The 72,089-nt window shown below is 35.4% G+C and overlaps 1 protein-coding gene across 1 annotated transcript; it reads left to right on the forward strand.

Moving 5' to 3' along the window:
* Positions 1 to 2,702: 2,702 nt before the first annotated feature.
* LOC134798184 (uncharacterized) lies at positions 2,703 to 33,326 on the forward strand. Its single transcript, XM_063770535.1, has 27 exons — positions 2,703 to 2,786; positions 2,959 to 3,274; positions 3,703 to 3,891; positions 5,858 to 5,937; positions 6,045 to 6,244; positions 6,479 to 6,593; positions 7,052 to 7,296; positions 8,116 to 8,306; positions 12,060 to 12,198; positions 14,601 to 14,787; positions 15,483 to 15,625; positions 16,328 to 16,436; positions 16,820 to 16,895; positions 19,892 to 19,956; positions 22,363 to 22,563; positions 23,969 to 24,326; positions 24,716 to 24,904; positions 25,972 to 26,051; positions 27,338 to 27,537; positions 27,974 to 28,088; positions 28,169 to 28,386; positions 28,840 to 29,030; positions 30,008 to 30,155; positions 30,584 to 30,770; positions 31,059 to 31,201; positions 32,340 to 32,448; positions 33,171 to 33,326. The coding sequence occupies exons 1-27, from the start codon at positions 2,771 to 2,773 to the stop codon at positions 33,296 to 33,298; spliced, it is 4,338 nt and encodes a 1,445-aa protein (XP_063626605.1). The 5' UTR covers positions 2,703 to 2,770; the 3' UTR covers positions 33,299 to 33,326.
* Positions 33,327 to 72,089: the final 38,763 nt, after the last annotated feature.

The following is a 72,089-nucleotide window of genomic DNA, read 5'->3' on the forward strand; positions in this document are numbered from 1 at the left end:
TTGATCTCGTGTAGTACACAAAATTTTTCACCCTAAGCAGTGAGAACATACGCATCAACGCACAATCGCATTTTGCTCACTGTTTTTAAGAAGCAAAGTACCCTTGTTCGAGCTGCTGAGGTGAAAATAATATTTACTCACTTACTTACTTACTTAGGTACTCTGACCTTTCTATCCAGACAGGAAAGTAGCTGGTCTAGTCCTGTTTTTAACCATGCTCTTCTTCCTTCACGATCACTTGGTAATCAATTTGTTACAAAATATTAAATAATCAATGTCTATTAATATAAATGTTTAATATTATTCCTAAAAAACAACTCTAAATACGCCTTTTAATTCCGTTGGTAAATAATAGTTATTTTTATGAATGAAATTTCTTTTCCTAAAAATAATATTAATATGAAGTAAATTATGTTTATCATTGGAACTAAGTCGCATCATCGCCCTAATTTTTTTTTTTTATAGTTTTTGGTACTTGTATCCTCTTGTTAATTCTTTGCCCACTACGTTATTTTTATCAGGATAAAGTAATTTAATACCGATATCCTTTTTAAATCCAGTCCCTATATCGAGTGCTAATTGCGAGCAAAATGTAGACATAAAGCCAGCTGTTCAGTGCAGAATTTTGTTAAAATAATTACAATTAGAAAGCTAAAATGGGTAGGTAAGTACCTAATTTAGAGAATTAGAAACAACAGATAAAGGAAAAAATTGTTGATAACCTTTTTCCAAAAAAATATGTGATATGTAGTATGTATATGACGTGCTAGTATTTAGTATGATAATACTATTACTTATTCTGTGGTAGTAGTACCAATGGCGATAAGGAGTAAGGACACGTACACTACGTAAGTATATAAACGTCGCTCGACCGAACGTATTAATATTAACATAACCAATTAGCAGTAAAACGACACATCATAATTTAGTTATGTTTTTAGAAGAATTGGCTGGCTGCTGGCTTTGCACACTGCTTAACGCTATGTTTTTTTTTTGCAAATAAACTTACATATATACACATTTTTCGTTCTTATTGTAACTCGAACGTAAAAATGCCTTTTCTGTCACTTTTCTTTATATTCGGGACAATACCTATGCGCTTATATTGACAATCAATTCAGAAATCCATCGAACAGCAGACCTTAGCCCGGCGGGGCACGGCTGGAGATAACGCGGACAAGCCAAAGAGATCCGCCTAAGATACCCCTAACAATTAACAATGCGACATTATACTCCCGTAATTACCGCGGTTCGGCCGATTTGCTCGAGGACTTAAGTTATAGCATCTTGTTTTGTTTTAATTGACTATGGTTACCGGTTTGGAGTAATGATTAATGTGGGCGGCTACGATACAGTACTGTAGTTTGTGTTGTACCTAATGAGTTAATACGCGTAGGAACTGACTGTTTCATATTTTTGGAGGAAGCGTCACAAATCTTCATCAGTTGAGATTTGAAATTAAGTTATGTAAACGCGGACTACGAAAATGCTAAGTTATGTAAACGATTGAGTAAACAAATATTTTCTAAATCTTCACTTTTATTGACGCAGGAAATACTTTTCTGGAGGAAATCTTTATCCAAGATTGTTCTTGATATAGCTCTACGGGCATTTCGCTTCTTTGGCACAGGTAGTTGTCATGAACTAACAGGCCAGTTTGAACGTACACTGATGTCAGACTGATCTGTCATTCATAATATCGTGCATTTCGCTCGTACTTGTCCGTACATGTATGGGCGCGGGCATGCGGACTATATATAACTAAATAATATTATAAGATATTCGAATTGGCATGTAAGTACTCGTAGGGCGATAAAATTTCCGTACATGCGCTTGTTTACATGTATGTACTTGATTAACAGGGCCTGTGTTGTAGCAAGTACAACCAACATATGTGTCGTTTCCAAGAAAAAAGTCCCACTTTGTCAAGTGCCATAAGGACGCTTTGACAGGACATTCGTACAAAGATCCGTACAAAGTGGGACCTTTGACTAGCATTCAACACACAGGTACCTACTATATGTTATCAAATGTGCAAGAACAAGACACTATATTTAATATGATGAAAAAAGAATGCAACTATATTTTTGTCACTAAAATGCATGCCGAGTTACATTATGAAACTAATCCCCAATCAATGTCCGATAAAAATATAGAAATAGGGATCCTTAACAATGCGTTTAATTTAGGTCACTAAAAATAGTAAATAAACAGCAGTTATCATTTCGATTATGATAACTCTACACCGATGTGAACACAATTTGAATGTTTTTATTTAAATATTTTGATCTGTAATATGTGATCATGATGTAATTGATTGTAACAAAAATACAGCGATAACATAAAAACTGGCTTTTACCCGGAACTTCGTCGACGAGGAATGATGATTTTTAAGTTGAAGTATAACAACTTCAGCAATCAATTTGAAATCATAACCTACTGAATACGGAACCTTTCTAAAAATATGTATAATTATCAATTCTACTGAAGTTTATCAGTTAATCAATCAAGTATCTAGTAGTTATATATTGCAACAAATAGTGGTAAAGGTATCACAAATAAACCTACTTCAGCAATGTGCGGGTTGTATTGGTTCCCAAAAATGGCGAAATTAATTTCTCTAATTATCTTCGTCCTTTATTTGTATTCTGTAGAAGCTTTCATTGAATTCAAAGTTCCTAGTCATGCATTTGATACGGAATTGTATGAGAATGTATTAGATGCAGAGCTATGTGCAGTGCAATTAAGTTACTTACTAAGTAACAATACAATGCTGACAGCTGAATGTAAGTATGCCTGCTGTTTTAACACCAACTCAAATTACTTTTAACCTTCAAATCATTTAAATGTGTAAGTATTTACGAATGTCTGAGTTATCAAAACAGAACTTTCGTAAGTTAACGAATTAAAGTAATATTTGTCATAGTAAATAACAATATTTTAATTTGTATTCTATAGTTCTTGATGCAGGCATAAGACTCCCGAGAGGCATTTTACAAGGAAACTTTGTAGACCTCGGAAACTACCATCAGTGTCTAGCAATCAGTGCAAACTTTGAGCCATCCGACATAGAGGGCAAGTATTGTATGATAGATCTTCCAATTATTCAAGATGAGTTAAACTTGCCAGCTCTGCAAGAAAGGCCCGAGTTTCCGTGGCCAGAACTTTTCTCAATCACAAGACCACACAGTGACATGTTCAGAAATCTACAAAAGGTACGAACAGAAGCAGCAAAGTACAGTCGTCTGACTGGACTTGATGTAGATTTAATGAGGTAAATAAATATTTACTCAACGGTTGTTATAGCGTTAAATTAGATCTTAATAGTTTTTGTTTCGGTTTTAAGCATTGTATTATAATAGGTACCTATAGACAGACTACAGTTTGGAAATTTTGGTATTTCTTGTTTAGTCACGAAAAATTTGTTGAACGAATTTTGGCATACTGACTCATAGTATAATATTACAACCGGTATAAAATATAAGATTAAGTAGTTACTTTTTGTCCCTGATTGAATCCCTTATTTAAAATCGAGGTTAACGTTATCGTTATTGAGAGTTTTAACGTTTTAAATACTGCCACCGTTTATTAATTTTTTCCTACAACAAAATTATAGCTATAACACGTCATCAAAGATCATGTATCAATTCATTAATATTAATTTTCGTGAATACGTTAGAATAACTAGCAATCAATTCACAGGGTATCAGAAGACAGCCCGCTGGCTAATGAAGTCTTCAGACTGGCAGTATGTCTTCCTAAAGTTTGCACACCTAGGCAGTTCATCGACACTGTTTATATAAACACCACTAGCGTGGGTTTAAAACTCTCGGAAGAATTTTGCAGACTGAGAAATGATAAACCGTTTGCACCCGTTGATTATGCTGCTATGTAAGTAATTAAATATATGTAAGTAATCAAATATTTGACGAAGTTATATTTGTAAATTATAAAATAATTATGTTATCGTTATCGTAAAATATAATGGTCATATATTTAAGCATTTTTTTTTATACTTACGTAAAAATGATTACGTCTTACCTATATACTAAAATATAAGAAATTTGTATAAATTTCTGCGACAAGTTTACGTGTAAACCAGAAAAAACCGGTCAAGGTCGAGTCGTACTCGCGTCCCAAGGGTTCCGTACTGCACACATTTTCGAACGAGCGAGCAAAGCGAAGTTCTTAAGTACATTCAACTGTTCATTCAATTGTTCCACTGGCTAGGGGCACGCCTCGGCTTTTCCGTGTTGTTAACTGAGCTATCAGAGGATAGTTAGGTACGCTTTTTTTTTAATTTTGTTCAAGTATTGTGTTAAGCATAGTGCCTACATTTTTTTTGCATTGGTTAGGCGTATCTCTGTTATTTCAAGATAACAGGGCTATAACCGCGCAAATCGAAGTTCGCAAATAACTGGCATTTCTCGCTGTCACTCTAATTACGGTTTCATTGGAGTAAAAGAGAAATCTCCGCAATTTGCGAACTTCGGTGTTCGCGGTAGACCCTCTGATATACGGCAGTTCAGCCTTCTCATTTAGCTACTCGTACTTGAACCGATTATTTGTTTTTATTATTTGTTCTGTTTGAGCACTAACCTCTTACAGCTCATCCTTCGACCTTACGTGGAGACGCACCTCTCTCGGATGCTTCAGGCCTTCGGCCCAACGCAGAGCTTGGCCTTCGACTTTCGCACAAGCTGTCCACACCACGTTTCACGTAAACAATTGCGGTTGTGGCCCTGATAGAGCTTATCCGCAATTCTTATTCTTAAGTCCGGCTCACGCTTAATTGCAGACTTTTTATACATTTTTCCAGTAATAGGTATCGGGCCCAATCGCTTAACAAAAGATCAGAACAAAATCGACGATCTCCTTTGTAGGAAGCATGCACATGTCAGAGGCTCCGGGCATTCAGGGCCTTCGACCGTCGCATTCAGACACTTGTACTGTAATTGTTTGGTGTTTGAGCACTAACCTCCCGCAACTCGGCCTTCGGCCGTGCGTTTCAAAAAGTCTCTGGGGGAAGCTTCGGGCCTTCGGCCCTACGCGTAGCTCGGCCTTCGGCCTTCGCAAAAGCTGTCCACAGCACGTTTCACGTAAACCATTACGGCTGTGTCCCTAAAACAGCCGAACCGCGTATTTTTATCTTAAGTCTGACTCACGCTTGACTGTAGATTTCTAATAGGTTTTCCTGTCATCTAGAGATCTGAGATCCTCAAAATAAGCCCTTTCATTTAATATGTAACACGATATGGTTTGCAAAACTTTGTTTTTTAATTTTCTCATATTCCCCCTAAAAGTGTCCCCTATGCTTAAAATTCGTTTGTTTTTATTACATGTCTGTCTTTGGGTCACAGACATCCACATGTGTACCAAATTTCAACTTCATTGGTCCAGTAGTTTTTGAACAAATAGGCTGTGACAGACGGACGGACAGACAGACGCACGAGTGATCCTATAAGGGTTCCGTTTTTTCCTTTTGAGTTACGGAACCCTAAAAATAATGCATTTGATACGTGTTTTATAAATGATGAGCCAGTTGGTGAGCCTTTGGACCAGTGTTGCCGCAAACAGTTTACAAAATAGGAAATTTAAAGGTACTTTGTACTGCTCGGTTTTTAAAATCATCTTATTATTTAAATAATTATGTCTTGGGTAGACCACGCTGGTGACTAGGTATCTGTCTAGCCTCCTGAGACCCAGAAGCAGTTGTTTGGAAATCTTAGGTGCTTTATAAAAGTTCAGAATAGATTGTAGAATATGTACAAAAATTTGTCCGCGGGATCTTAATGGCTTGGACTGAACTAGCGAGCTCGCAATATTATTTATAAATTATATTTTTGGTCTATTTTAGCGGAGTTTTTTGCTTCATAATCCTTATAACTGTTCTTTCGACACTCTACGATCTATATTTTACCGCGATATGTAAGGAAGGTACGTATTTAAGTAAATAGGTATGGTGTTTCCATTTGAGTATTTTCTTATCCACTACCTATAATTTATTTAAAACATAATTTTATCGTCCATTTGGTAACTCTCAGGTTCAAAAAAAGCCGATAGTCTTGGAAAATCGTTCTCTGTCTATACGAATACTCACCGTTTGCTCACATTCAACTCTGGACATGGAACTTTAGAGAGCCTGGATGGAATCAGATCCTTAGCCATGATGTGGGTCATCTTGGGCCACACGTATTCTACGAATAGGAGAGCGCACGTTTTTAATCCTCTGGAAATGTTCACGGTATGTTTTTCAAAATGTAATAAAAATATTGTTTAGGTATGCTTATTCTTTTATATCGCTTTAATTAATATATTAAACACTTGAGGATATGTATTTTTACGCTCTCGAAGAGTACTTATGTTACCCTAATAAGACCAACTAATATGCAATTAACAAAAGCATGCAAGCCAGCTCAAACTTTATAGCGTCTATTATGGTTGAAAAATAAATTTTAAACCAAGCTTTTATTTACAGTGGATGACTTCATTATCGGCAATTTGGTTCGTGGCAGCTCCTATCACAGTTGACACCTTCTTCTTGTTGAGTGGACTGCTGATTGTGTATACCTCTGTTGGGAAGATCAGTCCGAGTTAGTGTTATGTACCTACATTATTTACAATACAAAGTACAAAAAGCCAAACAGATATGGTGAAACTAAACGGGTTACTTTGAACCGAATCCTAAAAGGAATAAATAAATGTTTATTTCTACTCACAGATACTAAGTCACTGTCTGTCCCTCCAACTTTTAACTTTTTTCCAGATCGACTTAGATTATTCAGAATATTATTGTAATATCAAAGGAAATAATTCGGGAAATCAGTGGGTGATAGTTTTTACTTTGATTATTTATGATTTTTACTCAACGAACTACTTAGTTCAAAATTAATTAGAGTGTTCTTTATGGCTACAATTCCCATGTTTAATGCTCAATCCCAATTCCCAATTATATTTCCCATGTTTAATGTTCAATCCGTGTTAAAAAGCGATTAATTACACCCGTTAATATAAAATTACTCTTTCTAATTCTAAATACCAATGTAATGAGTAATGACTATCACCATGAATTTTATTTGCTCCGAGGGTCTGTTTAAAAAAATCCATTTATTCTATCTACACCGTTTATTGAGAATGTTTCCCATTTTGGCAACCGCTGTGTTTCTTCAAGCGTCGTTATTCAACCATCTGTCTGACGGCCCGGAGTGGTACATCATAGTTGATAAAGTAGAACGGTGTAGGACATACTGGTGGTCTACCCTCTTTTATGTGCAGAATTATTTAACGCAAACATGGGTAAGTTGCTTAGAACAACAAACATAATAATATCAAGAGGATTCGGTGTTTCGGAGTAACAAAAGTATTGATTTTTTACAATTAATGAAGTTTGGGGTTATGGGTGCGGGAATGCTTTAAACCAGCTAAAAATAAAAATATGTAAGCGGAAGGTCTTAGCTTCATACTCGTACATAAACAAGGGTCAAGTCTAAACAGCTAAAAATCAATTATTATGGTACTCCGACTATAATTATTTGCACTTGCAGCAGCATCTTTGCTGCTGCTGCGACGTTGCTGGAGCATCTTTGACGCAAGTGCTATCGCTTAAATTAGGTTGCTGATGTAGCCGCATTGCTGTCACAATTATACCTACACATCGGTAACTCGTGGCATTTAGGTAGCACTTAAAAGATTAGTGATGAGCACACATCGGTAACTCGTGGCACTTGACAGTTTCTAACAGACTAGTGATGTGACAATTTTCTTCCTATACGAGTCGAGAAAAGGAAACCACTAAAAAAAGGAATTAATTAAAGTAATCTTTTAAGTGCTACCTAAATGCCACGAGTTACCGATGTGTAATTATAACGTACGACAGTAAAAGTAAGTACCTACCGTTCGGATTTAGATTACACCAGCATTTTGCAAAAGTATTGCAGCACGTCATTATCATTGCTGCTGCAAATGTCAAAAATGCGGACAGCTCCATCTATTTTGATATTTGCAGCAGTAGGTACCTAAAGCAGCCGGCAGTAATATCGCGCTGCAATATTGCTGCAGTCGACTGCTTTCCTGCAGTACATGTTTAAAAAACCCTAAGTATTTTTTATATTTCAGTGTATTGGCCATACTTGGTACCTCGCTGTCGACGTGCAGCTGCATATACTTTCACCACTAATTTTGCTCTGGGTGCTCGGCAAAAGAAGATCGGCATGGATTGCATTAACCCTCGTCATGTTGATCGTCATGGCGGTAACGACAACGTACAACTATTTAAACAAGTTCCCGGCGGCATCGTTTGTACCGACGTAAGTTATAGATTTGATCTGACTTAAAATCACTAAATATTACTATGTATGTACATATTATTATGTATAATAAATATACATTTATTCTCATAAGTACCCGCGCACTTGTTCCTACTAATCTACTTAAATTTCAAACTTAACCAATTAACCCGATTTCCGCCATAAAAATCATAATCACACAATTAATTTAATGAAATTAAAAAAGCTCCTGGTGCTACGGGCACGACCACACAAAGTCACGATATCGGATTTCAGATATTTAGGTTAATTAATGTACTAGATTTAAAAAAAACCACGATTCGAGCCTCCTTGCCACTTCATAGTCATTAAAAATCTCAATAAGAAAAAAAAACAAAAAGATGATTTAATGGGTAATACCAAAGACATAGGTATGTAACTCCGTATAAGATGAATAAAGTCTAAGGAAAAACGTGCCTCGGAAATCAAGAAAAAATCATTCTCGGATAAATGGCGTACACACCTTAGGCCTATGCTCGGCTAGATGGCGTTGACGACACCGTTTCATATTTAACAATTTTAAGACATAGGTATCAGTGACAGAAGATGGGTCGAAATGATATAAAAATAATAAAATAATTTATCCATTTTTTTTGATAGTTGTATACATACATTTATAAATTTTTTTTATATACAGTGTGTTTTTTTTAAGTGGGACAGTATGGGGAAATCCTAAAGTATAAGAGATACAGGGAAACTGTCTTAGGAAACATTAGGTACTTTTTTGTGAAAAAAAAATTGGTATAGTCAAAATTTTGGTCAAGTGTGAGTTGTCCCTAAAAATGATTAATTTTGATGAAATTTTTTTTTGACGCACATCTACTCAGTTTCATGAGGGGATCATTTTATTGTATGGGAAGAAAAAAATCGGGACAGCAGAAGTTAGGTAAATTTAATAAAATAATTTTACATTAAAGTAAATGTTCAAAGTGGCCTCCCTCTTGTCGAATGCAGGCACGAGCGCGTTTCAGAACACCTCTGGTAGCTTTAGACAAGGCGTTGTGATGTATGTTGTTCAAATGATAATGCACTGCGTCTTTTAACTCTTGTACCGAGTTGTAAGTATCTGCATAAATTCGACCTTTAAGGTACCCCCAAATGAAAAAATCCAACGGTGTTAAATCGGGTGAACGTGGTGGCCATTTAATAGGGCCATTTGTGCCCATCCAGCGATCAAGAAAATGTTCATTTAAAAACTGTTTCGTAGCGATACTATTGTGGGCAGGGGCGCCGTCTTGTTGGTAGATGATATTATTCAAATTATTTAATGGAATTGCCATATCTACTAAATCCACAGCCATGTTTAATATTTCCTGATATTTTTGACTATTCAATGTTCCATGGTAAATTTTAATGGCAAAGATTTTATTATCTAATATTGCACACCAACAATTAAAGGAAAAGCGGACCTGGTTATGGGTTGCCGTAGTTCGGAAGGGGTTTGTACGTGCCCAAAAATGATTATTTTTTCTATTGTACATGCCATTGTTTGAAAAATTGCATTCATCTGTCCAAATAATCCGGCTTGGAAAAGACGGGTTTCTAATCGAGCATGCTACAAACCACTGGCAAAATGCTAATCTCCGGTCAGTGTCTCCTGGAAGCAATGCTTGTACAAGATGACCTTCTATGTAACACTTGTACTTGTAAGCCTTCAATACCTTTCGTACTGTAGATTTATGCACACCGATAGTGTTAGCAGCTTCCCTCAATGAGGCTTTTGGGTAGGCTTCAAAATATCCTAAGATTGCGATAGTTGTAAATTCATTTATTACTGTGGCTCGTCTCTTCCGTTTTAATTTAAAACAGCCTCCCTTTCTTAAATTTTTCACCAGTTTGTCAAAAATTTTGCGGTCCGGTTGATCGCGGTCCGGATAACGTTCCCGATACCACTGTAACGCATTCACAGAGCTACGATAATTTACAAAATACGCTTCAATTAAATCTACTTTATGCGAGTTTGGTAATTCCATGACGAAAACTTAACATAATGTTAACTTTAAACAATGAAATATCAAGTAAAATACTGTTTGTTTCAAGAAGTTCCAAATTTAAAATTTGTTTTTTTTTTTAAATTAGATTTGTAAGGTAAGGCTCCCGTAAGAATATCTTAATAGTAGTTTATGTGACTGCTACATAATGAAAGGCATTAAAATACGAGTGTGGGTTTATGAAACGAATGAAATGAGTTTCATAATAGTATCACGCGAGTGTTTTAATGCCTAATTATGTACAGTTACATACACTGCTTTATCTACACACATATTATAAACTTTCTATGATATATTCACTAACCTCATATTACAGCCGACATTGGGGCACTTTCCTCTCTGTCGGAACTCGCGGATATGAGCTGGCGTCTCCGAAATATCTTTATCGTACATTTTACACGAAACTTTTGTTATAGTTACTTTAAAAGCAACAAAACAAATTATTTTTTACTTACAATCGAATTAAAAGATAAACTGTACGTCAAATGGCGGCAAATGAAAACTTTTTTCACGCATGTCACGCATCCGTAGTTTTTTTTTATTCAAGGACAAACTAGAGTCGGGGTCGATTACCATATCGTCCGATACCAACTTACAAGCGAGATTTGTCAATATTGTATGCAATTGTCATTTGATTTCGAATAAAACGTCATATCGACTGATATTAGAATAGGGGTCAAATCAAATTGCTTTTTTTTCAGAGATGTTCGAAATTTGAATGTCATTACCAAATCGATTTTGATATAGTAATGAAGCTATTACCACATTTTCACAGATAAGAAATTTGCTGTAACAAAACAGTTTATCGTAATGTGGGCCATTATTTACGGATTTTGAAGGTATCATAGAGAGTTTATGATATGTGTGTAGATAAAGTATTTTAATCCTTTTTGTAACCAAATAAAGTGTTCCAAATTCAAATGTAAAACTGGAATAGGCAATATTTTTTAAATAAAAACCTTGCAGTGGGCAGTGGTTTTCAATTTACACGGGTTGTAAAAATGAAAACGATTTTCTTAAATTTGACTAACTTCTGCTGTCCCGATTTTTTTCTTCCCATACAATAAAATGATCCCCTCATGAAACTGAGTAGATGTGCGTCAAAAAAAAATTTCATCAAAATTAATCATTTTTAGGGACAACTCACACTTGACCAAAATTTTGACTATACCATTTTTTTTTTCACAAAAAAGTACCTAATGTTTCCTAAGACAGTTTCCCTGTATCTCTTATACTTTGGGATTTCCCCATACTGTCCCACTTAAAAAAAATACACTGTATATACATTTTTTGATAGTTGTATACATTTTCATTTTGAGTTTTAATCGTGTGTCGATAGATGGCAGTTAATTTACTGTGACTACAAAATTTACTATAACAGGACCCCTCTATACTATATATTCTCTTTGGTAATACGTAATTGTTGCCTTTCAAATCGTACAATATCTGATCTGATTGTGCCTTAAGTTTACTAAAATAAATTGCTGCTGTCGAAACCGCCATCTATGCGAAATATGCTACACTATTAAGCAAACCTACCCAATTATAAATGAACGTTGATTATAACGCCATCTGTCAAATACAATGTACACTAATATCTACAGAAGTTATTGGTACTGCAAGTTGGTACATTAGTCCACTATATACAATAAAGATGGCGCTATTAGCAACTCCCATTTATAAGTTCGACTAATAGAACCTAGAGGCTGCTAGAGGGCAATTTTATCAAATGTATTGTTTTCAGGATATCAGAAGAAGATTCCATCCACTATTCTCGATACTATTATATAAACACTTTGACAAGATGCTCGCCTTTCTTCGTTGGCATGTTATTTGGCTATCTCCTTAATATTTTCAAAAGCAAAGAAGTTCACATGGCTAGAGCTAGAGTAAGTTAAATATACAAATTGATGTTTATTACACAGGATGGTTAAATTAGTACTTAAATTATATCAAGAGGCTAACCTAGTTACCTAATCTATTAAAATAACTAACACTCCTACCTACTCAAGTTATAATTAATACACAGTATGGAAGGATATAATTTTAATATTTTTATTGAATGATTGAAGGTTTTAAATTTGAATCAAAACAATTGCGTCGGGACCTGGACATCAAGAGGTATTTTCCATTTGGACAAAGATTCATTGATTGTGTTAAGATGATTAAAGAATTCGTGTTACTGACAGATCTCGTACATAACGAGGTAACTGGTTATCAAAATTAGATATTGGACCATTCAGTGAACACAAAATATATGGCGCAGAACAGCGCCACCTGTTTTGGCTGTCAAACTAGCTCAATACCATAGTCTAATAAAACATGGTCTTCCATTCCCAGAGTGACACGGGCCTACGTCACAACAACATGGCCGCTATATATAGCGCTATCGCATATTATCATATAGCGCTGTCGCATGATGACGTAGGCCCGTGTCAGTTAGGTGACCTAGAAAAGACGGGAATGGAGTACCAGGCGGAGTATATTATTATACCATGCTCAATACATTGACAGTACTTACGTAGGTACGTTTTTGTCTGGGACTTTATTTAGTCTTATCAAGTCTTATCAATAAATTTTTAGTTCGGATCTTTAAAATACTTAACTATTTTAACAAAACTATAGTCTAGTAGGTACTTATAGATGACTAGCATCTGCCCGCGACTGCGTCTGGGTGCGATGATGATGATGATTGATAAAAACTTTTCTATGTCATTTCTCGGACCTCAAACTATCTCCATACTAATTTTTATCTAAATCTGTTTAGCGGTTCAAGGTCGATTTATTTATTTATCTACTGAGACGCGTGAATTGAGCGTGCCAAACACGTGCCGTGGCAGACGAAATAATATTAATCTATACAATGTTTATTAACGTATGTATTTGTCGTAGTCAGATCGTATAATCCGCCGTATTACATTACGGCTAGCCGTTATCAAAAACAGGGGCGTTTTGAAATGCGGCGGTTCGACGATTAGCCGGATTGTCATTGCGATACGTTCTTCAATAAGGCGGCCAACGTTTAGCCGCATCGTACTACTATTTTAGATTGTAGAGTGACCAGTTCTTTCGGTCGCCTACGTAACCGGAGTTTGACAATGTTTGCAATTTAATTTATTTTTACCATGGTCCCACCGCACTACATGTGTTTCTTTTCCAAAACATTTCCTTCACAACTTAAATAGACGGAGCCCCGCGGGGCTCCTATTTCTGGGCGGTTTGCCCTTCGGGCATCTGAAGCTACCTAACGAACCTAACCTACTTACCTACCTACGCTTTTTTCCCCAAAGTGTAATGTTTTCACGGACGTCTCACTAAATCAATAGGTAGGTAGGTTAGGTTCGTTAGGTAGCTTCAGATGCCCGAAGGGCAAACCGCTCAGAAATAGGAGCCCCGCGAAGCGGGGCTCCGTCTAGTTAAGTTGCGAAAGAAATGTTTTTTGAAAAGAAACAGTCCGACGAACTCCAGATTTGATGGACACCCCAGCGTTTGTCAGGCAGCGCCACGGGTGTTAAAAATGGGAACTAAAAACTGTCAAAGCGGCGGCTAATGACTCGCTGTATTACATTACGGCTAGCCGTGTTGAAGAACGTATGGCGCCGAATACATTCCGGCGGATTCTCATTCAGCCGCATTCAATCCGGCTAATCGTTAAACCGCCGCATTTAAAAACGCCCCTGTTTTTGAAAACGGCTAGCCGTAATGTAATACGGCGGATTATACGATCCGACTGCGACATATTCATATCTATTTGATCTTTACACTACCGCGCAGTGTCTGGCACCGACGATATAAACCGACCTTTAAACGTGAAGAGGTACTTTCGTATTTACAAAACGCAATAACGTAAAATGGGGTGAGTTGGGACAAATCCAAATAATCTCAATAAAAGTTTATTTTTATATCTGGTACTTGAAAAGTTTTTCGGTAGTATGAACTTTTATGGTTTTTCAATGATAATCTGTCGTTTCATTTTATACATTCAACGATTAACACAAAATAGTAGAAAATCCCAGCTCACCCCGTAGTTGGAGTTAGGGGGGATAGGAATTGAGTGAGATGGGACAATTGCTAGAATTGACACAATATTACAATAGCTTGACTACTCAAGAGAATAAAGTATTTACGTAACAATATCACATTGTTACGTAACTCTGGTTTAAAAATACCATCTTACCCCCTACCATCCCTCCTCACCCCATTCAAAACCCAACTGCCCTCGTAATCCCTACTGACCCCATTTTACAGTACTCTCGTTTACAAGAAACAATTTATCTTATTTCAGTGGTTTGTAGCATTATGCTGGTCCTGCGCCTTTGTGGTTTCCGCTGGCATTATCTACTCCTCATACCCCATTCTTCAAATGGATTGGGACAGCCCCTTTTGGGACGGCATCATGAACTCCTTTGCCAGACCCGGATGGGCTGTGTGTCTTGGCTGGATGATATTTGCATGTACACACGGTTATGGAGGTTGGTATAAATCAGTACTGTTTTTAGGGTTCCGTAGCCAAAGTGGCAAAAACCGAACCCTTATAGTTTCGTCTAGTCCGGCCATCTTTCCGTAGGTCACAGCCATTTGTTTCAAAAAATATAAGGTATAAAGCTGAACCAAGACAAATCTACAACTATTTTGAGAGCACACGCAGTGCAAGTGTTATTTGAAACGTCAAACTTCAATGAAATTGTATAAATAACACTTGCACTGCGTATGTTATCAAAATCGTTGCAGACTTTTCTTGGTCTAAATCTATTTGAATAAGTAGGTACTAAAAAAAATATTATTAAGTTTGCACCCCCCCTCCCCACAGGTATATATTATGTAGTTAACTAAAAGTAAAAAAAAACAGTAAACATAATTTGATAGATCTGTAAAAATACGAGTAAGGTTAAGGTTTCTAAAAAAGTTTTTTATGATGAAGTGATTACATTTTGAAAATAAATCAAAAATCAAAAATAATGTGTCACATCCCCTTCTAACTTTTCAACCTGCGGCAGCGTAATATGCATAGCTTAATTTAATCAGCTATAAAAACTGTAGGACTTTGTTCCAAACAGTATTTTTTTGTACTTAGAATTTTAAAATTTTGACATGGAACAATACTGTTATTTTTATATAAATGAGTGAATCTGATACAATTAATTCAATCTCGGCTGGTACTACGCAGGTCCTGTCAGCTGGTTGCTGTCGCTCCGTATGTGGAAGCTACCATCTCGGCTTTCCTACGCGATGTACATCTTCCACTATCCCATAATGATTATCGTCAACACTACTTCTGTATCGACGAGCTACTTCTCTGTTGAACGCTTTGTAAGAACTTTTTTATATTTCGCTACTTTTTTCAAAATTTTATTTTATGACAAAATAATAATATATATATTAATATATATATATATATATATATATATATATATATATATATATATATATATATATATATATTGGACTTAAATGTTAGGGAAGATTTCTTAAGATTCATTTTGCGTGGCAGCTTTAGTGAAAAAAAAAACTATTTGTTCATATAACATATAAATTGTATTTTTATCATTTAACGCAAGTAGAATAGTTTAGTAGAAAGTAGATTGTGTAAACGAGCTTTAGTAGGTATACAATATCGCTCGCACTCAGTCTGTCAGGTAAAATATTCTCCAAGTAGTATGTATTGTAGCTTTACAAAAGTGTATTTAATTTATTATTGATTAAATCCTCAAATCATTAATACACTGTGTGAAAAAGACAGTTTTTAAAGGCTTAGAATATAATTAAATACACCTATCGAATATAAGATTTTTTACAAGGATAACACCAAATCGATGATATCAAATCACAAAAATATTTTAAAGTAAGGGTAATATTATTCCATTAAATTACTGACCGTAGCTGCACTACTAGTACGAACGCGTCGGTGTTATTGTCAATTTCAATAGTAAAATCAATGGTAGTGCTGGTATCGTTGGAAATGGACTGTCACCTGTTTTAATGAATTCAACTTATCAAACTCATTTTTTTCAGTTCTTCCGATTCTTAGCTGACTTCGTGTCGACGTTTATAATCGCTTTCACAGTGACCGTTCTGATAGATTCTCCTTTCTCTACACTTATAAAGCTGGCTATAGGAAGAAGTGAGTTGTTTTTTATTATTATTTTAGCACTAAAAATACACTGTCATCATGACATAGCAACAGATGAGACAAACATACTCGCAGTTTAAAACAAAATACCTACTCGTAACTTAACACAATTCTTGTACATGCATGATCTAGCTGGAACAAATTACTATCTTCTGATTTGTGTGCTAGGTACCATCGTCCACACTGTTAAATGTACATCGGTGGACCATATGCTTTTTGTAATGAGGTCCACCGATGTACAGTTAGGAGTGTTGCTGTTTGTACTTCGCCCACTACTGCCCACCTAATAATATATAATTATATAATAATATATGACAATTGTAATGGCATTCAACAAACGTTAATAAGTACCTATATGTAGCTAACTTTTACAGGTAAGACTGAGACGGTGAAGACCAAACAAGAAAATGAAGACGAAGATAAACAGCAGAACTTATATAATACTAGATTGTACCTTGGGATCAACATTATTATTTGAAACAGATCTGTGGGATTTGTTAAATCTATTTGTATTTTACTAACTTGTAGGTAAATAAATTATATAATATAATTACATATTTATAGCACATGTTTTATTTTTGTCTTTTTATATATTCCACAATTAGTATTATATAGACAAGCATCATCATCATTAACGAAAAAACGCGACGGAAGCATTTGATATGAACGCATATCAAATGCTTCCGTCCACCAATGGGTGGAAGCGAAAATCACGCTTTAAGCTTTAACCCATTCAGCGCTAATCACAATACGATTGTCGTTTCGCCTCTACGAAGCATTTTCGAAACATACCGGGTAAGTAGTAATGGGGGATGTCGGCGCTAATCCCGTAGGTTAGCAGTTAATGAGCATCGAGTTCAAGTTAACGGATTTGTTGTTGATACACATTGACCTAATTATACCATCACCTACATTAAGTAGTTTAAAATTTCGTCAATTTGTCATAAAGGAAGGAGGTTCGAGATACCATCACTTACAAAAGCAAATAAGAAATTGATTAGATTTTCTGTTAAATCGCGTTAGTACAATATTAATTATAAGTACAAAATTGATCCCTACGTTTTGAACCCTTAACGCGTTCGTGGTAAACGGGGCACGTCAAAAAGGGGCGTAAAGCCAGGAAATTAGAAGGGATCAAAAGATCCGGGCCTTGCGACGGAAGAAATAATGGTCATTGCGCGGATTTTCAATTACTCTGAAAATATATTTCTGTATAATTTTGCTTGTAGAACCCTCGTCAATATCACTAGCAATTTTATACTATTTAATATTATATACTGCCAGTCTGCCATGGTAAGCAGGGTCACGATAATATACTCGTACAACTGAAAATATTAGAAAATTAGACATGGTTAATTGTTTTTTTTTTTCTATCGAGCCCACTTTAACTTTTTAAGGTTTTGGTCGAAGTATGCCCTTGCAAATATAGTTTAGTTTCTATGTAATTTTTTTCTCGCGTTTGTCTTTGATTGAAACGTATAAAATTTCAATTTGATAACTACTATTTTGCGTTGGTCCCCACTTAAAATAGTTTTATTTCTTGAGTACTACATAATATCGACGCTGGAAATGAGAAATTGAATAAGCGACACGCAGCTAACTTTACGGGGGAGCCAAAAAACTGCAAGACTTTCTAAAAAAAATCATTAAAATTCCTAATGATGACGTATTTCCTAAATTAGACATTTTATATGGTTATAGTGATGTATTCTACATTGTACTATTATTATTTTACCTTCAAATGAGTTATTTAAGAATTTAGTGTCGCTTAAGCAAAATGGTCGTAAAAATAAATTTAGGTAAATTTATCTTACCGACATATTTCACAAGAAATTAGTCAGGTAAAAAACTCCAAGGTGAATTTGGTGTCAGAATTGATCGAGTTAAAACTATCTTATTGCAAAGTATGCTTATTTTATAGTCAAGCAAAAAAGTATATACTTACGTAAAATTTTCCACAAAACAAATCAAGATAAATTATCTAACACTTTTAGGGAACAATTTCAAACTCGATAAGCTGCTTATGCGACACATTCAACCTATGATACATCTACATTCTATGAGTTTTATAGTTATCAACCACAAGGAAGATTGCCATACCTACGCATATAAAAAAACGCCCTTTAAGGAATTTGTATAGCTTTATTTCAAATAAGAAGTTATGTAACGAGTCTTAAGATAACAAGTGTACCATTTCTATTTGAGATCAAAATTGCTTAAAAGGCTCAACTTAATTATGAGGTAGGTAAGATAAAAAAATATTATCTCGTGTTTTCATACCTTAGATTAATATATTTTTTTCCGTTACTTGGCATTTTCTGATATTATGAAAAATAACAACAAAAAGAAAGTACTTTTTAAGTTAAAAAAATTACTAGGTAGCTTCCAACAAATTTCAGGTAAAATGGAATAAACGACAAAAAATTTATATCTGAAATTAGGTAAATAATGATAAACGCCAATAATTCACATTTGAGAGTTAAGTAAATTTATCCATATGATATAGAAAGCTATTAATCGGTCGGGTAAAAATACTTAACCGACAGTGAAAGGTTAGTTGTCATAAGGCAAAATTATCCAAGCTAAGCTTAAGCTGAACTGGCAAATAAGTAAAAAACTCTAAGGTTCATTACATCGAATAACTTTTCATCTAATCTCCACTTTTCAAAAAATTGTTGTAAACTAAGTCGCTTAGTAACTTAAATGTACCAGTGATTCTCCAAATCACCGACTGGATAAGCGACACTAAAGTCGTCAGATGGGTACGAAACCTAGTCCATTCGATGCAGAAAAATCTGGCGATTCCAACGATGTATATAACTCAATATTTCTGAAAATGTCGCTTATCCAATTTCTCCTTTCCAGCGTCGATATACTATCGCAGTAATCTACAATATTTTGCTGTTTTGAGGTCAACAATAAATATTTCTGTTGGCATCAACGTCAACGTGACTAAGTGACAGCTGTTTATCAGTAAATGTTTCTTAGATAAATTCTAGTTATTCAACCCTAATCTCCATATCAATCCAACTAATCCAAGCAGTAATTAATTCTCTCATGACATGATGATAATCATTTTCAGTAGCAATATTTTTCGACGAAGTACATATTACAATGACTAATAAAAACCGGCTGTTGAATTAATTTAAAATAAACACAATTTATGATCTGGCATGAAACAGCTAATAAAGTTGTTTTAGGTATTTCCATTGAAGCAGATATTTAATGTAAGATTTATCACCGATTCTTGGGAACGAATGGTGATTAATATAAGTTAGAGAATGTGCATTTGCATTATTTCATAGTAATTCATAGAAGTTTGACGTTTAAAATAACACTTGCACTGCGTGTGGTATTAAAATCGTTGCAGACTTATCTTGGTCTAACTTTAAGAAAGTTCCTCGTTTGTATTACAGATGAATTGATGAAGGCATGTAAAAAATTAGGAACCTCCTCCTTTCACATTTTGAAATAGGTTTACAACAGCAACAGGACACACCACACACAGGAGGTTTGTTTAAATTGACTTCAGGCATACTGAGAGTTAGAAAAAAGTTGCAACTAGTGGCAAAAAATCGAATACGCTTCGTAGGTGACATTCGAAATTTCATCCAATCGTTTACTGTATTCTCGTGCAACAAATTTCAAGTCCAAACTGATTTTTTGAATGTGAACTTACCTACGGTTGTCAATGTTGTCATGCATGCTTAGGCAGTGATCTAATTAGCTTGTGTTAAAAACGTATTTCTTGGGGCCACTTGCACCATCCGGGGTTAGCCATTAACTTGGAGTTAACCGTTAACATAGGGTTAAATTGTACTGGTAACTCCGGGTTTAACTGGTTAACCCTGTATGGCGCAAGTGGCCCTTACTAATAACTATAACACCTGCAATAATCAGTCGCACTATCACTGAGTGAATGAGTGAGTGAGTGTGTGTATGTTTGTCATGTTTGTTACTGGCAATTTAATTTTTTGTTAACTTTTTATAATTACCTTCTATGAATGTAAGTATTAATTAAGTTATGGTTCTGGGCTAATGCATGCACAGCACAACACATTTTTTATTATCTCTTTCCAATTTACTTTTACCTTATTATCTTTACACACAATTTACGTTCTAAATAACAATCGTATGTAGGTACCTACGTCATTTTTTGATAAGATTATACTCGTAATTGGGGTTCCATTTTATTTGAAACGTTAGAATACATTTTTGTCTCTTTATATATCTAGTCCAAGTACGTATATAGGGCAGTGATTACATTTAATGATAAACATATTAGAAAAAAAAACACTGTTAACGCTAAATTTTCATAGAAGTGGGACCTTGGAATTACACATAAATATTGTTTGCGAGTGGCGAGCGAAACACTTCCGTTTCAGCTTGATGTCCGAGTGTTCTCCTGTACAGGTCACATGTCTCAACCAATTCTCGTTAAATTTTGTGAGCAGACTAGATCTTTAATATATTCAGTGTGGAACAAAATAATAGGCCCTGGAAGGAAAGTACCTTAAAACCTTAAGTTAAGTAAATAAAGGAAAAATCCTTTTATTTTTTAAAAGAAACATAAATGCACACAAAGATTTATTTTAAATTCGCTTCTTTTAAGGTTTTAAGGCACTTTCTCTCCAGGGCCCATTATTTTTTTCCATCCTGTATATATTTAAGTTATTTTTAATGGCAGAGTCACGGGGGTTCGTTAGGTGGTTGTCACACTGCCGCCGCGTCTCGTTGCGAGACGCGGAGCAACGGACTCGCATGCGGAGACAACGCACCAACGTCCGAGTTTTCTCCGCATCTCCGTCCGGAGCTACGATGCGCGACGTCCCGCGTTACTTCCGTCTCGCGTTCATTTCACATTCGAACGTTAAGGTGAAAACAGTTCCTATTTGTCGATAAAATGGAAACGGAACTTATTCAGAACGCTGCGGTGATACTTTCAGTTTGGTTTTTGTACAATCGAGTCATAAAACGTAGAAGTCATTGGGTACATCCCTATTTACAAACCAGACCTATAAATGGGTATTTTGCTAGAGATTACCAAGATTTAAGGCAACACGAAGAAAAATTTTAAAACTTATTCGACGCCGATATCCATTGCGCCTACGTCTTTCTTGCACTAAAATCCGTACGGCACTGCGGAGCTCGGTGTGACATACCCTGCGGCACGCACCGCGTCTCCGTCCGAGCGCGCGAGTCGTCGTGCGTCTAGCTCCTCCGCGCGTCGAGGCGGAGCCAGTGTGTCGTACCATGCGATTTTTCTATACAAAATCAAGATTCTACATACAAAGTTCAAAAACGCATCAACGGACGCCGCTGCGAGATGCGGAGCAGTGTGACGACCGCCAGGTCCAAAGCTCAGCAATTGTACTATAAAGAACCATTTTATTTCTGTATAATCTAATCTGTCACTATTTTAAGGAAAATGGGTGGATGTAGGTGTACTTATTACGATCTAATTTAACACTGACATAAATTAACAACTACCTTTTCGTTACCCTCTATAATAAGGAGCCAATAAATTGCCTATATTCAATAATAATAATTTTGAGATTTTTACCCTTTTTTTAAGAAATGCTGTCTTTGTATGACTCGGTTGGTATGGCATTTCTTGGCTTCTTATTGAATTAAACAGACTCCTAAAGACGTAGATCAAAATTAATGATCAAGCTTGTAAACTGTTACATTACAATAATATAAACTTAAAACCTTCCTCTTCAACAAGTAAAAATGCTAACCAAGAACCCTTCATAATATAAGGGTTTATCAATTTGATTGAATATAGCGAGATATCAAAATCACCTACTAAAATATAATAAATAATCACATTATAACGATTTTAATAATCATACCAAATCACAGTCAATTAGTCATGTCGGCGAAGCCCGGTAGAGAGGTTCAAATCACGATATAGGGAATATTATAAAAATGGCAAACGTGTTGGTTATTGTTTTCATCAGCATGTGTTTACACTCAGCTAAAGCATTCATTGACTTTGAAGAACCTAAAAATAATGCGTTCGATACTGAATTATATAGAAATGTGTTAGATCCAGAATTATGTGAAGCACAACTAAGTTTCTTACAAAATAATGATAGTACTCTACTGGCAGAATGTAAGTATACTTTTCTAATCTAACAGTCATATATAACTAGTTACCTGTTAATTAATTTATATTATATTACAGTACGTATGGAGCTACTCGTAATTTACCGCCCTAGTGCGGTAACTAGCACTATACGTGCATATGTCGAAAATTTAAACGGCCATAATGTACTGTAAAACGTTGTAAAATGTACAATATTATACACGTGCGAAAAGGTAATTCGCACCTCGTGTCGATTTGAAATACTCCCTTCGGTCATGTTTTAATTTATCGCCACTGGTTGCGAATTTCCAAATTTTCGCACTTGTAGCGTAATGTACTATTTCATCACAATGGACTTTATTTTGATGTATCTTTACTTATTCCAGATAGGTTTAGACATTATCAAAAATGGTTTATTTATATTACATTATTAAATTCAAAATAAAATTGTGATTTAGGCATCGTATTACTCGAGTGGTATTAAAATGCAATGTACATATAATATATTGTTATTCATAGAGATCAATGGTTACTAAATAATTTAGATACGAGGAAGATTGTCCTGTCATTTCAAGTCAAAACATCGTATATAGTTATTAAACTTATTAAATAATTTTGGGATTTTGACGTAGTACAACTTGACGGACCCGGACCTAATGACAATGAGTATAGGTAGTAAATATATCGCTACTAACCTATATCGATAACTTATTAGGAGCGTCATGGGTTTCATCTTAGGAAAAATTATTCGTTGATAAATTAAACAGTCAATAAAATTATAATGATTATCATGACATAATCAACATTCAGTTCTTAAAATCAGCTGGTGTGCTGCACGCATATTTTACAATAAGAATTCTATTTATTGTAACCAGAAAGTCCAGAAACATAAAAAGGTTTATTTAATCCTCGTTTAAGCGACGAAATAAATGCTCCATCTCCTATTCAACTTCGGTGCACTATTCGTGCAATGCGTAATATTGGGTATATTAATAATCAACAATACTTAAATACCTATAAATTTATGTAGCTATGTACCTCACTACTGTTTATAATCTATAGACATTTTATGGCTTTGCAATATATCGTATATTATTCTAGTCGCGATTATAGATAAATCCACGTTTTGGCAATCGTTATGTCGTCTGGTACTTTTCCTGTCTAAATTCTATATCGGTGCTGTAGGTAAGGACCTACGCAAGGTTTTCATATAGGTAATACTATAATGCCTAAAGTTCCAAAATGTTTAGTAATAAATCGAAACAGTTTAAAATGATAGCATGGGAAGTCAATAAAACATGGACAGCATATAGAAGCACATATAACGGCAAATATTTGGCTCTATATATTATAAGTAATAACTAATTAAATCGAATTTAAATATTTAATTAACATACTTTGTTAGGAAAAAATATATTTTGTCGCTTTTCAGTTCTTGATGCTGGAATAAGACCCCCACGAGGTATATTTAAAGGTAATTTTGTGGATTTCGGGAACTATCATCAGTGTATAGAAATCAGCGCTAATTTTGAAACATCAGATATACAAGGAAAATATTGTATGATCAATGTTCCAATGACGCAAGAAGATTTTGATCTGCCGACTCTACCCGAATGGCCGGAGTGGCCAGAGGAATGGCCAGAACGGCCAGAGGAATGGCCAGAATTTCCTTGGCCGGAGCTTTTGCCGAACACCAGACGACACAGGAATATGATGAGAAGTCTTCGAGAAGTTCGGGCGGAGTCAGCCAAATACAGTCAGTACACTGGAACAGACATAGATTTAATAAAGTAAGTGGATATAAATATATGACATAAATTGACACACATAATCCCTACTATATTTTTTTATAATATTATAAATGCGAAAGTAACTGTCAGTTAACTCTTCACGCTTTAAACCGCTGAACCGAGTTACCTACATAAAAATTGGTATGGAGATAGTTTGAGAGTGGGGAAGGATGCAGGATAGTTTATATCAATCATCATATCATTCAACGTAGATAAAGTCGCGGGAATATGCTAGTTTAAATAAACACTAGAAAGTAAAAGCTATTTAAGATATAAAGGAAGGAGGAAAGCGACTTCCTATTTGATTATTAATGATACCTACTCGTATTTACCAATGATATTCATCCGACGAGGGATTTGTGTTTTAAAAAATAATTTACTTTTCACAGGGTTGCAGAAGACAGTGCCTTGGCTGGCGAAGCATTTAGATTAGCAGTATGCCTTCCGAAAGCTTGTACTCCAAAACAGTTTATAGATAAAGTTCTAATTAACACCACGGCTGTGGGTTTAGAGTTTACTGAAGAATTCTGTCGCCTGATAAATGATAAGCCATTTGTACCTGGGGATTATGCTGCAATGTGAGTTTGGCACTTCTAATACACGATATGTTAATGCAGTCCACACGAACTGCATTATATCAAATAAAATCTAATCATATATATTATTAACAACCTACCTTACTTTACCTTATAATTAACAACCTACAATAATTAGACGATTAATAACGCAAAGAAATGCAGCTGCAAAAAATTGTTTTTTTTTTTTTATAAACTACAATACTATGAAAGTTGATACCTTCATGTCTAGTCGATTTGATCAAAATACCACCATAGACCACAAATACTTATATGAAATTAAAATTATGCATTTGTTCGACTTAAAGTTAGCACGAGGTCTGTTTTAGGGTTCCGTACCCAAAGGGTAAAAACGGGACCCTATTACTAAGACTCCGCTGTCCGTCCGTCCGTCCGTCCGTCCGTCTATCACCAGGCTGTATGTCATGAACCGTGATAGCTAGGCAGTTGAAATTTTCACAGATATTTCTGTTGCCGCTATAACAACAAATACTAAAAAGTACGGAACCCTCGGTGGGCGAGTCCGACTCGCACTTGTCCGGTTTTTGTATCTTTTTATTTCTAATTATAAATGCGACTACATATAATGGGCGTAACCATAGAGAAAAAAATACATAGAGTGCTCTCCATACAACAGGTTTAGTAACAAAACGACTATTATTTTTGTAGTCGACATCTAGCATCGAGTAGCGGAATTTTCAGTACTGCTGACAATAGATGTTCCGACGACCGAAAAGTTTAATACTCAACAATTTTCAGCTAATATTATAACCGGATTAACCGGAACTCTATTTTCAACTCCTTCTGCTTTTAATATTAGTTGTAAATTGTTGTTCAATACAATTTTCGTGAGTCGCGACACTAGATAATTTTAGTATCAAGTAGCGGTACTGATAATTCCGCTACTCGATGCTATATAGATGTCGACTGCGAAAGTAATAGTCGATTTAGTATCAAAACTGATGTATGGCGTAAGAACTCTATTATTACTATGTTTCTCTATGGCGTAACGCTGATACATACAACAGAATATTGTTACACTTTTCTTATGACGTTTTATTTCATTTCAGGGGTGTTTTTGGCTTCATTATCCTAATAACTATACTCTGCACGGGCTACGATCTATATTATACTCATATACTTAAAGGAGGTAAGATTAGCTTAGAATTTATAGCATTAGTAAGCTATAATTTGATCTTTTTTCATCTTATTTTAATGCCGATTAAAAAATATTATGTAGCTTTTGTCATATGGTTCATATATACATAAAACGAATCTATTAACATCTCCAAATTGGGATACAAACATACATACATGGGATAGTTCCAGTCATCAGCAGAAATTGCTAAGCCAGCGAGGCCGAGGTTGTCAAAAGATCTTAACACGACTTTAAATATTGCTAAGAAAATGAAGTATATTTTGAACATCTCACCCGCTTAGCTATTTCTGGTGCTGATTTTACATACAACATATTTATAGAAAAATACAAATACACATTTAATCATGATTCGCCTTGCACATGCACATACGAATACACAACACATACAATAAATAACATACATACTAGTAGGTACATAACATCGGAGAGTTCGTTTTGGGTTTTGTTTATTTAATTTTAAGTAGTCAATTTAGATTTAATGATAAATAGGGCTTAAATCCATGATTACCATATTTGAATCAAAGTTTATATCTAAAGACAAATTGTTTTGTCTGCCGTATCAACATTGATAACAATCAAGTTCCAATAAAGAAATAACATCGATTATCAATTTAGATATGACGTAGGTAGGTGTTGAAATCACGGTCAATCTTTGTGTGATTTAGTTCTGATTTTATTGTTTATTTTTAGAAACTAGATAGCTGTACTTGTATTGCATTTTTTTAACACTTATGGAGCGATTATTTCAATAATATCGTCTCAGTAATTTTTTTAGATACTTATCAGTCTAACGTACCATATGTTGATATTAGCAAAACAATGATTTCGACATTTTAGTCACAATACCTATATGGTTTAGTTTAGGTGAGGTAGTAGCGGTATACATAACTCATTTATACCTAATATGTTCTGAATTTCATTAAGATACTTATGTCTTATGAATACTTAAAAGTAACTTATTATTTATGGCCTAATCACTGTCACTGCCGGACAAATAAATATGATTAAACTACAAGTATTCCTTTTTTGCCGTTTTGGCCACGTAAAAAGGCGTCGCATAACTTTTGTAATTACATATATTGATTACTATCTGGTAGATATAAGAAATATTTCTACGATATGAGTATACGTATTTCTACAAGAATAATCTTATCATGTTTTAATGATAAAGTATTAAATTGCAAAAAATGGTGCCATAATTATGCTTTTTAACACGTGCGTTTATAATTACAAAGGAAATCGTAAACAGACATGAAAAATAATGTAATTCTTTCCAGATCCTAAAAAAGCGAGTGTTCTTGGGAAATCCTTCTCAGTGTACACGAACACTCGACGCTTGCTCACATTCAACTCTGTGCCCGGTGCTTTGGAATGCGTGGACGGCATCAGATCCCTCGCCATGATGTGGGTCATAGTGGGCCATTCGTATTCTACGCATTTATATGCGCCCTTCGTTAACCGAACAGATTTCTTTCAGGTACATATTTAAATATGAATTTGACTGTATTGTTCTGGCGCTCAGTTACCTGTTTATTTATATTTTGTATAGGTGAACTACTGCCGATAGATTGTTGATAGCTCTAGAAATATTCTATCGGGAGTTCTATAAATATTTTTATTGCTTAAAATGATTACACGTTCATCTTTATGTCGACTTGTCAAATAAAACAAAATTATAATGACCATTTTACTGACCGAAGACAAAGATAATTATGTAGGTATGTACTCGTATTCTATTATGAGTTTGGGTCATAAATTCATAATACCAAAATTACGATTATTTATTGGATTAATTTATTGTACTCTGAAGTAGTTTGTTTATTATTAGTTCGTGGGTTAACTCTTTCATTTCTTAGGTGCACTATAAATTGATTGTTTAAATTCATTTTCATAAATAGTTTTTACATTAACAGTGGATGACCTCATTTTCTGCTATTTGGATTATGGCGGCGCCAATTACAGTGGATACATTCTTCATGCTGAGTGGACTGCTAATTGTGTATACTACTGTCGGAAAAATGAGTAGCAGTAAGTTAAATATTCTATTTTAAGCAATACAATTAATCAACGTAAGTAATATAGTATTCATAAAAATTACTATTTTTCAGTGGGCCTAATCAGAAACATCCACTTATACTACCTCCATCGGCTCTTACGAATGTTTCCGGTATTGGCTGCCGGCGTTTTCCTCCAAGCGACGTTATTTAACCACTTGTCTGACGGACCACGATGGAATGACGTCATTGCTCATAAAGTACACAAGTGCAGGCAATATTGGTGGGCTACTTTGATCCATGGCCAGAATTTAATCATTCCTGATCATATGGTAAGTTCTCATAGATCCAATCATTGAACATTCAACGATCCAATCATTGAATATCGTTTGGGAAAACGCGTTTGAGCCATGTTAGGTATATTAGTGTGCCATTTAATGTGGTTGTACTTACTGATCATAACAATATGGTGAGCTGACGTTCCGTGGTTCAAAAGGAACAAAGGAACTCGGCAGACACAGCGATTGATAAATTAGCCGCAAAACTCTTCCATAATATGTACATACTGATAAATAGTAGGTAATGCAGATGCATTTGATGTATTTTTTTATTAAAGATTTCTGACCTACATAATATATTAAATAACTTAAATAAAGTCATGCCAGATTTAAATAAGCACAACTGTTATGTAAAACTAAATCTAGGTACAAAAAGTAAATATAAATGTACAACAAAATATTAATCACCAAAAGAGGACCTTCTAAACCTTGTCTATTATATTTCAGTGTGTCGGCCCAACTTGGTACCTCGCCGTTGATATCCAGATGCATATAATTTCACCTCTTGTATTGTTTTGGGTGCTTGGAAAAAGAAGAGCCGCTTGGACTGCCTTAAGTCTCGCCATGCTAATCGTGTTGGCGGCGTCTACAACGTTCAATTATTTAAACGAGTTCCAGCCAGCACCTCTAATACCAGCGTAAGTTAATGGTGAAATGGGCCTTTCAATCCATTATGTTTTTATATTGATTACTATAAAATGTACCTACCTAGCTCCAGAGTTTGCTCCAAAATTCTAAATTGAAATTTTTTTTTTTAATTATTGTATTGTGATATTGATATCTTAATGTAGGTACATGCCGACTTAAAGTAGACCATCACTGGCATCACTACTGTGATGTTGTAACACTTAAATTAGGATGTGTTGTCAAACAACCGTTGTAGCACAACTACCCAGAGGGAAGCAAAGTAGGCGCATTTTACTGTATGTACTTTAATCTTTTGACTTCTAGATGCACTGCTTAGGCGGTCGACATTAATTAAACTCATCTTATAACTACCGTAAAACCATAATACAAGTACCTATGTCATACTCGTCAATGTTCGAATATCTTTTAAAATACGTTTAAAGGTGGACTGTATGAATACATAATACTTATATTTTTGGTATGATGATGAAGCTTTATCAATATGATATTGATATATAGATATTGGTGCTTTATTATCCTTGCTGCATACATTTTAAATGTATATACAATTTGTTATGCGTCGCGTTGGGGGTAGTTGGTATTAGAATTTATACCAGCCTGAGCCTTGAAATAAAAGAGGCGGCTTTTTATGAGCTATTTGTTAGAAAGTTAAAAGCGTTTTTAATTGACCAAGCATTCTATACAGTAAAAGAATTTTATAGTAAATTTAAAGTTAAAGTAAAATGATTCCTTAATATTCTAGACATTTGTAATTCTCGTTTTCTGGTGGTTTTATTGATATTTGTATATAATATATTACTATTTTTGACATTTGTAAATATTCCTTTGACATTTTTGTATATTGTTGTTTAATTTAGTGTAAGTTATGTTATGTAATTTTAATTTTAATTTTATTTTATATTTAGACATGTGTTTTTGACATTAAAGATATTGAAATTGAAATTTGAATTGAAATATATATTTTCAGACGTGCTGCTGTGGACCCTGAAGCGTCATCTCGCTATATGTTGTACTATTATGTGAACACATTAACAAGATGCTCTCCTTTTTTTGTCGGAATGCTGTATGGCTATCTTCTCGCTGTTCTTAAAGGCAAAAAAGTTCACTTGCCTAAGGTAAGAGTGTCATAAGATATATATTTATAATCTCTACTAATCCCTGTTAATATTATAAATTATATAATTATTATGAATGTACGCTATCATTGCGTCTTAGAATAAACTTTACAGTCTACTAAAAGGCAAAATACAAGATTAAAAGTCGCTGAATAAATGTTGGTCAGTTTAAGCAATTTAAGTTGCTCCAGTCAAAATTATCCTTATTATTCAAATGTCATTATGTATACCGCTCACTGTCAATTTTCAATTGTTAAGTCGGTATTTTAAAACATTGTTGTTTGTAAAATAGTTACATTATTAAATTGTTTTGTAAACTTGCCATTTGTGACTCGTTATTTGTAAAATTGCTTGCACACAATTTTTCACTTAAGGTTGTAAAGTCAATCATAGGCAATCAATTAACTCGCTTTTATGTATTCTTTCAGTTGTTCGTGGCATTAGGATGGACCTGCGCCTTTGCAGTATCGGCTGGTATCATTTACTCCGCATACCCTATTCTCCAGATGGACTGGTACAGTCCCTTCTTGGACGGCGTTATCAACTCCTTCTCCAGACCAGGGTGGGCAGCATGCCTCGGTTGGATGATATTTGCATGCACTCATGGTTACGGAGGTTAGTCATCAACATCATGTTAAATATTGATCATTGGATTATTTTTTATAAAACCTGCACTAAGATATTTTGCACATACATCCCAAAAAAACGAGCGAGCCTGGGTTCGTAATTGAGATGTTTTCTTTGAAAGTCGCACGCTTTAACTAAGTCACCAACGTATAAACCCTATACTATTATAAGCAGATATAATTGTTTGTTTATAATATTTAAAACTTTCGCGTTATGAACATCTCGATAACCCGTCACCCGTCTATAAATGTGAGTTAATTGTTTGTTTGCTCGCAGGGCCAATCAACTGGTTCCTGTCATTGCATATGTGGAAGTTGCCGGCTCGGATCTCCTTCGCGATGTACATCTTCCACTACCCAATCATGCATGTCGTCAACGCTACATCGGTGTCTCCGGCTCACTTTACACCTGCTCGCTACGTAAGTTGATTTTTATAAATTAACACCTAACACTAACCTTTAATATAAACCTAACTTACTTACTTACTGGGGCAACCTGTAAGTAAGTACACACAAAAACTTAACTCTAACTACTCCTAACTTTTTCTGATCACGTGTACAAAGTTTCCATTCTGATAGGATCACACGACACGCACACGGCTCGTTTTCCTAAACCCTTTTTTTGTTTCGCGAGTTTGGGTTTTCAAATGTTTTGTCATGAGGGACCCACCCAATTAAAAGTTTTGTTTTACACATAAATAACCATGCAAGATTTTTTTACTGGTGTCATCAGGAATACTGAGTGATGTCAGATTCTGCTGATATGCAACCGTCAGTCTATTTTTTTATCCGCACAACTGTCATGTAAACTTTTGACGTCGCTAGAATAACATGCTTCTCTATGATCATTCTGTTAAGACCTAAAAAACGATTAAATTTAAATATTTAAGTGTAAACAGGTAAACAGCTGTCCAAACTTTCTTCATTATTAAAATAAAGCCTTATTGTATCTCTGTTGTTGGCTGAACTCCACAATAAAAATTGTATAAAAGTTATGACAAAATTTTTCGGGTAAAATTGTAATCATGCTCGACAAACAATTTTCAAAAAGTCAGCAATCCTGAAATACAAATGACAACCCAATGGCATATATCTACCTTAAAAAAATAAAGAGTTATATTTTTAGAAATGATAAAATCTCTTTTACAAGCTTTTATTATCATTAACATGCTATGGGAGTATGTTTGAGCCAAATCTTGCAAGCTAAAATAGACCCACTTCCTATTAGTAGATTGAGTTTAAACTTCATATAACTACATAAGTACTTATAAATAAGTTGGGTGACAGTGCTATATTATCGTATCATCGAGCTGATCTGATTTAATTATTTTGGGTTTGTTAGAATTGTCTCGTTAAGTATTAGTTTCCCGCTGAAAGAAAAGTTCAGTCAGCAATAAAAGCTTGTATAAAGAATGACATTTTTGACAAAAAAAAATGTTATATGATTTATAAGTTTTTTTTAAGAAATATTAGAATTCCTGTGTTGTGTACAGATAAGTCAGTAAAACACGCATGAAAAAATGTTTTTATAAAAGTATTTAATTGGATCTCTTGACAGTTTTTCAGATTCCTGGGTGACTTCTCTTCAGCACTGATTATTGGGTTTATAGTAACCGTGTTGATCGATTCACCCTTCTCTACGCTCATCAAACTTGCAATGGGTGGAGGTATGTTTTTATGTTAATGTTAGTTGGTTGTGTTGCTGTATTTTGGTAATGCCGCCCGCGATCTCATCTGCGTAGAAGTAAAGTTTAAAATTGTCAATCTCATAGTTAAATCGTTTCTTAGTAATAACATCAGTTGAACTATTACCCAGACATAGGAAAGGGTGACTAATTGCGTACATGCAGTACGCTGGGGGCTTGAACATGATAGAGTCAGTCCATGAAAAGTCTGCAGCGGATTTGATAGCCCACGCAGTGCACGTGTTATTTTATACGTCAAACTTCTATGAAATTATGACGTATAAATGACACTTCCACTGCGTGGGCTATCAAATCCGCTGTAGACTTTTCTTGGTCCGACTCTAGCAATATTACAAGTCATAAAATATTATCATACAGTTACATCACGTGTCGATAAACCGCCTTTTTTCCCTGCAAAGAGAACAAAACCGGCTTCTACACTAGCCTGCTGACACTTCCATACTTAAAACAAAAACGTTTCATGAACCTGATAGTAGTTTTCAACTGGTTTTTGTGTACATGTCTGTATTTTATTCTTAATGGTGCAGAAAAGGAAAAAAAAACAAATTTATACAACCACGTTTTTCAAAACTTCAATCACGTGTAGGCATCTTTTGTATCCATTGTATACTTTTTCTTATGTTACGAGTGGAAAGCAAGCAGAGTGTAATAAATGGTAACAAAATCTACTATTTTCTTCACAGGCCCGAAGAAACCTAGGCCAGAAAAAATAGAGGCTAAGGAAGAAAATGGAGTAAACGGAGGTGTTACAGCAATCAACCCGGCAATGTCACAAGAGTACGACAGATACCTTAGCAAGACTAAACTATGAGACATTTCTCTCATAAATTAAACACAGATAATCAGTCATGAGCAACATGTGTGCACTCTTCTCTCAGATAGTTCTACTTATTTAGATTACTAATAAAATAAAATAAAATATTTGTAAGGCTGGGAGACATTGGATAGCAATAAACATAATATTAATATGTATTAGTGTTTGCCCTAATAACACAAATAAAAATATTTAAAACACTGTTTTATTTATCCCTAAATCTAGTAAAGGTTTTTATTCCGATCGCCACATTATAAGTTTAGTCGTAAATATACTGCTCACACAGGTTTCTTACTCTCCAAACAACCTTACTAAAGCACTACTTAAATACGCTTTAAGAGAGGAGCTTTAGCTCGAACTCGGTCACCTATGTAACGTAGGTTTACTCACAGCTCTATTTGCCCGGGATCCTGACATACTAACAACTTTTTCACTTGGTCCTTTCATTAGATATATTTTTTACATTTAGTATAATACCGACAAACATACATATATCATACACACTCTAAGATGCGTTCAAAAACTGCAAATTACGGTCAGCATAGCAAGATAAACAATTTTTCATATCTCATGCTCTGAAAGTGGGTCGTTGTTGTTCTAAAAGGTGCGCAGAAAGTGATACGTTTATGCTCTAGCGCAGAAAAGTGGTGTACTCCTCTGCGTCCCCGTCCCATGAACAACTGGGTGGAAACAAAATGGAAAAATAGTGTCTTTATTTCCTCGTCTGGAACAATTGGTAATTCTTTAATTTTACAAATCCCACGTTGATCCTTATTTTATAAAAAATGATGTAAGTAATTTGTTAAAAACAAATTATTCTTGATTTCTTTCGTTGAATTCTATTTACTCGATTTCATAAAGCGGGAACCAAAAGGAATACACCAAAAATCTTTTTTTTTAAACCTTACGCTTGCGTAAATGAGCAAAGGCAGAATCTTATACAGCCACAGTTAAACGTTTGTACGATATTAAATTGGTTTTTAAAGTTATTTAGAACTATATTCATTAAAATAAAATACAAGATAAAAATTTCTTATATTATTAATTAAATTGTTATTTAATATTAAAAATACTTTTATCATATTATTACGTGATGCGGCGCACTATGGTCGCGGTGCGGTCCGGTAGTCTGTTGCGGCTTTTAGAACGAAAAAGTATAAAATTAAAAAAGTACGAGGCAATCCCGCTCATTTTCATACTATAATGAACAAATTATTTTAAAATTGTTGTAGTTTGTTAAAAAATGTGTGTTTTCGTAAATATTGCAATCTAAATGATTTTGGCTAGGGGTGATTAATCTTCACGCATGTAAAGTCTCCGATTGCAAGTAAGTCCTAAGGAAAAAAATCATGGCCGTAGGTCTGTTATGTACTTCAATTACTGATTTTGCGAAATTGCCTTGTCTTGTTTGGTTTCCTCGCATTCGATATGAAAAGTAGAGTGTTTAACTCGGGTGAAAGGCACCGTTTCTGTCTCGGACTATTGGCGCTCTCACTGCGTTCGAGCGCCAAACTACCTCGACAGAAATGGGTGCCTTTCAACCCTTGGTTAACAATCTACTATTGTTATAACAAGTATCTTATCTATGAAAACGTCATTATAGCGTAATAATAACATCAATACCAATGTAATATTTAACGACATTAAAATATCGAACATTTATGAAAACCAAAGAGAATGAATACAAATACATACTTGAGTTGTCAATCTTCAAACTTACGAGTAAAGTTAGAATGAAAATTAGAATATTGGTAACAAATATTGTTAAAGGTATTATATTTTTAATACCTGATCCTGGAACCCGATTCGGATTTAATAATCTGATATGCTTTTGAACTGGTTTTGATACGAATGCACCGATCAGCGATCTTTAAGGTGGTACAAAAATATCCAAGTAATAATCAAGGTAAGGCTCCTGGGCTATAGTTCATTCTTAGTCGAGAGCCGAACGCATTACGAGCCCTTTGTAGCAATGCAAAGCCTTTGTTGCTTCAGCAAGGACCCGCAAGTTACGGAAAGAGGGAAGGAATGGAAATCCATGTACTTAGAATAAAGTTCTGGGTGGTCAATTAAAACGAAGTCAGTACTTAATTGAAATGAGAACGCTGTTAACGGTTTGTTGTTTATTATTAAGCATTTAAAAAAGTTTTTCAAGCGTAAAATAATGATGTAACAAATTTTGATTTAAGAATAAGTACGTAGAAGCGTTCAAGATTTTGTACTTCAGAGACCGCTAATTATTTGGTAAAATACCTCTTTGTGGCATAAATTAATTTAGGTAACCTTTACAATTAATAACGCCTGAAATTTATTATACGAGTCGCTTTTGTTATACTCTAATGACAGAAACCAAACTTTAAGGAAATTGAGAAATGAACTGTGCGAAATGATAATTAATTTCTGCCGAATTTGTTATTGTATACTTTCTGTTATCGTGTCTTCTTGAATACTTACATTGAAAACGTTACCTTTCAACTGTCTTAAATTAATACATTTTTAACAGTATTTAAAATTTCAAAAGGACGTGGTTCTCAATTATTCGCTCTTATGTTTTTTTTATGTTTGTTCACTCAGAACTCCGTTGTTTCTCAAGCGATTTTTTTAATTGAAAGTATAGTTACATATAGTTTTATTTTGTATTTTAAGATTTTAAATTCAGAAATGTGCCAGTTGATAAAGTGGAACTATTGATGAAGACCAGAACGGAACACCTCAATAACACGTACTTCACGTTTGGCGACAATGTCTTCGTCGTTTTGTTTGCTAAGTAAGCTAAGTATTTAAGCAACATTCTTTACGAGTACAAGGTCGAGTTCTGCTGATGGATTCCATGAGGCATTGAGGGACCCTCTCAAATCTTACAAGCATACTTACAGCGTTTCAAATTATGGCATTTCAAACTGTTTTGTGAAGTCGAGTTTTATTAATTAAGTAAGTAATATACATTTTAAGACGGTTAAAAAGAGATAATTACTCCAATTAATTATGATGTAAGCGGTTGAATTTTGGGTAATTTTTGATATTAATTATCACTGATTGACAACATGATTAACGCTGGCAATAAACAAAATCCCATAAATATCAATACTATACCATTACACCTGCAATGTTAAGTTATAATAAAAAATTGTTCTGCAGATTTAACCGCAGCATCAGTCTCTCAGGCTACCGTCGAGAAGATAACTTACATTATTTTCTTCACAACGGGTACTAATTCTTAATTTTTATTTAATATTTGTTGCACTAGAACTCTGTCATGTCTCAGTCATTTTGATTTATTTTTATTGAAAGTATATGCTTACAGTCTGGTCCCATTTCTGTCATAATCCAGTTCTGATGATGGGACCCACGAGGAATTTAGGAAACTTTTCAAATGTTATAGGCAAAACAAGTGACATTCAATGAAATGGAATTACTGATAAAGACCGAAACGGAGGACTTCTTCTTAACTTCAACTTAAATCCATGTTTCTGTAATAAATAGCCTTTGGTTTTCTATACCACGATAGTTGCAAACACTCGCGCGGACCACCTGATGTTAATCAGAATCTGATATAGAATGTTTTTCTGATATCATTTTACGCACACATTTAGCTGAATATTGATCTCACTTAACCTTTTTACTGGCATTACGTCAGGGCATAAATCAAATAACTTTTCAAAGCACGTATACGTAAGTTGTTACCGAGTTCGAGCCCCCCGCTGGTGTCAAGTTATAGGGCGTTATGAACAGCTACTTCACAGTAGTGTACTTCGCAGAAGTTCATGGATTAAATACCAATAAAATCTGCAACAATGTGTGTTCTTATTAATTTATAGCCATACACAAATAAATCCACTCTTACCCGAATTCGAATTCAGAATTATCAGTTTTGTAGCCAGGGTTACTATCGATTTAAGTAAATTGATATGTACGATCTAAAAGAGATAAACATGCAAAAAACGACCTTGAGAATTCTGAGAGTGCTGATGAAGACTGGGACTGACTGATCGAGGCATGAATAACAAGAAATAAACACGCCATTGAAACACTGGGCCCATGGTCGACCGACACCAAACAGTTAATAAAGGAAGTGTCGGTCAGGCTAATAGGCGTCTCGGGCGACCACAGAGCGGGCTCCTTCTTGGCTCAAAGATTAAGTCTGGCGGTTCAAAGGGGCAACGCAGCTAGCATTCTAGGTTCAATTCCAGAAGCGGATAGCTTTGGAGAGATATTTTATATTTAGTTTTAGTTGTTCGTTTTAGGTTTTATGTAAGTATTGTTTTAAAAACCAAGTAGCATTAATAGAACTAAATGATATAGCTCTTATTTCGAAGCTGTTGTCTATCAGGGTGGAACTGCCAAGTGGCTGAATATGTAATCATATCAGGCTACCCTTCAATATCTCGAGTCACTCACTTGATTCCTGTAATGCTATTTCGTACATTTGAATTGGAGTAAAGCTTGGATTTTTGCATTAAAAATGTTCAAGCCTGATTTAAATTACCGAAGCGATGTATAAGGAAATATTAATTTATTAATATAAATTGATCACTGTAGTGTTTTGAATCTTTGTATGTTTTGCTGCTTCATTCCGTCTTGTGAATGCAGCACGAAAGTTGAATGAAAACAAATTACAATTAAGACATAAGGTCAATGTGGCTAATTCCGTCATAGGGACTATTCCGTTGTTCGAGAAAAACGCTAATAGACGGAATACACCCTATGACGGAATTAACCACATTGACTTTACTTATTATGAACAAAATTTTGTTTTAGTTGTGCTTGGACACAACATAAAAAGGCCAAATACGCCTTCTCTGAACAAAAGACTTCCTTTGGCAGAATTCTTCTTTTTAATTTTAATTTGGATTTTTTTTTGTGTATCATAAAGAAAAAAAATTATACGCAGTGTCGAAACTAGTGTCGGCGTCGCAACAGCTGATATGTAACACGATTCTAACGAATCAACTCATCTTTGGATGCAGCAGTTTACACGGTACACGGTTCACTCAATCTACGTGGACTCTAACGCAATCATCATGTCATGCCCTCACTCTACTCGAAAACCCGACAGTAATAGACAATAACAAACCCGTTACTCAACATTAATTTCTGCATTAACCGCAACACATTTCCCGGCGACAACGAAGTTACTTCAAAGATATTTTCCAAGGCGCTCAACCACAACAGAAATTAGTCTCAAACGAGACACGTTCTTTGGAATCCCCAGCAGCAGAACTGTGCAACTGTCATAGGCTAGGTACGTGGAGTAGATTTAGGTCATGAGGCCAACTTGAACTTTTAAAAGCTTATCTGAATAATATACAGCATGTAACTGAACGAAAAGCAATTACTCAAACCCGTTAATGTTTAGGTCATACTGAGCAACTTTTACTATGGGACCAACCCCGAAAACGTGGATAAAAATTGGATGTTTCATACATTTTGCTGATCTGATGTTGAAATTTCCTGTGGGAGAGTAAATTTTTTTTTCGCGATGTCGTGGTTGGTCCCATAGTAAAAGTTACTTATTATGACCTAAACATTAACGGGTTTGAGTAATTGCTATTCGTTTAGTTACATACTGTATATACTTTGACACAATTAAAAAAAAAGTTTAAAGTTTCTATTTTTAGTTATTTATTCGTCAATGAGTGTCAGAAGTCGTGCGGTATAATACTACATAGGTATGTAATACATAATTATGTAATATAAATATTTGTATTATATTGTAAGCACAACATTTTATTCTGGTATATTCAAAAAAGGCGTTTTTACTTTTTGGCATTTGGAAACTATAAAAAACTCAGATATTTACCTACTAATCACAATGTGTAAACTAGCTCCAATGTGAAGGCCAGTCCCGCTTACCCCGCAACCACACTTACCTACATATGTCGACCATACATATCCACCTGAGACCGAGGGTACAAACTTTTGTACTTATTCCGCAATCTTTTCTAAACTTTTATAGAGTAGCTAAGAGACTCAAAAATAATACAATTGCTTCTGGGTCTCAGGAGGCTATAGACGATTGATGTCATGTGTCAAAAGTATAAAGTTATCCCTTCGTCTGCGATCTGCGTCTTAGTCTGATTCAGTACTTCAGTGCACTTGGTAGTTAAAAAAAACTGCTTGGGTATAGGTATTTGTATTGAATCTGGCACATCGGGCAGCAATACATAGTCACAACAACCCATCTGGGACAACCACCATTGGCATTTTTACATGAGTGCATAAATTTAGTGTTAGATATACATATTATTCAATCAGGGAAGACTTCACGTTAGTATCAAATTAAGAATTTCTAAAATCGTACTTACTGAAACCAAATCAGTGAAGAACGTATTAAGAAATTAACTATAATTATCTACTTTTAGTACTTTTGTGCAATAAAATGTATACTACATTTACCCGTCGTACCTATCGACCCTAGTCTGTTAATTTCTATAATATTACTTTTTATATTGGTTATAATATAAATAAATAATTAACTACTTAATATATAACGAAGTTGTAGCAAACTTTAAGTCCATAAAAAATTAAAAAAGTAAATATGTTGCAAACGATTATGTAGTTAGTTTGTTTTCAAAAATACATAAAGCCAGAGTTCGGAAGCTATTAAAGAAGGCTTATTATGAAACTTGGTTAACATTTTTTGCTTGTCACAGTTATTGGCAAAACCTAGTTTCTCAAGTGGACAAGTTTTTGTTGTTGTTACGGGCTTCCTGAACCGAAGGATTTTATGATCTTTCTTTTGTTAAACACTCTTTTGATTCTTTTAACTTTTTGTCATAGTCTGCGTAGGGCCTTTACCGATTAGGTACGTACTATAAGTGTCAAACGAGAGATAATGCAGCGCTGATGTAAAATATTGCTGCTGCAAAAAGGTAAATTTTATTAAAAATATGGTAAAATTTTATTCACCAGTCATAAATACTCGGCGTAATTAATTTATATATTCTGATCAACTTTTCTTATGCCGAATGCCGAAATTGCAAAAAAAAAATTGTCTGTTTCATACATTCCAGCTGATGTGATGCCGCTGATTTCTATGAGACAGCTAATTATTTTTTCACATCACCTATTCGAAAAAGGGCTTTTTCTTTCCCGCTAGGAGGGATCAAAGTGGCACTTTTCTTCCCTGCTAGGAAGGATCAAAGTTGTACTTTCAGTGTTCAGTGTTTCAGTGTTGTTCTTTCTGTTCTAGGACACGATATTTTCGTTCTTGCATACAATTTTTTTTTTGGTCAAATAATACATATTTTGGAACATAACAATTTCCTCATAGTTGATGTGAAAAGCAATATGCAATCCCTCATTACGCTCAGGATTCAATGTACGCCCTTGACGGAAATATATCATTTTGATCCCTTGTAACACAAACTACTATTTCGTGATTTCGGCATTGGTCCCATAATAAAAGTTTTTCAGTATGCCCTATAAATTCACTACGCAGAGTATGACAATTTAACTTTTATTTGGTTCAAGAACCATTGAAATTCGGATAACGGTTCAGATTTCGATAGCTTCTTTCATAAATAAATTATCCTTCAATGTTATAAAGAAATTGATATGGTTTTACCCTTGACTTCTTGTTCTTGATTGTTCATGTTGATTTTTGACACGTTTTTATATGATACCCCACTTTCCCTGAAATTTCGCCACCCCTAACACATTGGTAACATCTTCTTAATAAACTGTCGCTGCAACAATCATCTGTCAAGATGCTGTGGCCAATGATGATGGGAGTTAAAGATCTAAGCTTTATCAACAGCAGATCCAAATAGTATAGCTTCATTACAAAATGTTGAATCATCTATTAACGCTTCTTAATACCCATTCCAGCTAGACTTTCAGCAATTAGCATCAAATAAATAATACAAAACTAAATTTCTGCGTCGTTATATTGGACTTTTTGAGCCTTTGAGATAAACTGATTCGAAACTTTGTTTCGAGTAAAGCTAGTCTCGTAGTCTTTGCTAAATGCGTGGTGCAAGGATTTCGTTGTAAGCGTAGTAAAGCGTGTTACTTTTTATAACTATATTGTTGTATTTATTTCCTGTAATCCATCTTATTTTTTAAAAAACATTTACCTTTACCTGCCTATATGTAGATATTGATAGATACAGTTAAAAAAATTGTTAGTTTAGCATCACTATGTATCTACAACCGAGATTGGTGTAATTATTTAATAAAAATTATCAGAGTTTGCCCGGGGTCAAAGCTTCCTTTAGGTACCTAACGCGGGTATATGCTTACAATTTGAGATACTTATGATTTTCAGCAAGAAGTTATTCATTAATTTTTTACATGCTTACAATCTAAGCTAAGCTAATAAATATGTAGGTAATTTTGCCGAGTGTAAGCACACGCAGTGTAGATTTTCAGCTCAGTCGCTATAAAAAGCTTACACATAAGTAGGTACCTAATACTTAGTTAACTCAAATTTTTAATAGGTATAGATGGGTCTATCGCGAATGTATTTTATTACCTTTATTTTTTTTACCACGACCAGTGAAACCCGTGTCGAAACGTCGGTAAATAAAGGTAATAAAATAAATTCGTGATAGACCCGTCTATAAATGTGAGTTAATATGTGTTCAAGACGCGAAAGTTTTAAATATTAGGTACTAAGTTACTTGTCTGTTACGGCGCGATTCGGGAAATTAATTAGAGATTCATTAGACATGAAATGGTAAAGATATGTGACGTTCCACGGCAAAAGGTACCTTATGGCGGTTGGCGCTTATGCTATTATTAACGCCGCTCCAATATTCAGCCGGGGCAATGGTACCTTTTGCCGTGGAACGTCACATATCTTTACTATTTCATGTCTAATTAATCTCTAATTCATTTCCCGAATCGCGCCGTTACTCGTCTTTATAGTTTTATCACCAACTATGTGTAGGTAATCACCACTAAACTAATGCAATAAAAATGGTTAAATTTTATCTACAACCATCATACACCCTTCCTTACGATCAGTATATAGATATATACTTAATACCTTTTCACTTAGTAAGTAATAAGAAATGTCATCAACCGCTTTCGTACTGTCTTTGTGCTGCAGGCTAAAGACAGTTGATAGTTCCATTCCTCGTCTGGAATTAGTTTCCCGTTTCTATTTAACAGCTTTGTAGCTAGTCGTAGAATTCAGAAGACTCCAAGACTAAAGATGCTTGTACGGAAGATATATGTACTAGTATGGTTATTAAGATCTGAAGCGGCTTATAAGTAGGTTATATAAAGATATATTATGAACTATTAAGACGAAAGTGGAGAACCCGGGCGAAATCGTTTTTTTTTTTCATACAAACGTAGTCCTCATTTTCCTCTCGAAATTAACATTATTGAAAATATTTTGACACATTTAGTTGTATATATCAACAACGGCTATGCCCCTTTTTTATTTATTTTTAAAATCGATGACTTGATCAGTATGATAAAATAACGCATTTAACTGATTCGCAAGACTGAAGCAATAATCCCATAAATGATTCGTAAACAGATTTTTGAAGCACTAAAAATTATAGGAAATGAAACATACTTAATTGATAGTGTTGTAGTGCGATAGCAAGCCCTAATATAGGTACAAAATGTATTTCAAAAGTATGGTAACAGGTTTCATCCGGTAGACGGCATCAAAGTTAGCATTTATGTAGCTTATCCAGGTATGAAAAGGGATGCAGGTACAATTTGTGCCTTGTAATGTTAAGCAATACTTGGTGACAGTTAAACACAACTCGCCAAAATTTGCGTGAGGCATGATTCAAAAACTTTACCTAAGTTATAGCAACATTTCATATTGTTCTTTACAATTTTTAATAAAAAACATTGTTTCTTGTCAGTTTTGCTATACATAACTTCAGTTTTTGACATTGGAAATGTCTTTTCGTTCGCTCCAGTATAGGGTCCGATTTCACGAAAAATTGCGATCCCCTTATATCTCAGAAAGTTGTGAAGATATGATATTAAAAAAAGGCTCAAAAGACGCATAATCACGAGAGCTGTAAGGTGCAAAAATAATTGTTCGAGAAAGTCAAAAACAAAAAAAGTTATGGTCGAAATAGTGAAAATAAAATTCAATATTTTCCGAATTTTTGATTTTGGTGCTCGATAATTTGGAAACGAAGAATGATATCAAAAATTTGAGAAAAACGGCTCTGGACAATTTAGTCAGCTAGAATTTGAGCCTAAAACAAAGACGATCGGGATAAGGGTTTGCCCTGTAGCCTAACCTTAAAATAGTCAAAAAGTCAGAACGACATTTTTCACACGACATTTATGACTTCATGTTTCGCAGAGTTCGTTATCGGTGTTTGTTGTGAATTATCGGGATTATGACGGCAGAATAACACTTGCACTGCGTGGGCTATCAAAATCGCTGCAGATTTTTCTTGGTCTAACTCTATCTATCCTGTTTGAGACGGGCGTAGATAATGTGTTCACTATTCGACAATCTCTGCATTCTTGTGGTGGTGGAAATAGAAACAGAGATAGAGATAGAGGTAGAGGTAGAGGTAGAGGTAGAGGTAGAGGTAGAGGTAGAGGTAGAGGTAGAGGTAGAAATAGAGGTAGAGGTAGAAATAGAGGTAGAGGTAGAGGTAGAGGTAGAGGTAGAGGTAGAGGTAGAGGTAGAGGTAGAGGTAGAGGTAGAGGAAGAAATAGAAATAGAAATAATTTTATTCGTGAGCACAAACACAAAATAAAAACTTATACAGGGAAACATAAAAAAGAGAAAGTGCCACGAAATGGTCTCAACTCTCACCTCAGCATGTTGCTGGCGGCTGCTAGCAGATAGCTGATGCTGAACCCTGGCAGTACCTAGTGGAGCTCGGGTTTAATACAACATAAGCACACGCTGGTTTGGTCATCGGACTCGTCTCGATGAGCACTTAGGAGAGTAGTACCCAAGATAGAGCTGATGCTGAACCCTGGCTGTACCTAAAGGAACTCAGGTTTGTTGCAACATAGGCACACGCTGTTTTGGTCATCCGACTCGTCTTGATGAGCACTTAGGAGAGTAGTACCCAAGATAGAGCTGATGCTGAACCCTGGTTGTACCTAGCGGAACTCAGGTTTGGTGCAACATAGGCACGCGCTGTTTTGTACCTCCGATTCGTCATGATGATCACATGGTAGAGCATTACCCAAGATAGCTGATGCTGAACCCTGGTAGTACCTATTGGAACTCAGGTTTGGTGCAACATAGACAAACGCTGTTATGGTCATCTCTCGTCGCGTCAAACTGCTGTCAAGAAAATTTCATATCTTGCAGCAAATGGGCCGCTGCCGATCAAGACTCGAGTAACGATAACGGCGATGTGGCTACCACTTCTCGATTTGACTACGGATTTGCCGTGTAATAATTTTCTTGTACTTTGAACATTAATATATCCTGCTTATTAATCGAAAAATGAAATGTGTACCTATATTATGCGCCACGGCGACAATTATTCAAACTTCGATACGCGTGTGGAAATTTTGCAATTTGTTTGTTCACATGCGTTATGTCCAGGATACTTTTTCTCGTCACTCAGCGACAATATTTTTTCGAATTCCGTAGATTCATTTCCAATGTGCTCGATAGTCGTGTGAGGCACGAAATCTGTGAATTTTTATATTGAGGAACTGAACCAGTCAGAACGCTAAGCCACCAAATTGCAACATTTACCTATTGTATTTAGATATATTATGTTAGTATATTAAAGTAGAAGTATCTCAGTCAAATAATGTTATAACTTATATTTTGTGCATGTATAAAAAACATAAAAGTAAATATGTATGCATAATTTCTTACGGCATTCCCATGTTCTCCCTAAAGATTCAATAAATCCCAATGAATTCAGTTAACGCTCTCATAATGGACGATAATGCTGAAAGCATCAAAGCGTAGGTAATCAAGCTTCAAAATTGCCAAATTAATTGACGGTGGCGTATTATTTTGAGATACATCCACGCTCTAATATTTAATGACTTGAGTTGCCTTATATATATTGATTTGAACCTGTCTAAAATAATTAAATTGTGGTCGAAATAGGGATGATTAAACGTGCCGAGCTTCAACAATATTAAATATCACTAATTTGTTGTTAGGCCAACCAACTGCTCCCAATTTTGACAAAATTCTCAAATATCAAACCAATAGACACTATGGAACTTATCATGCATGTGTTAGATAAATGAATAACTTTAAGATATTAAATATTTAAAACTCAAAAGTTTATAGTCAATATTACTTTCAAGGTAAAACTTGTCAGGAACTTATTTATTTACCTTGGTTCATAATTATGTAAAACTGCTAAATCAATAACTGGATACTATTTAAGTTTTAAGTAAGATAAATAAAATAATAAACAGATGTAATTGAAAATAAAACTGTTTTATTAAATTAAATAATCCAATTTATTAACCTTATCCAATCAACAACTTACAAACACAATCACTATTAGTTTATAATTCAGTAAGAGATGATTTAATTAAATATTAATTAATTAATCCATCTAATTAATCAAGTAAGTACATAATTATTACAATAATTACCAACATAGTATTTACTTAACTTTCAATATTCCTTTGGCGACGATTAACTCAGTGCTGATGCGCAAGGCAGAATGCTCAAAGCAGAAATGCAGAATGATCAATAATGGATCGGTCGGTCCCTTTTATACCCATTTCTACCTGGCAACTGGTTGATCATGCCACTTGTCATTCGATAAGTGACGCCACAGAAGTAGTTTCTCATGTACCTCGTCCATTTATCGAATTATGCAGAATAAAACTATTAGAACATCTTTTCAATAAACTCCGTTATACATAATTATTAATCAGTAATATTAATACGAAATATAATCACTTCAAAGTAGTTTACAAATCTTAGTAGTAGGTTAACTTACTGTTTCCCTTGTCAACCGTGGTTTCGTATCGTACCCACATAAACAACAAATTCTGTAAAATTCACGTGATGTTGTGTTAAGTGTTTAAATAGTGTAATATATTATCAACATTGGACGTCAAAAAGTAACAGGTCAGTTTCATACGTAATACAATTTGTACATAGAATAACAATATTCTAACACATGTAGCTTTTAAGTTTTTTTTTTTAAGTCGCTGAACAAATGTTGGTCAGTTTGAGGAGTGCAGTCTACAGTTTGATTTTATGCTCGTGTTACAGACCACACCGGGTATGTATAAATCTCAATTATATATATAATAAATATAACATAATAAATATCTGTCAGGGAAAGGGCAAAAGACGTTAACTCCACACTTAAATGTATCTTGCATCATTAGTTTTATAAGGCTAATAATTTGTTTTACTTCTGTATACATTAAATACATAACTTCAGCGAATAGAGGCGTTACAGACGTTAATTAACGAAGGTTTACAAACAATATGAAAACAATACAAGTCATCTCTCAATCCTGCGGTCTATTTAGGCCCGTGTCCCAGGGACCGCGTTATCAAACGCCCTGGGGCTTCACTGTTTGTTTACTTATATCACGAGTTGTATTGACAGCGATAGTTTATCGCTCAACTTGTGTTTGCCTATAAAGATATATTGTCGTATTGTTGTTTGATTTTACAACTCATCGAGGAATAAGTTGATGTGGTATATGGGTCAATTTTCAAATACGCATTTTTTGCTGTCCCACGGCTAAAACTCGAAGTCCATAAGGCTAAAAGACTGGGTATGTATATATTTTTATTCAATGTATTATAAGCTTTAAAAATCATGCAAAACTGTACCTAAAATATTATTTATTTCTGACAAAATCGCATTTGAAGTTCCAAAAACGGCGAAATTTGCCGTTTTTCGAGTGTCCCAGTGGCGGCATAGCGCAATAAAAAAAATCATAACTTTGGATGTAGGCAACGTATTATAAACAACTTTGTATTTTTATAAAGATAATTTTCTAGAGAATTGATTAAATCATATCGATAAATTAATGCGTTATTTAATAAAACAAGGGAAGCCTTTTTATCGCTGTCCCGCGCGGCACCTGTTTTGTTATGACTTATCCCCTATAATCTTATTTGTCTATTGAATAACGGTTAGATTAAATTTACGACGCAATAGTGCGGTTAGTTGGGCATCGATTGACATCAAATGTAGACGCGGAAACAGTTTAATTTATTTAAAAACAGGTAAGAATCTCTTTCGATATATTTTGGTACGACTACAATGACATTTGTATGGACGCTTAATACGTTGGTACATAGTTGAAATAAAAATGTTTATTTTATAATAATCGTTGCAAATATAGTGTTAAAATATATAGTAAAATAAATAAGTGAATCGGTTGTATTGTGTAGGAAATATCGGTAAAAAATATTATTGGCGACATGTCGCGACATTTGTATAGCGACATTTATACGGCTATTTTGACCGTAAAAATGTCGATTGTGGCATACAAATGTCGTCACAGTGTCATACAGATGTCGAGAAGGTGCCATACAAATGTCGTCAGGGTCTTATAAATGCAACAAAAATAATAAATAGTGGCATATACATGTTGATACTGCCATACAATGTCGAAAAATGCCTTATACATGTCAAAAGCGTCTTACAAATGGCTAAATAGTGCCATACAAATGTCGATCTTTAAACGTCCATATCTAGCTAACTATATAAAGTACAGAGGTGCCTCGTACATTATATTTTTTGTTGTTAAGAGCCCTTTCTAAAACGATGATTATAAATCATATTATTCAAAAATAAAAAATTGCCATACAAATGTCGAAAACACACCCTCTTCAAAAATTGACCCATATACTCATTTTGTATAAAAATTGTGGCAAGGAAACTATTGTGCCAAAAATATAAGCAAAGCAGTTACGTGCATTTGATAAAAGAGGCATGGGATGTTATTTATATTAACCGTAAAGTATGCGGTTCTATGTTTTTAAACGTATATAAACAGTTATGTTATTATGTAGGTATTTTATTTATACCTATAAAGAAACGAGCAATTAAACTCTCTTCTTATATCCTCAAGATTATCCGTTACATTTATCAAACAAAAGGTCTAATTTATGTATCACCTCCGAAAACTCGAGTCGTATAATAAAAAAAACGTGTCAGGTATGATGTACAACAGTTAGCAGTTCGGAACGCCGTGCAAACTGCCGTCCGAGGTGCCCTTAGGCAAAACTTCACGGTATAAATACACCAAACAACATTTACATCGGCCGTTAGTATTCCGACAGTGTTGCTAACTTCAGCAACATTTCACTGAGTAAGACACTTCTCAGACTTAATCATACGCCGTTGGGAGCGGCCTCTTGCCAAAGAACGCAGAACGTGATTGTAACTTTTAGTCTTGATATGCGTTTTGCTATGGATAAAGAATATTTTACATAAGGTACTGCATCAAATTTTAAAACTACAGAAGTGAAGAATCATTGTCCTGCTCAATTGCTCATATACCTGAAAAGGTCACATAAATAAGTATTTAACCCTTCTTTGCATGATTTTTTATTTTTGCCCGAAATTAATATATGTATTACGTAATTGTTTGCGGATTATGGGTAAAATGGTAAAAAAATTATAACATCGATTTTCACTGCGAAATCAGTGTTAGAAGTTGAATAGGCTAAATCATATTTATGTAAATATGTCATTTTCAGTAATAGCTATATGAAAATTTTTACTACCATTAGAAAGGTACACTATTTGTGATATACCTATGATAAAGTTTTTAAGTATCAAATAATTACAAACCCCGAAAACACCGTTCAAAATCACATACAAAAAATCATCACCTTCTGGGTTTTTCCAAGTTTTCCGACATTTCGTCTCAAAACAAATGTAATTTTTATAAATTAAAATACTGCGTAAATTTATGTAAAAAATCAGAAAATGGATTAGTGTTGAAAGTTGACAGTCTTAAAAATAAATATCAATCACCTCCGAAAGCACCTTTATTTCATAGGACAATGTTATGATGGAAATTTCCATCACCATGCAAAGAAGGGTTAAATCAATAAACTATACCAGGCTGATTTATAAATATTTCATTCTAATGAATTATTTACCTACCTACAGTTACCTTTCTCCTGATTGATGAAAACACGGGCATCTTATTTTGAGAAGCCACTTCCTAAGCGATGGGGAAGAGAAAGGACAGACGCTCATATTAATCATTCATTATTGTTGTCTTTGTACAAGTACTAAATTTATTCAATTTTAAACAATAGAAGATAATATCGCCAATTCGTCGTTGTTAAAATTCTCCTTCTTCTTAAAATAAAAATTGGCCACGAGCATGTCGGGCCATGCTCAGTGTAGGATTCCGTAGTTACCATTCTGTCAGAATAGGCTAAAGAGGGGACTATTAGTAAGTATCATGTACATTACAAGCAAAAGGAAGTATTCTCTCGCAGCGCTTTGTACTGTACGTCTTTTTACTAAGAAGATAAGACTTTTTGCAATAACTCAAAAACGGCTGGACTGATTATATTCGCTGTAGTTTTCATTGAAAATAGGTATTTAATAAGCTATTGTTTTACGCTTTTTCCATATTTTTTGGACCCATGGTTCTGAAGTAAGACCCTTTACCGGATGTTGATTATATGGCGCACTGCACACAAAACTTGTAGCCGTTGTAGCTTTATAACGTAGGGTCAGTTTACATATTTAGAAAATTAATTTAGAAACTCATACTGGGCGCCCCCTCCCCTGGCGTAGGTACGAGTAAAGTTTTGTTTTAGTCTTATTATATGTAATTGAATTTGCAATTTTTACACTTAAACTATAATATAATAAGTAATTTGGTCGAGTGTACTAAGAGCAGTTTTTACAATAACATAGTGCTAGCTCTGACTACAGGGTAACTCAATTTGCCGGTTACAAAGCGTCCCGCAATCCCGCATGTCCATGTTGGTAACAAGATCAACATCTTGTTACTAACAGTAACATGGATAATATATACTTACTTTACTTGGTGGGCAATGACATTAGGTACAAGATATAATATTCTATCTCGTTAAAGTAGGTACTTTAAGTTATAACCCCCTGAGTCCCCCTTGTCATTATTTCAGTTTTGAATTCGGAACTTTCTTACATTTTACATTTTTATTCAAAATTCGATTGGATTAAATACTTTATAAAGGCCTCAGAGACTCAGGAGGACGAAGAAAAGAATAAAATCAAATGGTGATAAATGCCGATGATTTTAGTATAAATATGTAATTTAAGGAATACAATTATTTAAATACGATTTTTAATTTAATAATTTTAATTTATTTCTTTTGAATTTGAAATTTCGAACCTTGACCCGCCGCCTTTTATTGATGAAGAGCCTCCGTAAGGAGGTAAAAAGCGCAACGCCTCTTGCGGGCATTTCTGAACAGCTACTTTTAGCAGGGTTGCTTTTTAGAATACAAAATTGGTTAATAATATACCAAAATACAGCTAATTTAATTTTTAACAAGCAGAAACGTCTGCGAACGATGCTATTAAGCTTCGAATAAATTTAAAAGTGGAAAAAATACTGCCTTGGGTGAGAAAATACAGCTTTTAAATGAAATGACGAAGTACGATATGAAAAACCAATAGCCACTTTATTTTGAAGAACGATGCTATTAAGCTTCGAATAAATTTAAAAGTGGAAAAAATACTGCCTTGGGTGAGAAAATACAGCTTTTAAATGAAATGACGAAGTACGATATGAAAAACCAATAGCCACTTTATTTTGAATACTAAATGTAGATGACGGCCTTTTTAGGATAGCTTTTTTATTTTCTATATTTTACGTATAGTTTTTTCTACATGTCACCTAATGTCTATCGAATAAATTGTAAATATCTTTGTACGACTTTTACGTTTCCATTTGAGAACAAGCTCCAAAAACAACAGTAGGTAAACAGTAAAGTAGGTTGTCTCACACTCGTATTTCTGCAAAAAATACAACGCTCCATACATACCTATACTACCAGCATTCCGCAGCTTATTTCATGCTTATATTTTGTGGAAGTTAAGTCACTAAGGGGTAGAGTTACATTGAAAGTGAATTCAGTTTCGTTAAGCTGCGGAACGCTAGTAGTATATGTATGATAACATATACTACTGGCAGTACTGGCGTTCCGCAGCTTATTTCATGCTTATATTTTGTGGAAGTTAAGTCACTAAGGGGTAGAGTTACATTGAAAGTGAATTCAGTTTCGTTAAGCTGCGGAACGCTAGTAGTATATGTATGATAACATATACTACTGGCGTTCCGCAGCTTATTTCATGCTTATATTTTGTGAAAGTTAAGTCACTAAGGGGTAGAGTTACATTGAATGTGAATTCAGTTTCGTTCGGCGAAGATTACATTTATCAAACAAAATGCAGTAGCAGAGTGGCTGAATCCCCTTACAAGAAAATGCCAAAGTGAAAAAGCGTTTCCGCTAACTTTCGAATACTTCTACTAAAATATGCGGCGAAGAAAGACCGAAGTGAAAATACTTTAGAACAGATAAAGATATAACGGACTATATTACCATAAAAACATAGTTTGAATCGGAAAGCGACTGTAAAATTTGAATAAGAAGTTAAATATCTATTTTCTCATTGTTATCTTTATTTTGTGAAGATACTACAGCATTTATAATATATTATGTACATAAATATTGTATTATATTGTATTTATTTATTGCAATTCACGTGAGGTAATACAAAGAATAAAAAAAAAACAACGGGTTGCACTCCGGGAGTGCCGGCAGAAGTGAAAACTCAACGACATTGTAACTCAAAATATTAATAACAGAGCCATCTAGTGCAATATGTATGCAGCACTATGTTTAATTGAGGTTAACGCCATCTAGCGTTATTTCGTCGCATTACTTGAAACCCCTAAGCACATCCACTGCGAGTACTACAGTTATATTAATATCAGTTTAAGGGAAACTCACTAGATGGCATTTAAATCAAAAAAGAAAAACACAATGACATTGTTCGTCACACATGACGTCACGCAAGCGCCCTGCGCCGCCTAAACGAAACAGCAGGCTCAGGCATACTTTTTCACCGCGCGGTAGAAAGAGAGGGTTACGCCTTACGCCTTACGCTGTCTCGAGTTTAACATTTTTTCCCCACCTCAAAAAGTGCACAGCGCCGCTAAAGAAGTTTTCACTTCAAAAAGGATCTTCTTTGCAGGATGTCTCACTTACTTATTGTACGAGTACCTACTTACTTACTAAGTTTTAACCTTAAGCTTTCCAAAAATGTAATTTTTTATCATTTCAGTGCAGATTTTTATCTTATCAGGAATATTTAGAAGTTTTATGTTTATATGTATATTTCAGCGATCCTGTTCGAGTCACAGCTGTAAAATGGTTGTGTGCACTGTGCCTTTGATCCAAATATCGTCAAATAGAGCGTGCCGAAATAATGACGTGGCTGACGTAACGTACGGTTATAGAGAGTTTACACTGCTACAAGTTAATAGTACCTAGGAGCTACTGCTCAACTCTACTGAGTTAGACCAAGAAAAGTCTGCAGAGAGTTTAACAGCCCACGTGGTGCAATTTTAAACGTCAAACTTCTATGAAATTATGACGTATAAATAACACTTGCATTGCGTGGGCTATTAAAATCGCTGCAGACTTTTCTTGGTCTAGCTCTAAGAACCGACCACACCAGAGACAGACGCGTAACAAGCATTAAGTACTGATAATTAACTAAAAAAAGTACTTATGTTTAAACCCACTCCTTTAATTATATAATTATAATGAACCCTACCGCTTCATAATTTGTTAATAATTTTACAACGCATAACAATTATTTTCGGCGTGATTCGGGAAATGAATTAGAGATTCTCTAGATATGAAATAGTAAAGATATGTGACGTTCCACGGCAAAAGGTACCTTATGGCGCCGCAATAATATTATTGCGGTGCTATGCGACGTAAGCGCCAGCCGCCATAAGGTACCTTTTGCCGTGGAATGTCACATATCTTTACTATTTCATATCTAGAGAATCTCTAATTCATTTCCCGAATCGCGCCGTTTGTCTGTAACAGCGTACGAAGTTTCAAGTATGGAGGCCAAGAGGTGATATTTATAGGTACTCGAGCGCGTCAGATTAAGATGTGAGTGATATCTTGCTACCCCGTGGAGTCTACCTTAAAAACTTTCTAATTGATACAGTTAGAAAAAAATCGATATAAATAGTGGTCCCTACTTACTCTCCTCTGACAGCTGCCTAAAAATATTGACATAGCCCCAGAGACCGAAGAAGGTTGCATTGTAGACCAACACAAACATGCTTACATCCTGCGTGTACATACAGAGCTCAATCCGATACTTTTACTCGCATATACAAAAAGCGGCCGGGAAATGGGCGGCAGTGAAAAATACGGCAAACAAACATCAAACGAAATAAAGACGAGTTCTTAGTTTTAATGAACGCTTCGAACTTCAACACACGCTCTGAACATCGTTATTTTAGGATGTTTTGAATGTAATATGATGATGAGGATACGTGTATAAAAAAAGGTCTTGTATTTTTAACATTTTTAACTTTGGGGTTTATGTTGATGATGCTCGTAATTTAAAATACCAAATTTTTATATTAATTTGAACTTTTAATGAATATACGTTTCAGGCCAAACCAATGTTTCTCCAAGTTCGCTGGGGAAAACTAGTTTTTTTTGACATTGGAAATGTCTTTTCGTTCGCTCCAGTATACGGTCCGATTTCACGAAAAAGTGCGATCCCCTTATATCTCGGAAAGTTGTGAAGATATGATATTAAAAAATAGGCTCAAAAGACGCATAATCACGAGAGCTGTAAGGTGCAAAAATAATTATTCGAGAAAATCAAAAACGAAAAAAGTTATGGTCGAAATAGTGAAAATAAAATTCAATTTTTTCCGAATTTTTGATTTTGGTGCTCGATAATTTGGAAACGAAGAATGATATCAAAAATTTGAGAAAAACGGCTCTGGACAATTTAGTCAGCTACAATTTGAGCCTAAAACAAAGACGATCGGGTTAAGGGTTTGCCCTGTAGCCTAACCTTAAAATAGTCAAAAAGTCAGAACGACATTTTTCACAGGACATTTATGACTTCATGTTTCGCAGAGTTCGTTATCGGTGTTTGTTGTGAATTATCGGGATTATGACGGCAGAATAACACTTGCACTGCGTGGGCTTTCAAAATCGCTGCAGATTTTTCTTGGTCTAACTCTATCTATCCTGTTTGAGACGGGCGTAGATAACGCACTATTCGACAATCTATGCATTCTTGCTTGAGAGGGAGAGGGAGAGGGAGAGGGAGAGGGAGAGGGAGAGGGAGAGGGAGAGGGAGAGGGAGAGGGAGAGGGAGAGGGAGAGGGAGAGGGAGAGGGAGAGGGAGAGGGAGAGGGAGAGGGAGAGGGAGAGGGAGAGGGAGAGGGAGAGGGAGAGGGAGAGGGAGAGGGAGAGGGAGAGGGAGAGGGAGAGGGAGAGGGAGAGGGAGAGGGAGAGGGAGAGGGAGAGGGAGAGGGAGAGGGAGAGGGAGAGGGAGAGGGAGAGGGAGAGGGAGAGGGAGAGGGAGAGGGAGAGGGAGAGGGAGAGGGAGAGGGAGAGGGAGAGGGAGAGGGAGAGGGAGAGGGAGAGGGAGAGGGAGAGGGAGAGGGAGAGGGAGAGGGAGAGGGAGAGGGAGAGGGAGAGGGAGAGGGAGAGGGAGAGGGAGAGGGAGAGGGAGAGGGAGAGGGAGAGGGAGAGGGAGAGGGAGAGGGAGAGGGAGAGGGAGAGGGAGAGGGAGAGGGAGAGGGAGAGGGAGAGGGAGAGGGAGAGGGAGAGGGAGAGGGAGAGGGAGAGGGAGAGGGAGAGGGAGAGGGAGAGGGAGAGGGAGAGGGAGAGGGAGAGGGAGAGGGAGAGGGAGAGGGAGAGGGAGAGGGAGAGGGAGAGGGAGAGGGAGAGGGAGAGGGAGAGGGAGAGGGAGAGGGAGAGGGAGAGGGAGAGGGAGAGGGAGAGGGAGAGGGAGAGGGAGAGGGAGAGGGAGAGGGAGAGGGAGAGGGAGAGGGAGAGGGAGAGGGAGAGGGAGAGGGAGAGGGAGAGGGAGAGGGAGAGGGAGAGGGAGAGGGAGAGGGAGAGGGAGAGGGAGAGGGAGAGGGAGAGGGAGAGGGAGAGGGAGAGGGAGAGGGAGAGGGAGAGGGAGAGGGAGAGGGAGAGGGAGAGGGAGAGGGAGAGGGAGAGGGAGAGGGAGAGGGAGAGGGAGAGGGAGAGGGAGAGGGAGAGGGAGAGGGAGAGGGAGAGGGAGAGGGAGAGGGAGAGGGAGAGGGAGAGGGAGAGGGAGAGGGAGAGGGAGAGGGAGAGGGAGAGGGAGAGGGAGAGGGAGAGGGAGAGGGAGAGGGAGAGGGAGAGGGAGAGGGAGAGGGAGAGGGAGAGGGAGAGGGAGAGGGAGAGGGAGAGGGAGAGGGAGAGGGAGAGGGAGAGGGAGAGGGAGAGGGAGAGGGAGAGGGAGAGGGAGAGGGAGAGACTCGATGAGCACTTAGGAGAGTAGTACCCAAGATAGAGCTGATGCTTAACCCTGGTTGTACCTAGCGGAACTCAGGTTTGGTGCAACATAGACAAACGCTCTTATGGTCATCTCTTGTCGCGTCAAACAGCTGTCAAGAAAATTTCATATCTTGCAGCAAATGGGCCGCTGCCGATCACCACTTCTCGAGTTGACTACGGATTTGCCGTGTAATAATTTTCTTGTACTTTGAACATTAATTGATCCTGCTTATTAATCGAAAAATTAAATATGTACCTATACTTATGCGCCACGGCGACAATTATTCAAACTTGGATACGCGTGTGGAAATTTTGCAATTTGTTTGTTCACATGCGTTATGTCCAGGATACTTGTGTTAGTCTAAGAATAAAATAATTATCATTCAACGTTGTAGTTTTATTTTGTAACTTTTTCCTTATCCAGACTTTCTCGTCGCTCAGCGACAATATTTTTTCGAATTCCGTAGATTCATTTCCAATGTGCTCGATATTCGTGTGAGGCACGAAATCTGTGAATGTTTTATTAGGCTAGTATAGATGGTCAAGCAAATCTTGTCAGTAGAAAAAGGCGCGAAATTAAAATTTTCTATGAGACGATATCCCTTCGCGCCTACATTTTTCAAATTTGCCGCCTTTTTCTACTGACAAGATCTGCTTGACCAGCTATACATATAATTTTACTTTGACGTTATATTATTTTAGCTTCGTCCGAAGTTCTTATTACATATACGTATGTAATAAGTACATATACATATATGTACATATAATCGTAAAAGTCCTGACTGATTTACTTAAATCGTCAGTAACAGTAGACCTAGACCCTGATTTTCACAATAAGCTGTTTATTCATTGTAATGTAAGCAACCACTAAAAAATTCAACCTTTCAGTGACTTAAAAAAGGAATGAAATTATGTTGAAACTTATATACCTATGACTATCGAGAACAAATTTTGAGTAAGGGACTTGAATCTTTGTCGAAAGACAATATTAAAAAAAAGCAAAGAAAGGCAATTTCGGCGCTTTTGAAAATACATCGTCTAAAATACCGCGGTCGGCAACCTGCGGCCCGCGGGCCGCATGCGGCTCGTGAAACTGTCACTTGCGGCCTGCGAGCCTCTCTGGCTATGTAATATTGAGAAACGACAATGTCTGATAAAGTCATAAATATTAACAACGTGCGGCCCGCGTCAACTTACTCATCGTTAGCTACGCTACTAAAACTACGCAAAAAAAGGTTGGCGACCGCTGGACTCTATCCAATAGGAATAAAAATGGGTTTGAAAGTTCATTTCGGGATTTTCGACGTAAAGGATTTGAAACTTCGTAGAAAGACACAATATTAGAAAACAAGAAAATCGTTTCCAGCAGGATGGGAAATCAAGAGAGGTAAAAGGGGGTTGACAGTTTGTATCAGGATTTTTTTGTTACGAGAGGCTTGAAAACACACCCTTCGGTTGTGTTTTACCTAATTTATCACCACTCGTTGCAAATTTCCTATTTTTCGCACTTGTATCGTAATGTACCCCCACCACGATTGTAGATTATGGTGAACGACTTCCTGATGTTAAGTGGTTAACGTAGACATTGGCCACTTAATAATTATATGAGATATAAATTTAATTATAGGAGTTTGTTCCGTAGAGGAATGCATGTTTAAATAGGTATTTTTCTTACATACAAAGCAACACAATTAGGAAAGAATATATTTTCGTATAGTAGGTAGATATTTTGAACTGGCAACTGCATTTATCTAAAAGCCCTTCCTTCCGGCGCGACCTACAACCGCGCCACCTAGCGAGGATAAAAAAACCTTCGCCTGCCGTTAAACTCAATGGCCGCGAATGCTCCGCGCTCCGATTAAATTAATTCATATCTCGGTTCCTGTCGCTGCGATTTAAGTGAAAATCAACTAGAGACTGATCAGTGACCCAGTGCCCCTTATGGATATATGCAGCTGTCGATAAAGCAGAGGAATTCCAAATCACCATACATAGACCACCACGCGGTCCGCAAAGGCGCTTCTGGATTTATGTAAGTTGCTATCAATTATCTCAGCTACAGAGTTTTTACTGAGATAACGGCTTATTCGGTTTGGCAAATTTGGTTTTCACTACTATATTCGGCAAAAACTCGTATACGGTGTATGGGAAAAATACGCTGAGTGAACGCTGGTGCCCTATGGATAAGAAAAACTGTAAGGAAGTACTCTTATTATAACGCAAATCGCGCTTCGAGCTTATTATATAGGTAAGCGGTATATTATAATAAGCAAGTTGCGAGTAGGTAAATGTGTTCAGAAATATTTTACAACATAAACAAACCTCAGTATCTGGTTGCAGTCAGAACTTTGCAATGGTTTCCTTCCGGCCGTGTTCGTGCTCGCTGAGCTACGAGACTTGACAAAAATGAAAACACTCGGACAATTTGCTACTGCAATTTTAGGCTTTGCAGATGCTTTCGTGTATGCGGCAAATAGATAGATCTAATAGTTAAAACCAATATTAGATGGAATTCTATTGAATCTAACAAAACAGTAGGATTTCATGTGAGATTCGTCGTTAAAATTGGATCGTCTACACATTGAAACAGGCTCATTATAGCAAACTAACGTAAAAATCCAAAGTACGTACGTCTATTATAGGTAAATGAAAAAATAATTACAATAACAATTTGAATAAAACTAATTTTTAATCCAAGCCTATAAGCATCGCATTCAGTCATTGACAGCATTGTAGCCAAAACGTTTGCTTTTTTTTATAAATGACATAGAATAAGAAGCATGTTGCACAAGAAAATCTATAGTATTTTCCTCCTGTCTTTACAAAGCTAATCCGGGGACGTAACATGTCAGTAGATAGTACACAAGCTGCACTGAACTACTTCCTTCCGTTACAACGTTGTGAGTAGCATGAGCCTAAATGAACTCAATCGAGGACATCGAGGTTGTTTACTACGAATTACCGGCTATTGCCATACCTGTTATTTATCTCAAATACAAAAAAGTAGGTATTTGTAAGCAGAAAATAATAAATATTGACTAGGAACTTACTTGAAATTGTTTTTAGGAACCATGAACCTTTTAAGATCTCTAATTTTAAGATTTACAAAAGAAAAACTTTCACATCCAGCCGGATATCGAACACGGTAGTTAGATTCTGTAACAAATGGTTATCGTTTAAAGCGGAATATTTTTAGTAGCTACATATGGTTAGTCACATTGTTCGAATTGGGCTGTGAATGTGTTAAGCTACATACGTAGCACAGTTTCTGACTTTCCTTTACTGCCCCATATGGGTAGAGAGTATTCTGTAATTGGTAATACCTATAGGTACATGTACCTATTACAGGTTTTTAAGGTACCTACGTATATTCGACTATATCACGTTGACTAAGTCGACCGTGATTAAATATACTTTACATTGAATATTATAGGTAGGTACAATAAGTGTATTAATAATAAAAACTTTATAACAAAAAAAAATAACCGCCGAAAAAAAACTAAAAGGAAATAAAAAAACCGGCACTAACACGAAACGAGTCGACCAACAAAAACAATAGCACACTGAAAAGAAAAAAATAATTATTTTGTCTTCAATAACGCAAGTGAATACCTATGAACTATGTATATACATACTTCTGAAATCAATCACACAAATCTGCGTATTTATATATTTACAATCTGTTATTTTTGGAGTCGGTGCAGTTGCTTCACTAAGGTGCTCAAGTTTGTTTGAGGCTGGCACCGACTCCAAAAATAACAGATTGTAAATATATAAATACGCAGATTTGTGTGATTGATTTCAGAAGTATGTATATACATAGTTCATAGGTATTCACTTGCGTTATTGAAGACAAAATAATTATTTTTTTCTTTTCAGTGTGCTATTGTTTTTGTTGGTCGACTCGTTTCGTGTTAGTGCCGGTTTTTTTATTTCCTTTTAGTTTTTTTTCGGCGGTTATTTTTTTTTGTTATAAAGTTTTTATTATTAATACACTTATTGTACCTACCTATAATATTCAATGTAAAGTATATTTAATCACGGTCGACTTAGTCAACGTGATATAGTCGAATATACGTAGGTACCTTAAAAACCTGTAATAGGTACATGTACCTATAGGTATTACCAATTACAGAATACTCTCTACCCATATGGGGCAGTAAAGGAAAGTCAGAAACTGTGCTACGTATGTAGCTTAACACATTCACAGCCCAATTCGAACAATGTGACTAACCATATGTAGCTACTAAAAATATTCCGCTTTAAACGATAACCATTTGTTACAGAATCTAACTACCGTGTTCGATATCCGGCTGGATGTGAAAGTTTTTCTTTTGTAAATCTTAAAATTAGAGATCTTAAAAGGTTCATGGTTCCTAAAAACAATTTCAAGTAAGTTCCTAGTCAATATTTATTATTTTCTGCTTACAAATACCTACTTTTTTGTATTTGAGATAAATAACAGGTATGGCAATAGCCGGTAATTCGTAGTAAACAACCTCGATGTCCTCGATTGAGTTCATTTAGGCTCATGCTACTCACAACGTTGTAACGGAAGGAAGTAGTTCAGTGCAGCTTGTGTACTATCTACTGACATGTTACGTCCCCGGATTAGCTTTGTAAAGACAGGAGGAAAATACTATAGATTTTCTTGTGCAACATGCTTCTTATTCTATGTCATTTATAAAAAAAAGCAAACGTTTTGGCTACAATGCTGTCAATGACTGAATGCGATGCTTATAGGCTTGGATTAAAAATTAGTTTTATTCAAATTGTTATTGTAATTATTTTTTCATTTACCTATAATAGACGTACGTACTTTGGATTTTTACGTTAGTTTGCTATAATGAGCCTGTTTCAATGTGTAGACGATCCAATTTTAACGACGAATCTCACATGAAATCCTACTGTTTTGTTAGATTCAATAGAATTCCATCTAATATTGGTTTTAACTATTAGATCTATCTATTTGCCGCATACACGAAAGCATCTGCAAAGCCTAAAATTGCAGTAGCAAATTGTCCGAGTGTTTTCATTTTTGTCAAGTCTCGTAGCTCAGCGAGCACGAACACGGCCGGAAGGAAACCATTGCAAAGTTCTGACTGCAACCAGATACTGAGGTTTGTTTATGTTGTAAAATATTTCTGAACACATTTACCTACTCGCAACTTGCTTATTATAATATACCGCTTACCTATATAATAAGCTCGAAGCGCGATTTGCGTTATAATAAGAGTACTTCCTTACAGTTTTTCTTATCCATAGGGCACCAGCGTTCACTCAGCGTATTTTTCCCATACACCGTATACGAGTTTTTGCCGAATATAGTAGTGAAAACCAAATTTGCCAAACCGAATAAGCCGTTATCTCAGTAAAAACTCTGTAGCTGAGATAATTGATAGCAACTTACATAAATCCAGAAGCGCCTTTGCGGACCGCGTGGTGGTCTATGTATGGTGATTTGGAATTCCTCTGCTTTATCGACAGCTGCATATATCCATAAGGGGCACTGGGTCACTGATCAGTCTCTAGTTGATTTTCACTTAAATCGCAGCGACAGGAACCGAGATATGAATTAATTTAATCGGAGCGCGGAGCATTCGCGGCCATTGAGTTTAACGGCAGGCGAAGGTTTTTTTATCCTCGCTAGGTGGCGCGGTTGTAGGTCGCGCCGGAAGGAAGGGCTTTTAGATAAATGCAGTTGCCAGTTCAAAATATCTACCTACTACACGAAAATATATTCTTTCCTAATTGTGTTGCTTTGTATGTAAGAAAAATACCTATTTAAACATGCATTCCTCTACGGAACAAACTCCTATAATTAAATTTATATCTCATATAATTATTAAGTGGCCAATGTCTACGTTAACCACTTAACATCAGGAAGTCGTTCACCATAATCTACAATCGTGGTGGGGGTACATTACGATACAAGTGCGAAAAATAGGAAATTTGCAACGAGTGGTGATAAATTAGGTAAAACACAACCGAAGGGTGTGTTTTCAAGCCTCTCGTAACAAAAAAATCCTGATACAAACTGTCAACCCCCTTTTACCTCTCTTGATTTCCCATCCTGCTGGAAACGATTTTCTTGTTTTCTAATATTGTGTCTTTCTACGAAGTTTCAAATCCTTTACGTCGAAAATCCCGAAATGAACTTTCAAACCCATTTTTATTCCTATTGGATAGAGTCCAGCGGTCGCCAACCTTTTTTTGCGTAGTTTTAGTAGCGTAGCTAACGATGAGTAAGTTGACGCGGGCCGCACGTTGTTAATATTTATGACTTTATCAGACATTGTCGTTTCTCAATATTACATAGCCAGAGAGGCTCGCAGGCCGCAAGTGACAGTTTCACGAGCCGCATGCGGCCCGCGGGCCGCAGGTTGCCGACCGCGGTATTTTAGACGATGTATTTTCAAAAGCGCCGAAATTGCCTTTCTTTGCTTTTTTTTAATATTGTCTTTCGACAAAGATTCAAGTCCCTTACTCAAAATTTGTTCTCGATAGTCATAGGTATATAAGTTTCAACATAATTTCATTCCTTTTTTAAGTCACTGAAAGGTTGAATTTTTTAGTGGTTGCTTACATTACAATGAATAAACAGCTTATTGTGAAAATCAGGGTCTAGGTCTACTGTTACTGACGATTTAAGTAAATCAGTCAGGACTTTTACGATTATATGTACATATATGTATATGTACTTATTACATACGTATATGTAATAAGAACTTCGGACGAAGCTAAAATAATATAACGTCAAAGTAAAATTATATGTATAGCTGGTCAAGCAGATCTTGTCAGTAGAAAAAGGCGGCAAATTTGAAAAATCTGCGTATTTATATATTTACAATCTGTTATTTTTGGAGTCGGTGCCAGCCTCAAACAAACTTGAGCACCTTAGTGAAGCAACTGCACCGACTCCAAAAATAACAGATTGTAAATATATAAATACGCAGATTTGTGTGATTGATTTCAGAAGTATGTATATACATAGTTCATAGGTATTCACTTGCGTTATTGAAGACAAAATAATTATTTTTTTCTTTTCAGTGTGCTATTGTTTTTGTTGGTCGACTCGTTTCGTGTTAGTGCCGGTTTTTTTATTTCCTTTTAGTTTTTTTTCGGCGGTTATTTTTTTTTGTTAAAAAGTTTTTATTTTATAATTTTCTGTGGCTATAATTTATACAAATTATTACATGCTTAATTTTTGATTTCTTTTAAAATAGCTACCTACCTTGCTTTAGCTATTAACTGTTATATTAATAATCCTACTTTAACTATTATGTTCTGTAATATAAATAAATTACCCCTATTTTCCCACCCTTAGGGTAGGATTTTTTTCCAAATTTTTATTATTATTACGACTACTCTGTAAAAGGTTATGCGTGGTCATACGTTACAATCGGTGAGTGAAAAAATCAATCATCCCCTATTTTCCTACCCTTAAGGTTGGATTTTTTTTTCCAAATTTATATGGGACCAACTTCGGGGTATACCCTTTCCAATAAAAAAATAATTATCAAAATCGAACACCTCTGTAAAAAGTCATGCGTGGTCATACATAAAAAAAAAAAAAAAATATATACGCGTCGACTTGAGAACCTCCTCCGTTTTTTTTTTCGTCGGTTGAAAAGTAGGTGCAAAATTTCGGCTATTTATGGATGCAACAGATAAAATAATAAACAGTATAAACACGTCTTGGCGTCCATTTCAACACAGAAATGCAAAATCGCGGCGCTAAAACAGATGCATTCAACTTCCAGAGCAGAAATTTTAATATCCAAGAAATATTCCTTGAACACTGAATGCTGCTGGAATAGTAAACTTGCTTGGTAATAAATAAAAATATTCAATCCCTAGCTGAACAGTGCATCCGTGAGTTGTGAATTATTTAGCAACGTAAAGAATTGAACGAAGATTTCTTCTTTTTTTGTTTTAATTTTAAAAATACTGGTAAATTTTATAATAAATAGGAAAATTATTTTTAATGCAATGCCCTTAGCCATTTCTACCAGTTCAATTAGCTAACATTCTATACCTCTAGTAAGAAATATGATAATTTATGAACAAATGGCCCGCTATTTTGGCAATATTTGGCAATTTCTTCGAACTGGCAATACTTCAATCTACTCACCCTTTTTTTATAAACCACACTCAGAGAAAAACATTTATGTTCTATGCCACAGAAGTCTTGCCCTCAATATGAATCCTAGCTAACTTATTAAAATAGGCTTTTCATTAAATTTAGACCTATTTTATTTGGACGTGGCGACGGCTCGCTAATTACTCTAATAGCACCTTAATACTACATACTGTGCCCATACGAACGACATCAAAGGACAGTCCTGCACATGTGAATGAAAAGTATAATGTGACCTATAATCATATATAGCAACAGTCGTGTATGTACAGGGACACTTCACTAGCTTCACTTTCAAGAGTTTTTCACATGAGTTATGTATGATATATATTATATATCGACGCTGGAAAGGAGAAATTGGATAAGCGACACGCAACTAACTTTACGGGGGAGCCAAAAAACTGCAAGAATTTCTAAAAAAAATCATTAAAATTCATAATGATGACGTATCTCCTAAATTAGACATTTTATATGGTTATAGTGATGTATTCTACATTATCCTATTATTATTTTACCTTCAAATGAGTTATTTAAGAATTTAGTGTCGCTTAAGCAAAATGGTCGTAAAAATAAATTTAGGATTGTCTTACCGACATATTTCACAAGAAATTAGTCAGGTAAAAAACTCCAAGGTAAATTTGGTGTCAGAATTGATCGAGTAATAACTATCTTATTGCAAAGTATGCTTATTTTATAGTGAAGCAAAAAAGTATACAGGGTGGAAAGGCACGACGATCCTTTCCGGAAATGGGAGATAGTTTAGCCTAAGCTCTATATTTTCTCCATAGAAACTATGTTAATATGGGCAACCGTTTCTAAATTATGACCTTTTAAACATCCACGCAAAAAACTACTTTGTTCTAACCCTAACAGGTGACAGGGTCAATGAACTTACTTGTAAACAATCAGTATTCGACAGGAAATTATGCTAATTTGTTGCCATCTAACCATTTTTAGGTCTGCTTACAGCACGGTAAGAATCATTGCAGGATTTTCGCTTTCTTAGTGGTTCCACTTGTTCAATACTTGAATGAAATAGTTATGTTATTCCTTAATATTAATAATACTAACCACAACATTGTTTACAACGACAGTTCAAATGGTGACATTGACAACCACTCAAAAGTACGCAATCGTCTTATAAATATCTCTGGTTTCCTTGACTGATAAAAAGGTTTTAGTTTCTTAACACGTTTCACAAAATTATTTTCGAATAAGTAATTGGAAACTATCTAAAATAATTAAAAATAACAAGTAGGTTGTGTTAGTTGCACCAAATGAACTTGCAAAAATTAAATACTAAGAATAAATCAAGAATAAATACTTCTTCAATACCAAACTAACAAACCTTCTTGCGTGGTAGGAAATAGACAAGACGTCTGATGTTTGAAATTAAATTTTCATTGAACTATACTTATTGAATGTCATATTCTTCAAATAAAAATGTTAGATGCTCGTGGCTATTTAAATTTGTGGGGCTGTGTAAAAGATATGGTGTACCAAACCAAACGGAATGTGAAACTGCGGACGAAATGAGACAAAGGCTAATTGGTGCTTTCTGCGGAGGATAAATGACGAAGAGCATACACTATATCGCATGTGCATCGACATACTCGGGTACGGGCTGCGGCGGCGTTGTAATACACGGAGGTACATTTGAACACCGTATGTGAAAAGAAGATAGTATTAAATATTGGAAAAAAGTAATTATCTAAGAAAGTAATAAAATTGTTTGTAATATTTTTGCATGCATTTGATTTATTTGACATTTATGCGTCATTCATACATCATTGCGATACTGTCAACGATCGGAAAAAAGTGTAAAGTCCCGAGCTTTCCCGACGGAGATCCTTAATCTAGCCGTCATGTGCACATGCTATAGGGTTATCACCACAGTTAAAAAGTAGTATTTTTGCAATTTTTATTTTTTACTCAATTAACGATTCTTACCATTACCAATAGTCTCTGTATCACTTAAACGACCTAATACTTCCGGGAAGGATCGTCGTGCCTTTCCACCCTGTATACGTAAAATTTTCCAAAAAACAAATCAAGATAAATTATCTAACACTTTTTAAGGAGCAATTTCAAACTCGATAAGCTGCTTATGCGACACATTCAACCTATGATACATCTACATTCTATGAGTTTTATAGTTATCAACCACAAGGAAGATTGTCATACCACGCATATAAAAAACGCCCTTTAAGGAATTTGTATAGCTTTATTTCAAATAAGAAGTTATGTAACGAGTCTTAAGATAACAAGTGTAGCATTTCTATTTGAGATCAAAATTGCTTAAAAGGGTCAACTTAATTATGAGGTACCAGTAAGAATGGGACATTTATATTTGAAACCAAAATAGGAAAAAATATTCTCGTGTTTTCATACCTTAGATTAATATATTTTTTCCGTTACTTGGCATTTTCTGATATTATGAAAAATAACAACAAAAAGGAAGTACTTAAGTTAAAAAAATTACTAGGTAGCTTCCAACAAATTTTAGGTAAAATGGAATAAACGACATAAATTTTTGTATCTGAAATTAGGTAAATAATGATAAACGCCAATAATTCACGTTTGACAGTTAAGTAAATTTATCCATATGATATAGAAAGCTATTATTCGGCCAGGTAAAAATAGTTAACCGACAGTGAAAGGTTAGTTGTCATAAGGCAAAATTATCCAAGCTAAGCTTAAGCTGAACTGGCAAATAAGTAAAAAACTCTAAGGTTCATTACATCGAATAACTTTTCATCTAATCTCCACTTTTCAAAAAATTGTTGTAAACTAAGTCGTTTAGTAACTTAAATGTACCAGTGATTCTCCAAATCACCGACTGGATAAGCGACACTAAAGTCGTCAGATGGGTACGAAACCTAGTCCAGTCGATGCAGAAAAATCTGGTGATTCCAACGATGTATATAACTCAACGCTTATCCAATTTCTCCTTTCCAGCGTCGATATATATACCTACCCATGATTATTGGTTTTATTTTTTATTGTTATTAATAATTTAATTGAATTTTAGATTTTTTTTGTCGTAAAAGTGCATTAGTTGAGTGTGCTCAGAGCATAAAAAGGTCAATCACGGCGTTGCATGAACAAGAGATTTCCTTTGGCAGGATTGGTCCTTAGGACCCAAGGATGGATTTAAGAAGTGGAGCCACCCAGATTTTTTATGCAGGTGGGGGGTGGGGGGGTTTTAAGCGTCGGCGACGTCTGATGTTAATAATTGTTTAAGTTTAGGTTCTATGTCAAGTTTAGTATCATTTTCAAGTAAATCAAAGATGTAGACATAGATTTCATCTATATTGGTTCAGCCGTTATTGATTCCCCATACAATCTTACACCTTCCTTTTCACTTTTAAGAGATTTTTTTTTGAATAAAAACTATCCTTTGTTCTTCCCCGGGACTCAAAATATCTCTATACAAAATTTTATCTAAATCGTTTCAGCGGTTATTGAATCCCCATACAAATTTCCACCTCCCTTTTCACACCCTTAAAGGATGATTTTTGAGATTTAATGTAGGCTATGTTATTCCATGGAACTCAAACTATCTGTGTACCAAATTTTAACTAAATTGGTTTAGCGGTTTAAGCGTGAAGAGGAATTAAAAAAAAGTATTTTTTTCATATTTTATGTGTTTTTACTTCGGAATGGTGTCATTATGATATCAGAAATGGATTCGGCATCCCCGATTTATACGAAAACGATACCAAACTTGGCCTAGTAGCTTAAATGATATAGATATCAAGATCAAGTTGAGACCCCCCCCCCCTAAAAATTTACATCAAAAATCTCGGTGGCTCCACTTCTTAAATCCATCCTTGGGTCCTAAGGAGCAATCCTGCCAAAGGAAATCTCTTGTTCACGCAACGCCGTATTTTAGGCCCAGCACCATCCGCTACATGGCCACTTTATCAATGAATTCATTCATACTTTCATAATTTATGCAATTTTGCAGCTCACTGCAACCTTCCCGGTACCTTTGTGACTTTTGCAGTAATCGAAGTAGGTATTTTAGTATGAAAACTTGACAAAAGCAATAAAAGATCCGATTTTATTAGTACTTGAGAATTATCCTGTGGGATTTCGAGGTAAGAAGTATGATATATAATATGTAACATATTTATAATAAATCAGCCGACCCTTATTGCAAGAAGGAATACTTATAACAAGTAAATGGGATAATTACAAAAGGTTCAAAAACCAAAAACAGAAAACGTTTTCAGTGCCCAATTTATTCTTTACAAAAGTGTGGTGTCTATCAATAAAATGATCGAAAATCACACTCACTGTTGATAAAGTCCAATGGGAATTGGAATTAATTGCCACCCTACTTATTCCTCGTTTGTCTTGCACGGGACAATTAAGTCGGAAACAATTTCACAAGACTGAATAATTATTTAAATTAATTAACTGGGCAAGCTGGGCAACAAACAAGTGACAGACGGTTCTCGGGCTGGACCCGAAGGGTTGCTTGCGTATTGAAGAACGTATTCGCGAGAAATCAAGCCAAAATTTACCCTTTTGTGGACACTTTAAGTATTGTGTTATTCGCAAATATATTGTGGTCACGATATACTAAAAGGATGATTAACGTAATTTACTTATGTAATTTATGTTTAAGGGGCCGGTATATGACGTTTTCGATTTAGACCTCACTTTGTAACCATAATTTGTTCAATAAATGTTTGATAATTGTATTAAATTACACGTAAATTTATTCACGAAGAAACCGTGTACCGACTCTTTATGCCATTATATTTTTAATTTGCTGTTATTCTCTACAAATCGACACTAAAAGTATAAAAAAATCAAAATATGGAGTTCCGTTTGAGACAGAAGCAAAACAATTTTGTCTTTGACAGTAATTGAATTATTGTATGATTTTGGAAGCTAGATAATTCAGCTACCAATTTATTATCGATTTATATTTTTACTCACAAAGACAACACAGAAATTCAATCTCAAATGTAAATTTTCGAACAATTTCCATACATTGACGACATCACTCAAAATTCTTCTTCAAGTCAGATGCCCGTTGGGGCTACACCGGAGCACACGTGTACTTCTTCAAATGAAAATGACAGCTTGATTTTCTTGCTTTTGACAATTATATTGACATTAAATCATATACGCACACGAGAAAGCATACCAGTAGATAAAATGTATTTCAAAAAATAGGGTACATAAATATCAGCTCGCGTCTCATTTAAATTTCATTTGCTGTTATTTACGGGTCATTATTGTTGAAAACCGCAGTAAACTATATTAAAACAATACGATTACAGTCGAATTTAAGTATTATGTTCCTTCAAAACTCGCTTAAAATTAAAAAAGTTTAAAGACTCATCTTTACTGATTGGGATCAATTTTTATTATGCTGGTATCATTTTGCGTCATTTTAAAAACGTATTTGACTTCTGTATGTCAATGAATTTTGATGACAACTGTAATCTTGTATTATATTATAGAACTTTTATATTAAAATATTGCCTATTAACAGGAAGAGTTATGTAATTCGTATAAGTAATACCTGAAAGTCTTGTACCTAGATCTGTAATACCATGGATTGCGACGAATAAATTATTATGATTATGCCGTTCGTTCCGTCTATATGTATAATGCGTGTACGTGCTGTTCTCTGAAAATCTTCAAGAAAAAATAACGGCTAGACCAGCACTAAGTACTAGCAAGTTTTTGCGGCTTTGGAGACCGAGATGAAGCTTACAGGCCAATAGCAATGTGGCCTGGTTATTGTTATGTATACCTATGTATCGAATGTTTTATAAATTTACTATAAAAAGCAATGTTTTATTTCGATTAGGTCTACATTTTGTGCATATTGCATATCTGAAGTATTTTCGTACTAAACTTGAAACTTTCGTTGCAACTAAATAAAATAATTATTCCAAATGTACAGTCACCTGCAATTTATGTTACACAACGAAGGCCGCAAAAATATCTGACATGATCTTATTTGTAGAACCATCAGAGCATGTCACATATTTTTGCGGCCTTCGAAGAGTAGGTACCGTCATTACTCATTACCACCAACTTTGCCCGCTTTTTTTTTTAAACACGAATTTCTCAAAAAAAATCACATCATATGACTTTTTTTTGCTCAGCACGTCCATTGTGATCAAACGCATCAGTTTATGTGAAGAAACCATTTTTTTATCGTGTTTTTACCCATTTTTTTGCGTTTTAGAGGGCGGGCAAATAATAAAATATCCGGGGTTTTCGCCAACATTGCCCACGTCAATTTGGTATTCAAATACAGCTCGTATGATGATGATGTCTAAGGATCACTTAAAGGTTTTGGGCAATCCTACCATTCCCTGTTAATAACTTAGCGATAAGTGTAAAAACTTTTAAATAAATTTGCTGGGCAATTTTGCCTACCCGTTTTTGCCCATTTCCAAATAAGGCTCACCTAAGCATTTTACAAAGGCTAGGGTTGTCACTTTTGAGAAAATCTGTTACAATAGTTTAATGGCCAAAAATATGATTTTTGTTGTGTTTTCATTCGGGATAATACATAACGGTATAAAACATCTAAATAAAGGATAATAAGACAAATTAAATACAGTATATATTTATAAACTTATTTTAGTGTACAAACATAACCTTCTTTTACTTGCGAAGTTGGGTAAATTAGATGAAAGTGACAACCCTAATCCGTTTTTGGTAATGGCCAAAAATATGATTTTTGTTGTGTTTTCATTCGTTAACGGGATAAAACATCTAAATAAAGGATAATAAGACAAATTAAATACAGTATATATTTATAAACTTATTTTAGTGTACAAACATAATCTTCTTTTACTTGCGAAGTTGGGTAAATTAGATGAAAGTGACAACCCTAATCCGTTTTTGGTAATGGCCAAAAATATGATTTTTGTTGTGTTTTCATTGGTTAACGGGATAAAACATCTAAATAAAGGATAATAAGACAAATTAAATACAGTATATATTTATAAACTTATTTTAGTGTACAAACATAACCTTCTTTTACTTGCGAAGTCGGGTAAATTAGATGAAAGTGACAACCCTAATCCGTTTTTGGTGGTGGGCAATGTTGGTATGGATGCCAAATTACCGGATTACTTTGCACACCGCTAAAACTTTTGTGTATTCAGGCCTTTTTAGTTTAAATCTCAATAGACATAATCTATGCTTCATGTGTTATAACTAGTGTCCGATCGAAGGTTCGGTTTCGGTTTCGGTTTCGGCCAGTTTCGGCCAAAAAATCATGTTGCGGCTGTAGTTTCGGTTTCGGCCATAAAACGGCCGAACCTTTCGGCCGGGCCGAAACTTACGAAATGGTACTTCGGACAAAGACCAAAATTTCGGGAATAAGTAGGACAACAATATTAATACATACCTACATATACTGATTCATGTATAGGTACAGAAATTAATTGGTTTATTATAAAACACAATTCCACTAATGAGAGCGCCACTGGACGGTCGACACAGTCTTAAGAGGCTGTCAATATCTATAACGCGCACACTGTCTAATTGTATCGGAGTGAATGAGATAGCACTGTCGCACGTAGCCGTTGGCCGAGTATCAGCTCGGCACGAGTCGAACGATGTCTTTTTCGCTCTTATTCACTCATTTTTCTATCTACCTCTAATGGCAAATTTTAAGCGAGGCTAAAGGCTACGCTCAACTAGTGCCGCAAAGTTGATTTTCTCAATAGTTAATATTTTGCGAAGCTGAACAGCTGATTATTGATTAAAACGAAGAAAAAACCCTTAAAAGTGTCCCCAGTACAGTTTTTCATACGAATGCTCGACCTTAGCCTCACTTTTTACCTCAATTTACCATTGGTTTGTGTTCCACATGTCCTCTACTTCAGCTTAGCCTTTGGTCTCGCTGCGCCATGCTCGGCCTGCGGTCTCGCTTTTTAATACAATGGACATTGGTTGGAGTCTGTGCTTAACTACTTATCCTGAAGCCTGAAGCACGGCTTTGACTTTGCATGAAAGTTCGCCTCACTGGAGCACTTCGGACTTTTAGGCCCAGGGCTATAACCGCGAAAATCGAAGTTTGCAAATTGCGGGCATTTTTCTCTGTCACTCTAATTACGCCTTCATTGGAGTAAAAGAGAAAGATCCCCGCAATTTGCAAATTTCGGTTTTCGCGGTAGCCCCTCAGGTGAAGATCGGTACCC

The sequence above is a fragment of the Cydia splendana genome, chromosome 1 (assembly GCF_910591565.1).
Source record: "Cydia splendana chromosome 1, ilCydSple1.2, whole genome shotgun sequence".
NCBI classification, from domain to species: domain Eukaryota; kingdom Metazoa; phylum Arthropoda; class Insecta; order Lepidoptera; family Tortricidae; genus Cydia; species Cydia splendana.

What these genes read in the sequence shown, in the direction of transcription:
- LOC134798184 (XM_063770535.1), top strand. An exon ending in GGACACACCACACACAGGAG is followed by an intron (nt 19,957 to 22,362) that starts GTTTGTTTAAAT and finishes ATCACGATATAG; the next exon opens with GGAATATTATAAAAATGGCA. An exon ending in TACTCATATACTTAAAGGAG is followed by an intron (nt 26,052 to 27,337) that starts GTAAGATTAGCT and finishes AATTCTTTCCAG; the next exon opens with ATCCTAAAAAAGCGAGTGTT.